The sequence below is a fragment of the Scyliorhinus canicula genome, chromosome 4, assembly GCF_902713615.1.
Source record: "Scyliorhinus canicula chromosome 4, sScyCan1.1, whole genome shotgun sequence".
NCBI lineage: Eukaryota > Metazoa > Chordata > Chondrichthyes > Carcharhiniformes > Scyliorhinidae > Scyliorhinus > Scyliorhinus canicula.
Genome location: NC_052149.1, coordinates 154,112,914 through 154,185,002, shown reverse-complemented (window position 1 = coordinate 154,185,002; position 72,089 = coordinate 154,112,914). Strand labels below are relative to the sequence as shown.

At 44.7% G+C, this 72,089-nt stretch overlaps 1 protein-coding gene across 1 annotated transcript; it reads right to left on the bottom strand.

Annotated features, from left to right (window-relative positions):
- Window positions 1-33,044: 33,044 nt before the first annotated feature.
- Window positions 33,045-60,081, bottom strand: LOC119965100 (homeobox protein EMX1-like). The gene is made up of 3 exons (XM_038795394.1): window positions 59,480-60,081; window positions 45,964-46,148; window positions 33,045-34,038 (listed from the first exon to the last, which is right to left on the bottom strand). The coding sequence occupies exons 1-3, from the start codon at window positions 59,829-59,831 to the stop codon at window positions 33,871-33,873; spliced, it is 705 nt and encodes a 234-aa protein (XP_038651322.1). The 5' UTR covers window positions 59,832-60,081; the 3' UTR covers window positions 33,045-33,870.
- Between the last annotated feature and the right edge of the window lie 12,008 nt (window positions 60,082-72,089).

Sequence of the window (72,089 nt, the reverse complement as noted above, 5' to 3'; positions counted from 1 at the left end):
ATGTTTAACACGCAAATTAGAACTTCGCTCCTCTGATATCTGGGTGGCTGTAGAAAGCAGGAAAATCCCAGTTTTGCAGTCCTGCTCTGTACCGGCATTGCTCTGTGCCACTCCTGTGATTGGAGGATGAATACTGAATTTCTCCTCCTAATTCCTATCCACCGACCCGAGTTCTCTGGGTTATTAGTCCAGGCTTCTGGGTTATCAACCCAGCAACAATTAGCCACACAATCGTCCCCAAGAGGCGCACAGACCGTGAACCTTGAGTCATTGCTACTCCAGCACTGACTGCTTTGCAATTCTCCACAATAGTCACAATGCTAGTTTTTTAAAAAATCGTTTTTAAGAATTGAGTAGTTAAAACAAACACATTTTTCTACAGACCTGTGTGTAGCTGACGACATTTATTTAGCCACACTCAATATAATGCTGGAACGTGCCAAAGTGAAACGATATTATTGAGCCATTTGGAACGGTTGCCGCTAAAGCAACATGTAAACTGTAATGTTAAAGGCTTTCCCCAAGGACTCACTCGATAGCTGCTCCGCACAAGCCCCTGTTTAATTCCTTGTCTACATTGCTGGTTAATGTTAGCCAGGACAGGGTATGGAGCCCTACAATTAGCCGCAAAACCTGAATTAGGAAGGAAGCGATCAGTTAGAGGCCCTGGGTTTGACTTGGACACAGTGGCCTCTGATGGAAGTACATCGACAGCGGCGATGTGCATCCTTCATGGCCAAACAGCCTGATAATTATCATCAGCACCGTCCATCCACGATTCTCAGCCGGGTGGGCAAGATACCAAAAAAATGTGGAACTGTGTCTTAACCATGAACCAATGGCTTAAGGAATATATTGGAATAATGTAATACATTGTTTTAGAAGACAAACACACATTAAACATTAAACGTGGATCCCATCTACCCTTTTAGGAGGATGGCAAGTATTTCATGGAACTGTTTTCTACAGGAGTCAGGGAGCTCTCCCATTGTCGTTGTCTATCTTCATCCCTCAATCAATAGCTAAGTCAGGGTATCTGGGAATGTATTCCCCTTATTGTTTATGGGATGTTGCTCTGTGCAAATTGGCTGCTATGTTCCTCACCCGATGAGTTGAATGGCCCTCTTTCTGCATCGTAACGTTATGTTTCTGGCCCAGCAATTGATAGACTTGTGAAGCGCTTGGTTAGTTGTAAAGTGTCTTGAGATAAATTGAGGTCATGAAAAGCCTTTCTTTTTTCTTCTTTTATGACACATCTCTGGCTCCTTCATAATGTCAGGCTCGCAATACTTAATGAGGTTCTGAGGAGCAGTATTCACACAAACCAAGACCGCGGTTGTGTCGATTCCCAAATCGCATGGCTTCCTTCTAATGGTGCATTTCTTTCAACCTATCAAACTGGCATGTGAAACTTCTCTATGAAATAATTGAAAAGCTTTGCTATTCTGAACCAGGTTTCCGAGTGAAGCTGTTTTACTTCGAGTTGCCGATTAACAAAACTACGCGCTTTCACTTGTAGCACTTGGGATCTCAACAAAAAATATTTAATGATCTACAGCTCTGGCTGCAGACCATACAAAGAGCAGAGTATGCGGGAAATAATCTTTCACTTCAGCGTGCATAGTTTTTGAATGTTACAATTAAGTGTTGTTGAAATGGAAATTAAAAATAGGCATGTTTTGCATAAACAACGACAGCAGCCTCATAGTATTTGCAATTAAGTGCAACTATATGTTGCATGCAATAATTAATGGGTTAGGACCCACAGTTATCATTTGTCATCAATTACAATTGCATTTATTTATTTGCATATGTCATTCCCCTGGATTTCCAGTAGCTGTACTGTGTTTGGCAGATGTTGCGATCCAACGGCAGCTGAAGCGTGACTGGAATCTGTTGAAATCTTCCCCAGGACCGAACTGGCAATTTGCGCATTTGCTTTTGTGGTGTTGATTGGGCAATAAATATTGGTCGGAACACGAGGGATAACTCCCCCCACTCGCCTTCCAGAACAAGTGCCATGGGATCCTTTACATCACCTGAGGGGGAAGACAGAGCCTTGATTCATGCCTCATCCACAAGAGGCACCTCTGACTGCAGTTTTCCCACAGTACTGCAATGGGGCATCAACCTAAATTTTTATGCTCAAGTCCTGTACAGGTAAGAGTGCTAACAATTGAACCATTGCTGATACAACAAAGGATAAGCTGCAGTCAACATATGAACATAGGAATTAGGAGCAGAAGTAGGCAGTTCTGTCCCTCAAGCCTGCCCCACCATTCAATCAGATCATGGCTGATCTCTCCCTGGTCTCAAGTGCACCTCCCTGCCTGTTCCCCATATCCCTTTAACCCATTGCTTAAATCAGAAATATATGTATCTCCTTCTTGAAAACATTTAATGGCTCAGATTCTACTGTACTATGGGGCAGCGAGTTCCACAAATTCAACACCCTCTGCGAGTAGTGCCTCCTCATGTCAGTTCCAAATCTACCGCCTCTCGATCTATATCTGTGACCTCTCATTCTAGATTGCACCTCAAGGGGAACATTTAGTCTATGATTACTTTATCAATCCCTTTTGGTATTTTATATATCTCAATCAGGTCCCCTCCCATTCTTCTAAACTGCAGTGAGTATAAGCCCAAAGTGTTTAATCCCTCCTGATACATCAACCCTTTCATCCCTGGATCAATCTGGTGAACCTCCTCTGAACTGCCTCTAATTCCACCAAATCCTTCCTCAAATAAGGAGACCAAAACTGGACACAATATTCCAGATGTGGTCTCACCAACACCATATACAATGGCAACAACATGTCTCTACTTTTATGCCCCAGTCCTTTTGCAATAAACGCTAACATACCATTTCCCTTTTTAATAACATGCTGTACTTGCATACCAACTTTCTGCTATTCATGAACAAAGACACCCAGATCCCTCTGCCAGACACATGTTGAATCTGCTTTCCATTCAAATAATAATTTGCATTTCTATTTTTTCACACTTATCCACATTAAACACCAACTGCCAAATTTGGGCCCAATCTCCTCGCCTATCTATGTCCGTCTGTAAAATATTTATCTCCTCTTCACTGCCTGCTTTCCACGTATTTTAGTATCATCCACACATTTAGATATATTACACTCTGTCCCTGCGTGCAGATCATTTATATAGATTGTAGACAGTTGAGATCCGAGGATTGACCCTTGCAGCACCCCACTAGTTACAGTTCTGAGCTAGAGAAGGACCATTTATCCCGACCCTCAATGGCGATGGAAGAATATATTGATGAAAGGTTGAGTGCAAAGACTTAAGACCTGAGCCTGAAGCAGTGTACAGATTTGGAAGGAGTTATAGAAAGAATGAAAGAGATATTATGAGGAGAGGGAAGTAAAGAACTGAGAAGGTACCAATAAATTAGACAACAACTTACTTTTATTTAGTCACTTTAAGAAAGTAAAGCATCCTATTGTGCTTGTGATGGGGCTTTGAGGATGTCAATGAAGTCCCCTGAAGTCCAATCAAAGAAGAGATTTTTGGGATTCCCACAGAAACCAGATTATGCTAATGATTAACAGTTAATACAAAAAGAAGCAAAATGAGGAACTGGAAAATGTAACCTGAGAAAGAAAAGGAAAGGTTTACGTAGGCACAGAAGGATGTGCTGAAGAGTTATAGAGAAATTAAAGTTAATGTAGAGACAAAAATGAAATGATTAGAGGCTAGAAATGATCATGTCCAATATTAGTGGATGAATACTCGATGCATTCATAGGCTATTTTGTTGTCCAATATTTTAACGGAGGCAATAACATATGAAATTAATTTAGTGAACACGTGCTTTGAAATCGCTGACAAAGAATGTTTTTCAATTGTGGTATGTTCTCTATCGATATAGCCAACAGTGCCTGATATAGGAAAGGCAGACAGTATAAACCAATGCACTTGAATTTGGGATAGAGGAGATGGGGAGTTGGGTGTACAGTTTGTAGCCATCTCAGATCACCACCTGCAAAGGACCATGGGAATTATGGCCAAGCCAGGACTCAGACAGACTCAGAGCTTGTCTGTGTATTTGCAACCCAGATAGCTAGACGCGATGGAAACCCCCGCTCGTTTGCATTCGAATGACCCATTTCCCCAAAACAAAAGAACTATGCTCAGGTAACCAACACAGATACAGACTAAGCGGCGCCACTCCCTTTACTCAGGGAGCCCAAACAGCCAAGGTCAATGACACGCCCAGCCATCAAGCCACCCGCCCCTTTATTGGCCAAAATCGAAGGCAGTGATCGAAGCCTGTCGAATTATTGGGTCCAAGTTAAGGACCGCCCCAAAGAGCATGAAAATCCCAGAGGGATAAGAAGAGACACAGCCATGCGCTCGGTCTCTCTTGGATCCGGCCTATGCCAACCTAAGCGCAGCATAACGACCAGACAGACAAGTTCAAGACCAACGATCGCTGCCAGGCAGATGAATCCAGCAGAAACAGAGCCACTTCTTCCACCCAGCCATGCAAGATCCAGACAAAGGCCTTGTCCATCTTCATTGAGCCGGTTGCCCTGAATGTTAAGTATAGGTTATTGTAGTTGTATTTTAACTTGTAATGTTTTGTGTTGCATGTCAAAGTAATTCTTGTGTGTAAATAAACCATCTTTAAACTTGAACTGACAAACTGGTTGTGTGGTCCTTTGATCGATATCCGCCTTGAGGTGGTAGCATTTGATACCTGGTGACTCTAAAGGGCATCTTTATTAATTGGCAACATTACTCAGGTGCCGATTGGCAACATTATTGGCGACAACTGACGGGACTCGAATTAGAAGTGATTTTGTCACTCCGAGAGAACCCACAAACTTTGAAATCCAATTGTGTGAAAGAGAAAGAACCACAAGTGCAAGCCCATATTGACCAAATCACCGAATTTCGGAAGTGTGTACTAACCTGCATGTGTACTAACAGGGATATAAGGTAAACTCGTTACATTGTGTCAAATCTATCGAGGGAATTGTGAACCGGAACATAGCTTAGGCCATACCCGCAGTTCAAATCACCGCCTTATCCTCCTGTCCCAAATTAAAGGGAGGGAAAGAGAAATCAAAGTAGAGCAAGAGAAATTAACGACAGAAAACAGAGATTAACAGTCGGAAACAGAGATTAAAAGTAGAGCAAGAGAGATTAGAAGCAATGGCCACAAAAGCGATGGAACGTTTAATGAACCTGCAGGAACCCGAGGTCGCAGCGACCAACAGAGCAGAGCAGTGCCCCATATGGGAAGAGGAAGTGAGGAAGTATTTGAAGGGGAAAGGATGGCCCCTTTGGTCCGAGTTTTGTTCAAATGATGAGTCAGGTCCAGGAAGCATAGGTCAAACCTGGTGGGACAACTTACCCGTGGTACATAAGAAAAACACAGCGAAAGTTCGAAAGCCAATGGCAATAGTGTCCTGGTTGGCACAGTTGCGAGGCACAGAGGAGATTGTGAGGACGCGCCACAAGCAGCTAGTTGAGAAAGAAGAGAAGAATGAGGAAAACAATTGTGAAAGCGAAAAGATTATTAAGCAACTCCGTGATCAGTTGGCAGCTAAATATAAAGAGATGGCTGATGTCAAACGTGCACACCAGTCTTGTTTAGTTCACCTCAGCAGCTTTCAGACCCAGTACGATAAAGCCTACAAGATACACAGTGCGCAGTCTTGGTACGAGATGAGTCAGAATAGCAGATAGCACAGTTAACGAGTCAATGAACGGATTTAAAGGCAGCGTTATGAGCGCTCCATAGCTCCAATGCAGAATAAAGACAGAGCTCAGTAGACCACGCGAAATGTAGACAACAAATGGAGACGTTGCAGTCACTGCTTTCAGTGCAAAACGGATTTAGAGATACCTTTAGACAAAATATAGATGAGGAAGGTGCCTCCAATTGGTAAGGACTAAATGAAACCGCCCAGAGGTATTTGGAGAACACAGAAAATCAAAATAGTGACCCCATGCCCTGAAAAGGAAAGCACCCGCACCACCGACTGCACAGACAGCACACACCCCCATGAATCCGGTCACCGCACAGCGCAAGTCATCGGATCGGGAGGAGCCCAATTACGTTTACACCACCCATTATCCATCACCCAATTGAGAGATGCCTGCGCTAAAATTGATCCATTCGAACCCAACGCAGACCCGCATAATTTCTTTGAGAGAGTACAACAGCAAAAGGTTATATACGGTCTAGATGAAAGGGAGGAAGTTAATCTGAGAGTAAAGAGCCTTGACCCGTCCGTCAGCTCAGCTTTGCCAGAACCCCAGAATGTAGGAGGAGGAACCCTAAGGAGATGAAAACGGCCATTTTAGATGCGATCGGGTACAACAAGGGAGACCCCGTAGAAGGTTTAAACCACTGTAGGCAAAAGAAGGGAGAGCATCCGACCGCATTTGCAGGTCGCCTTTGGATCCATTTTAAAGCAGTATTTGGGGATTTGAACCGCGCACACTTAAATGAGGACAACATCACTAAATGTTGATGTTTGGTCTCGGATGCGCTTTAGTCTCCCACGCCACAGAAGCAGGTCAAAAGGCTTGTGTGAATTACGACCCCGCAGACTCCACACATAATGAAGTTTGGGTTTTAAAGCGACTCTCCAGAGCTTGGGAACAATTCCTACACAGGAAGGCAGATCAGGAACAGATAGAAGCAAATATGCACCCAGTTAGAACTAACCAGGACCCAGCATGGATAAATGAGGGTAGCCATGAAGGACAGCACCCCAGAGCACAGGCACCATGAGGTTGCTATAATTGTGGACACATGGGACATTACGCCCGTGAATGCCGACAAAACCCCCCAAACCAGCAACGCCACCAATAACCAGGACCCCCACCTAGGAACAATGTTCGGCCCATACATAGTGTTAGCTCCCGTACAGATAATTCAGCAATCAACACCAGAGATTGACGGTGTTCAGACTCCCGAACTTGGGTCTGCAACACACTCTGGGACAAATCAGGCAGACCAGTAGTCACAGGCACAGTCTGGGGACATCCAGTAGAATTTCTTTGGGACACAGGAGGGTCCCGCACCACTTTAAACTCCTCCACAATGTTCCAGCGTGACATGTGGCCCAACACAGACACCATCACCCTTAGTGGATTTACCGGACACGTACAGCAAGGATACATCACAGCCCCCGGAGATATTCAGACAGGAACCATAAGCACCAAACACCCCGTTGTTTTAGTCGCCTTTCCCCAAACAGCCGAGCACATTCCAGGAATCGATTTCATGAGCTCCCACAACCTTTCCTTTGATCCCGTGAATAGATGTGTATGGAAAATGGCCAAAGCAGCTAGAGCCCCCGCTACGCTCACAGTAGGGGACTATGAACATAGGATTTGCTCAGTAGGAGACTATTGGTTTGATCCCCAAACAATTAGTACAGACCAGACAATTAGAGAGGTCCTCAGAAAACATAAAGCTTCCTTCGCCCAACACAAACACGATTGTGGGAAGATCCCAGGAATGGTCACAATTTCAGGTCCTGATCCTAAGCCACAGAAACAATACAGTTTCCCACAGCAAGCCGAGGATGAGATCTCAAAAGTCATCAATAGCTTATTAGATCAAGGAGTAATTCGGCCGGTAGCCTCAACAAAGAATGCCCCAATTTGGCCCGTGAAAAAACCCGATGGTTCTTGGCGACTGACAATTGACTACCGAGAACTTAATAAGTTAACCCCTTTAGCAACCCCCGCTATTGCCACGAGTCCCGAGACCATGCTCAAGCAGGGAGTACAGGCAAAGTACTTCACAGTGCTGGATATCAGCAATGGCTTTTGGTCAATTCCACTAGACAAGACCTGTCAATGTAAGTTTGCGTTCACATTTAACAAGCAGCAGTATACGTGAACATGCTTCCCGCAAGTATTCCACAACTCCCCCTCCATTTTCCACCGATAATTGGCCAACGGACTTTCCACGTTTTCCCGCCCCGAATGCCTTATACAGTATGTGGACAACTTACTCATACAGACGGACACAAAGGATGAGCATGTAAAGCTTCTTTCGGAACAACTTGGCCTCCTACAATCCATTGGATGCAATGTCAACCCCAAAAAAGCCCAGATCTTAAAAGAAAAGGTCCTTGATTTAGGCACCATTATCACCCACGGGAAGAATAAGATCAAACAGAAGCGAATTGAGTCAATTCCCCTGCCCCACAATGTCACTGCACTCCGGTCATTCTTAGGATTAGTTGGATGTGAGGGTAGCACGGTGGCGCAGTGGGTTAGCACTGTGGCCTCACGGCGCCGAGGTCCCAGGTTCGATCCCGGCTCTGGGTCACTGTCCGTGTGGAGTTTGCACATTCTCCCCGCGTTTGCGTGTGTTTCGCCCCCACAACCCAAAAATGTGCCAGCTAGATGGATTGGCCATGCTAAATTGCCCCTTAATTGGAAAAAATGAATTGGGTACTCTAAATTTATTTTTAAAAAGGATTAGTTGGATATTGTAGGAACCATATAGATGGTTTTGCCACAAAAGCAGCCCAACTCTCAGAGCTCCTTAAAAAGAATGCCCCATGGGAATGGCTTCCTCAGCGCACAGACGCCATCGATGAATTAAAATGGGCCCTAGGCACAGCCCCCGCTTTACAAGTTCCAGACCCACACTCTCCCTATGCCATAGAAGTAGCAACCACCGACCGAACCCTATCAGCAGTACTCCTACAGGAAAGACATGACCGCTTAGGAACCAAAGCCTATGCCTCACGAATTTTGGATCCCCGTAGAGCAAGGATTTACAGCCTGCGAACGGCACTTGCTTGCAGTCTTTTGGGCAGTACAGTACTTTGCATACATCACAGGCCTTAACTCAGTCACAATTTTAACCAAGCACGCCCCAACGGAGCTATTGTTAAATGGTTGGTTAAAGGACGGTTCAGTCAGCCAGGTCAGAGCAGCTCGCTGGACACTGTTGTTACAAGGAAGGGACATTATAGTCAAACGTACAAAGACCCACACATTTCTAGCAGATAACCTTCAGTATGCAGGGACCCCACATGAGTGCCAGATCATTGCAGCCCAACACCACACAGGACCCTTTTTTCCGAAGTCACTGAACACACAAGCAGGCAGTAAAACACAGAATCCACACACCATAGACACCGCTTTAAAGATTTATGTCGACGGTTCCTCCACGATTGAAAATGGAAAGAGAATAACTGGTTGTGGAATTTATGTGGAAGATACACAGGGACGCGTATTAGAAGAAATATCTTTAAAATTGCCCGGCCACCTAGGATCGCAAGCAGCCGAATTAGCAGCTATAGCATATGTGGTGCAACACCCAGATTCTTTTCCAACCTCCGCAGACATACATTCGAACAGTTTAATTGTCTGCAATAGTTTAACCGAATTCCTGCCCCTGTGGGAATCTCAAGGATTCGTATCCGCTGATGGTAAACCCCTACCCTCAGCCCTGTTGAAGCATATTCTTAGGACAGCTAAGGACTGCACAGATGGTATTATTAAAGTGAGAAGCCGTCATCGTTCCTCCCCACCTGGTAATGTAAAGGGAGACGCCTTAGCTAAGCCACGGTCACTTTTGGCAACCCCCCGAATGTGAACCGATACACGCAGTCCAGGTTTTGCAGACCAATATCAAGGATCAATCCCAGGCCCAAAAGGCAAACGACACTCTCAAACAAGTTTTAGACGGTAACTGCCCAGCCCCCTACGACAAATGCAAGGACTCACTGATGGTACAGGACGGTATAGTTTTGAAAAATTGTATTTATGTGGTCCCTACCCAAGACAGAAACCAAATAATTGACAAGTTTCATGACGGACATGGACATCAGGGGATAGACAATACCATTGCCCATTTAAGACCATTGTGCTGGTGGCCCGATTTAAAAGCAGATGTAACACATTATGTAGAGAATTGTCTTATATGCGCACAAAACAATCCGGAACGATGCACATAGAAAGGCCACACCCGACCTGTTAATGGCCCCTGGACAAACTTGCAACTCGACTACATTGGCCCCCTTCCCCCTTGCAGAAATGGTTTCAAATACGTGTTAGTTGTAATCGACACCTTTACTAAATGGGTAGAAGCATTTCCCTCATGGACAGACACAGCAAAAGCCACCGCTAAGAGTTTGACCCAACAGATATTTACACACTGGGGTCTCCCCGGCAGCATTGAGTCAGACCAAGGTTCCCATTTCATCGGCAGAGTCATGCAAATGTTTTAATGATTTTTGGAATCAGGCAAAAATTCCACATAGCAGATCACCCCCAATCCAGCGGCATTGTCGAGAGAATAAATCGCACTTTAAAAGCGACCATTAGAAAAATGGTGCAGCAGAATTACACCACATGGGACACAGTTCCCCCATTCGCACTCATGTTTATTCGGAACACCATTTCCAGTTCCACAGGTTTCACCCCCTACACTCTCATGACCGGATGGCCCATGAAGGGAATTGAATATTTATTAGGTCTCGATTTAGCAAGCCCCACAGTCACCGCCCTCACCCATGAAAAAGCAGTCCAACAAGTCGCAGACAATATTAAAGCAGCACAGCTCGCAGCAGCTGTCTGACTAGGCGCTAGAAGGAAGCAGAGTAAAGCCTGCTTTGACAAAACCGTCCACCCCGTAGAGTACACAGTCGGTCAGCAAGTAATGGTTTCCCTTTACAATCCCAGTTCTTTCCTCTCCCCCAAATTTGAAGGACCCTATTCCATTTCGGACAAAGGCAGCCCTCTGTGTACACGATAACGTACACCAACGGTAAAACTGCTTGGATTGGTTCCACATCAGCCAACTCAAAGTCTATGGAACCCAATGTAGGCACTCCCATCACATTTCCCTAGCACTAGCAGACGATTCCGCCCCGCCCTTCGACAACCTAGTCCAACCCTCCCCTAGCCCTGACAGCACGTCCACACCCACAGACCCGACCTTGTCTCCGCCCACAGGTACGACCTTCCACCTTGAGCTTCACTCCGACGACAGCACCAGTCTCTCTGAATTGACCACAATCACTGACCATTGGTACAACCTCCCCATCCCCAGTCACTCCAGCACCCAGTACCACAACCAATACATGTTTAGCCCCCTATACCCCCTTCCACAGCCACAGCCAGAGCCAATGTCACCACCCGACAACAGTAACTTGCCCTTCACTGCCACCGTCCCTACGCCTCATCACAACCAACCCCTTTTTGGCACCGCGACAACTCTTGTAGACTGGTTAGACATGATGATTCGGATTCCACGACGGCCCACGCGGCCAAAGCACAAAAACAGCAGCCACGAGTCTGGCAACAAGGAGATGGTGATGACTCAGATCCTGACTCCCGTTACGGTAATCCTTTGACAATGCTTTTTGATACAGAACCCGGAGGTGTCCAGATGATGAGAAAAAGGAGCCGCATAAGAATTATGGTGTCCTATTTCCTGATAGAGCCTGCACGCCTTTTTATTTTCCATCTTTCTTTCTTCTGGTTACATGGTTTTAATTAATGTCGGCCTGACACCCAATTTCTTGATACCATCATAGTTACTCTTCCAACGCCATTTACTGACCAATGGCCGTTAAAGGAACAATTGTTGGATCTCACATGTGTTACAAATTCTTTCCACTCGTTCCGATCACCCACATAGTGGAGTAAAGGCACTAATCCCCGCCCTGCCTCAGGACCCCAAATGCTTCCGGTCAGTTAAGCTCGGATAGTAGAGCAACGGCACTGATCACCGTCCTACACGAGGATTCCACCCATTCTTGCCCTGCCGCGGCCCATACACACCTCATGTTCCCGTCACTTTGAGTACTCTGCAATGGTTTTTTACACTTTTCGCTGTCTTTCGCAAGTCTTAGTTTTCCCTTCTCTGCTCTTTATTGTGGTTTAAAGAATGCACTTTGCCACAGTCTGTACACTAATCCCTTTACCTTCCGCGATCCTCTGGTCGTTCCCCACCTGCTATTCACACATTTGACACACTTGGTTGCCACATATGCTGCCATACATGAACTACTCCTGGAACCTGGGACAACGAAACTCTATAAAACTGGCCGCCCTAAACTTCGGCTAGTTAAGAAGAGCCTCAGCCATCACTGGTTGCAGTAAAGGAAAGACTGGATGGGGAAATTGTCCGCTCACTCCCCGCATCGACCACAAGCTGTGAGAATCTCTGCACTTACAAAGAAATTGTTTTTGGCAATGTCTTGTCTCTCAAAATGTTATTTCCAAAAAAAAAATGAGGGAGTCACACATGGTGACGATTCTAATGGGTAATTGAAGTTAAGCAGAGAAAGACAAATAAACACGTTATTAACCGAAGACAATAACAGATATTATGCTTGCCCTCCCAGGAATATACGGAAAACGGAAGACAGAAGACAAGATGAAGAGAGGACTGATGACCTACATTGTGATCATCACTGGACTCCTACAACTGCGTGCGTTACAAGCCTCTGTACCACACACCACACCAGCCCTGAACACCACCATGCAACATGACACCCCTAGCCCGGACACCACACCACACGGAGATAGACACTGAGACCCCCACTTGGTACGAAAACATTGCCAAATGGAACCCCCTTTCATACACAGTAGAGGCCCTTCTGGTGATAGCGATTATCTGCAGTGTCATTCAGACACTTAGACTCCGCAAATGGCGAAAAGGAGCCTCCTGCTCCCCAATAATATACACTCCGAGCCCCCTTCTTTGGAATTCACCCAACTCAACAAACACTGTAATCGCTGATAACAATAAAGACTGTATACCTCTGTAATTTGCATAGATTAAGTAGAAATGTGATGCTGCTGTTTTGAAATTTTGTATTGTACATAAGTTCTTTTTGGTATTTACCAGCAGCATGAGAGTAGCTTAGATAGTGATAGTTAGATGTCCCCTTGTGCGATTAAGTTAAATGTGTAATAGTGAAATGTTTTATAGTGACCCGTTAGAAATTATGAATGTATGATGTATTAATGAATATTAGGTAAATGTCTCAAACAAAGGACAGAGTAGTGGAGAAGCTGCCCTTGACCAAGGGTAACCGGCACACCAGGGATGGATAAGTATGATCCACCACGCTAAACTTTCAGGATCAAGAGGACGGGATGTAGCCATCTCAGGTGGCGACCTGCAAAGCACCATGGGAATTATGGCCAAACCAGGACTCAGGCAGACTCAGAGCTTGTGTGTGTATTTGCAACCCAGATAGCTAGATGCGATCGAAACCCCCGCTCTAATGGCCCATTTCCCCAGAACAAAAGAACTGTGCTCAGGTAACCGATACACATACAGACTAATCAGCGCCACTCCCTTTACTCAGGGAGCCCAAACAGCCAAGGTCAATGACCGCTAAGGACACGCCCAGCCATCAAGGCACCCGCCCCTTTATTGGCCAAAACTGAAGGCAGTGATCGAAGCCTGTCGAATTATTGGTTCCAAATTAAGGACTGCCCCAAAGAGCACAAAATCCCAGAGGGATAAGAAGAGACACAGCCATGTTCTCGGTCTCTCTTGGATCCGGCCTGTGTCAATCCAAGTGCAGCATAACGACCAGACAGACAAGTTCAAGACCAACGATCGCTACCAGACGGATGAGCCCAGCGAAACACAGCCACTTCTTCCACCCAGCCACGCAAGATCCGGACAAAGGCCTTGTCCATCTGAATAGAGCCGGTTGCCCTGAAGTTAAGTATCTGTTATTGTAGTTGTTAGGTGTAGTTTAACTTGTAGTATTTTGTGTTGCATGTCGAAGTAATCGTTGTTTGTAAATAAACTATATTTGAACTTGAACTGACTAACTGGTTTTGTGGTCCTTTGATCGATATCCAGTAAAGCCTTGTGGTGGTATCATTTTGATACCTGGCGACTCTAAAGAGCATCATTATTAATTGGCAGCATTACTCCTGTGCCGATTGGCAACAAGTTACAAATAAAAGAACCATATAAGAGGAACTATTTCTTATGTAATGGCTGTAAAGTTGGGGGAAAGCAGGAATCACAGTGCACTGAGATTGATGAGTTTTAAGGAGAAATCTTTTTTATGGTCTTCCTTCAACCAACAATTTATGTGGAATAAAACAAGAGGTTACATAGTATTTGAAAAAAATTCTCAACAATTATTTGATTTTTTAATAGTATGATACAATAAAATTAATCAATGAGCTGCCACATTTCACTAATTGTTTTGCGACTCAGGAAACAATACAACCAGCAGTTAGCACTGTACCCAGCAATCAACAAATCAAATACAGTTGACTAGCAAATGCATTGAGCATTCATCCACTAATATTGGACATGATCATTTCTAACCTATAATCATTTAATTGGATGTCATGATCCAACTATCAGTGTACTTGTCAGTCCCCACGTTGAGTAAAGCGTACAGTTGTGGTCATTGAAACACAAGGGAGAAAATTAAGCCTTGGAGTTGGTGTAAGGAGAACCACAGGGCTAATCCAGTTAGAGATTAGAAACATAAGAAATGATTGAAAATATTTCGGCTTTGCGACCTTTAGATATTGCTTCTCAGGGGTGGTCTTTTCGGAGAAGTTAGTAAATGGTACAGGAAAAGTAAATCTAAATTGTTACTTTAAATTGCATGGGAAGAACAGCCTGTCATAAATTCAAACAGACAAATAGGCATTATGAATGGGAATTGGTTCCATGTAAGGCCAGCACTGGTCACTTGGCATTCAAGCGTTCTATCCCTGTAATTTCTTCCAGCCCTGCAAACCTGCCAGAACTCTTCAGCTGCCTCGGCCTTCAACTCTGGAATTTGTATCCAAACCTCTTTGCCCCTCCATGTATCTCTCTACGGCCTCCCCGGACAGGCGCCGGAATGTGGCGACTAGGGGCTTTTCACAGTAACTTCATTGAAGCCTGCTCGTGACAATAAGCGATTTTCATTTTTCATTTTCAAATGTTGGTTCAAAGCTACCTCTTTGACCAAGCTTTTTGTCACCGTCTTAATGTTTCCATGATTGTGCAAGATAAAAGCAAGATATTGTTGGAGGTATAGTCTGTGTAATCATCTCAGAGTGAATTCAAAGCTGCAGCTTTGACAAAGAGTCATCCAGATCCAAAACGTTAGCTCCCTTTTCTCTCCACAGATGCTGTCAGGCCTGCTGAGATTGTCCAGCATTTTCTGTTTTTGTTTCAATGGGTTTAGCTCACTGGGCTAGACAGCTGGTTTGTGATGCAGAGCAAGGTCAGCAGTGTGGGTTCAATCCCTGAACCAGCTGAGGTTATTCATGAAGGCCTGGCTTCTCAAACTTGCCCCTCGCCTGAGGTATGGTGATCCTCCGAATAAACCTCCATCAGTCAACTCCTCCCTCAAAGTGGAAAGCAGACTATGGTCTTCTGGGACTATGATGACTTTACCTTACCTTTCAGTAAGGTTGTGTTTGTTTTGGGTGAGATTGTGTTTGTGTGTGTGTATTTTGGGTGAGATTGTGTTTCTGTGAGTGTTTTGTGTGAGATTGTGTTTCTGTGAGTGTTTTGTGTGAGATTGTGTTTCAGTATATGTTTTGTGTGAGATTGTGTTTGTGTGTGGGTTTTGTGTGAGATTGTGTTTGTGTGAGTGTTTTGTGTGAGGTTGTGTTTCTGAGTGTTTTGTGTGAGATTGCGTTTCTGTGAATGTTTTGTGTGAGATTGTGTTTCAGTATGTGTTTTGTGTGAGATTGTGTTTGTGTGAGTGTTTTGTGTGAGATTGTGTTTGTGTGAGTGTTTTGTGTGAGATTGTGTTGCAGTATGTGTTTTGTGTGAGATTGTGTTTCTGTGAGTGTTTTGTGTGAGATTGTGTTTCTGTGAGTGTTTTGTGTGAGATTGTGTTTCTGTGAGTGTTTTGTGTGAGATTGTGTTTCTGTGAGTGTTTTGTGTGAGATTGTGTTTCTGTGAGTGTTTTGTGTGAGATTGTGTTTCTGTGAGTGTTTTGTGTGAGATTGGTTTTGTGTGTTTATGCATTCTAGGTGAGATTGCAATCGTGTGTGTGTTTTGGGGAGATTCTGCACCTGTGTGGCTGCATGTGTGTGTGATTTTGGTGAAATCTGCTCCTCCAGCACTGTAATTGACAGAATTGCCTGCTCCACTGGCTCCAGACGTATCTGGGTCAGCAGGCTGCAAGGGATGAGAGAGACAGTTAGGTTGGTGTCGCAGCAACTTAGCTTCAGTACCTCCCCTCATCCATTGTCTTCCCGGTCCTGGAAGCAGCCAGTCTTACACCTTATCGAGCAGCTACCACTTTTCTCTGATCTCAGGTGCCCTTCCATCCCCAATTCCCTCACCCCTTCAGAAATGATTGGCCTCTCATCTGGTTGCCCCCTCCCTTAATCTGTCCATCACTGGGAGTTCTAACAGGACATTTCAGTGGTGACCTATCCCTCATGGGCAGGGTCAACTGGACGGTTCTGTCCACCTTGAGGGCTAATGGATCCTCAGTGGCTGGTGCTGGGTTCCGGCACTCATGCAGACACAGTCCCGCTCAATTTCATGCAACCAAGCATTTCTCCTTGAACGATACGTTATCACCCTATCCGGGACTTTGGGAATGTCGGCAGCTTTTCTAAAGAATTTAGAGTCCCCAATTATTTTTTTTCAATTAAGGGGCAATTTAGAGTGGCCAATCCACCTAACCTGCACATCTTTGGGTTGTGGGGGTGAAACCCACGCAGACACAGGGAGAATGTGCAAACTCTACACAGACAGTGACCCAGAGCCGGGATTCGAACCAGGGTCCTCAGCGCCGTAGGCTGCAGAGCTAACCACTGTGCCACGTGCCGCCCTTGGCAGCTGACAATGTTAAGGGTTAACACATGATCGCCAATTAGTTTTTTTATATAAATTTAGAGTACCCAATTCATTTTTTCCAATTAAGGGGCAATTTTACGTGTTCAGTCCACCTAACCTTCACACCTTTGTGTTGTAGGGGCGAAACCCACGCAAACACGGGGAGAAGGTGCAAACTTCACATGGACAGTGACCAGAGCCGGGATCGAACCTGGGACATTGGTGCTGTGAGGCGGCAGTGCTAACCACTGTGCCACCGTGCTGCCCTGATCGGCAATTAGTTTTAATGAGCATAGGGCAGCACGGTGGCCTAGTGGTTAGCACAACCGCCTCACGGCGCTGAGGTCCCAGGTTCGATCCCGGCTCTGGGTCACTGTCCGTGTGGAGTTTGCACGTTCTCCCCGTGTCTGCGTGGGTTTCGCCCCCACAACCCAAAAATGTGCAAAGTAGGTGGATTGGCCATGCTAAATTGCCCCTTAATTGGAAAAAAATAATTGGCTAATCTAAAATTTTTTATAAAAAAAAAAGAAAAAAAAAAGTTTTAATGAGCATGAGTTTCAGGAATGTTAGCGAGCATAATTACTCCCTGCAACAAGGATCGGCAAGGCTAATAGGCACCCTTCTTACTCAGGTTGCACAATCCCTGGATCTCATTGCTGTCAGGCCTTTATATTTAAGACAGCTACTCCATTAATTTTTAACAATTGCACCCCCCCCCCCCCCCCCTCCCCACACACACACACACACACACACACACACACACCACTTCCAGGCTTGGCACGGTGTTGCCTTCTCTTTCAGGATCTCATCCACCCTGCCCCTTAGGTCCACTTCCTTGAGTCTCATTAAACCCTTCCCCAACTCATGAGCTCCACACCCTCATATCACGAAGAGCTGACTAACTCAGCACTCAGTAAACTTTACAAACTACACAGGCAGCAGACTTACACAGTGCTCTAAAAAATATTTCAACTGCACAGGAAGCAGGCTTCTGTGGAACACACAGCAGCCGTGAGCGCCATCCTGGAGGCCCCTGAGTGAGATAGTGCGTGTGTGTTTTGGTTGAGATTGTGTGTCCACTTTGAGGAGATTAGTTATGAGTGGGTAGAATTTAACGGAACAATGTCTAAGTTCATTTGTGGGGGATTTTTAGGGAGTTTCACCACCTCTACCAAATGCCACTATTTTGGACACTGGGGGGGTTTCTCTCTGGTTTAGCTCTGATTTAGCTGCTTTAGAATTTCAGCACTGGGGAGCTGTACTCAGAGATCGGGCCATTTTGAAAAGGTGCCCCGATCTCTAAGTGAACTTCTGGGCTTTCCACCCCCCCCCCCCCCCCCCACCCATGGGCAATGTCACCGACCCTTCCCCCCCCCCCCCCCCACACACACACACACATGTGAGCATTGCCCCACACCTTCCCCAAGAGCCCACCGCTCTTCAGGCCCCCCCTTCCAGGAACCCCACTGGTCACATCTCAACCTCCCAGGTGCTGCTATTACCTGCGCATCACCCCGCTCCCACTCTTCATGCCCTCCTCCACCCTCCTTTCATGAGCATGGCCCCCCTCAGGCTCTGGCCCTTGGCGGTGCCACTCTGGCACCTGGCACCCGAGCACTGTCACCCTGGCACCCAGGCATTGTTCCTCCCAGTTTGGCAATGCCACCCAGCCACCTTGGCAGTGCCAGGGAGGCAGTGCCAAGGTACCTGCTGCCAAGGTGCCCATGTTCTGGAGGAGGGCCTGGGGGCCAGCCAGTACTACTCCTGGCCACCCATGGGTCTCCGATGTCCTGGGAGAGCTCCAGGTGCCATTCCACCTGGTCCTAAATCCTGGGAGGCTGGTAGATCCTGGTAAGCTTGCCTAAGTAGGTTTAAAACCTACCTATGTGTGTACCATTTGATCATGCCCCCTTTTGTCAGGATTCTGATTCCGATGCCTCGCGGGAGGTCAATATATCCTGCGAGGCGCAAAGGCTGCCGGGAAGCCTGCGGGAGGCCTTTCCCAGGATCTATCACCTGCGCTGTGCTCACTGCGGTCGATAGATCGCGCCCTGTGTTTGTGTGTCTGTGTTTCGGATGACATTTTACTTGTGTAGCTGGGTGAGATTGCATCTGTAAGGCGATGGCAAAGTGGTACCCATCCAATTACTGCCCTATCAGTCTACTCTCCATCATCAGCAATGTGATGGAAGGAGTCATCAACAGTGCTATCATGTTGCACTTACTGAGCAATAATCTGCTCATGGATGCTCAGTTTGGATTCTGCTAGGGTCACTCAGCTCCTGACCTTATTACAGCCTTGGTTCAAACATGGACAAAAGTGCTGAATGCCAGAGGTGAGGTGAGAGTGACTGCCCTTGATATCAAGGCAGCAATTGACTGAGTATGGCATCAAGGAGCCCCAGCTAAACTGGAATCAATGGGAATCTGGGGGGAAACTCTCCGCTGGTTGGAGTCATATCTGGCACAAAGGAAGATGGTTGTGGTGGTTGGAGGTCAATCATGTCAGCTCCAGAGGGGCAGCACGGTGGCGCAGGGGTTAGCACTGCAGTCTCACAGCGCCGAGGTCCCAGGTTCGATCCGGGCTCTGGGTCACTGTCCATTTGGAGTTTGCACATTCTCCCCGTGTTTGTGTGGGTTTCACCCCCACAACACAATGATGTGCAGGGTAGATGGATTGAACACGCTAAAATTGCCCCTTAATTGGAAAAAAGGAATTGGATACTCTAAATTTATTTAAAAAAAAGAAAATCATGTCAGCTCCAGGATATTACTGAAGGAGTTCCTCAGGGTAGTGTCCTGGGTCCAGCCATCTTCAGCTGCTTCATCAATGACCTCCCATCCATCATAAGGTCAGAGGTGGGGATGTTTGCGCATCACTGCACAATGTTCAGCATCATTCACGACTCCTCAGATAATGAAGCAGTCCATGTCCAAATGCAGCAAGACTTGGGGTGGCACAGTAGCACAGTGGTTAGCACTGCTGTATCACAGTGCCAGGAACCCGGGTTGAAGCCATGTACCACAGAACCAATGCCGTCAACCATGCAAGTCATGAGCTGAACCATTGGAGCGGACATCTCCCACTATGGATTGCAAGTCCTGCATCTGGGTCTCAGCTGAAGATGCCACTGTTGCGGTATTGGCCCCTTTGTGTAGGAGTGACGGCACCATCTCGTTGGACAGAAGGTGATGGGACTCCTCCAGTCAGAGTTGCCTCCGAGAAGAGATGCTGTCATCCTTTCCTGATGCTCACGACTCTGACCTTGCAGTTCCAGGAGTTCTGGGATGACCGTACTCAGGGGCATGCCATGGGCCAGGTGTTCAGCAGAGTCCTGGGCTCTGGCATTCCTCTGAGTGCCAGTTTCCCATGACATCACTGTCTCCTCCTACTGTGAATCTTCTGTTGTGAAGTGCTCACCAGTGAGTGACCCAGAAGGCTGCCTACTACTTAATCCCACCGAGGTGTGAGTAACTGAGCTGTTGAGGGTGCGGGTGATAGATGTGACGCCTCTTTACTGGTGGTGTCTGAGATGTCTCCCTCAGAGCTGCTCGTGTCTGTGGTCTGACAAGGATGGTCTGGGCTGGTCGATTGATTGCCCTGCAAGGGAAGGGAGATAGCATGAGTGTATCATGGGAAATAAATGATGGGACAAAGTTTACTCACATTAAGCTTGAAGAATAAGACCGTAAGACTATTAGACATAGGAGTACAATTAGGCCACTCGGCCCATCAAGTCTGCTCCACCATTCAATCATGGCTGATATTTTTCTCATCACCATTCTCATGTCTCCTCCCTATAACCCCTTATTAATCAAGAAGCTATCTATCTCTGTCTTAAAGACACTCAGTGGTTTATCCTCCACAGCCTTTTGTGGCAAAGAGTTCCACAGGTTCACCACCCTCTGGCTGAAGAAATTCTTCCTCATCTCTGTTTTAAAGGATTGTTCCTTTAGTCTGAGATTGTGCCCTCTGGTTCGAGTTTTTCTTACAAGTGGAAACATCCTATCCACGTCCACGCTTTCCAGGCTTTGCAGTATCCTGCCAGTTTCAATAAGATCCCCCCTCATCCTTCTAAACTCCAATGATTATAGATGCAGAGTCTTCAACCATTCCTCATACAACAAGCTCTTCATTCCAGGGATCATTCTTGTGAACCTCCTCTGAACCCTTTCTAAGGTCAGCACATCCTTCCTCAGATACGGGGCCCAAAACTGCTCACAATACTTCAAATGGGGTCTGACCAGAGCCTTATATCGCCTCAGAAGTACATCCCTGCTCTTGTATCCTAGTCCTCTTGACATGAATGCTGACATTGCATTTGCCTTCTTAACTGTCGACTGAACCTGCACGTTAACCTTAAGAGAATCTTGAACACGGACTCCCAAGACCCTTTGTGCTTCTGACTTCCTAGGCATTTCACCATTTAGAAAATAGTCTATCCCTCCATTTTTCCTTCCAAAGCCCATAACCTCACACTTTTCCACACTGTATTCCGTCTGCCACTTCTTTGTTCACTCTCCTAGCCTGTCCAGGTCCTGCTGCAGCCCCCTCCTTCCTCAATACTACCTGTCCCTCTACATATCTTTGTAACATCTGCAAACTTAGCAACAGTGCCTTCTGTCCCTCTTTCCATATCGTTGATGTATCTTGTGAAAAGTTGCGGTCCCAGAATGACTGTGTTCTCAGGGTTCTCATCACGTCTGCAGCCCCAACTTCGCCCTATGCACAGGTGTGGCCTTGCTCCTCCCGGGCCAGCTCAAGGGCTCTTTCCTCACAGATGGTGAGGCATCTGAAATTGCGCATAACTCACTTTTGGTTTTTTTTAATTTAGAGTACCCAATTAATTTTTTCCAATTAAGGGGCAATTTAGCACGGCCAATCCACCTATCCTGCACATTTTTGGGTTGTAGGGGTGAATCCCACGCAAACACCTGGGACCTGTAGCCATCTGGGATGGCCACTTCCAGAATACAAAATGGATGTTTGCAAAGACTATAGGGAAACATGGACAGTGCTACGAAAGCAGGCAGACACAGAGCCTGGATGTGTATTGAGAAGGCAACTCCCAGACGAGACTGAAACTGTGAGGCAATTAGCATATTGATGGCCCATCTCCGGGAACAAAGGAATAACATTCAAGTAACCGAGTGGCAGACATCCCGGCACCAGAAAGACACAAACAAAGCAAGGCCAATGGCCACCACAGACACGCCCAGCTATCAGGGCACCCACCCCTTTATTGGTCGAGATCAATACCGATGATCAAGATACAGTCCAATTAATTGGGGCCAAGTTCAAGGCCCACCCAAAAACGCGCGAAGCCCCTTCGGGTATAAGAAGAAGCCCCCGAGAGAGAATTGCTCTCTTGGACTCGGCTCTCAAAGCGGAGAGACCCGTCCACCAGCTGCACCAGCAGCAAGTAAGTCCAAGGTCAACGCTCACCATCAGACGGACGACCTTAGCTGTTCTCCTGTTACACCTTCGCACCCAACAGCCTCAGATCTGAACAACGGCCATTGTTCCTCTGACTTAGTGGGCACCCAAAGTTCAGTATAGGCATTTGCATTAGAGATATTCGTTTATGGTATTTTGTGCATGAGTAGATATTATTGTGTGTGTAAATAAATAGTATTGACTTTGAACTAACTAACTGGTGCATTGGTTCTTTGATCAGTATTCGGGTTTGAACCTTGTGGCGGTATTGAAAGATACCTGGCGACTCTAGAGCAAAACATAATTAGGATGAAGGAAGGCGACCATATTTAGAACCAGATAAACAGAACAACATTTACTGTCGACTCTGATGGGATTCGACCTAGAAATGGCCTAGTCACTCCAAGGGAACCCAAACTTTGAATTAGAATCCAATTGGAAACAAAAGGCCAATACTGATCAAACCATCAAGATTCGGAAGTGTGTTATTTGCATGCGTACTAACAGGGATATAAGATAAACCTGAGAGATTTTGTTGCATAACAGTCGGAAGTTTTGGAGTCCGGTAATTAGCGTAAGCCGTACCTGTGTTTACATCACCACTTTATCACCCCCTGTCCCAAATTCAGTCGAGACCCAGAGATAGCGAGAGAAAAATGGCAATGAAGGCAATGGAACGCCTTATGAACCCCCAGGAATTCGAGGTCGCATCGACCAGTAGAGTAGGACAATGTCCCATATGGGAAGAGGAAATCAGAAAGTACCTCAAAGGGAAAAGTTGGCCCCTTTGGAGCGAATTCTGCGCGAATGATGAAACAGGTCCCGGGAGTATAGGACATACTTGGTGGGAGAACCTGTCAGAGATTCACAAGAAGAGCTTAGGGAAAGCTCGCAAGCCGATGGCAATCATGTCCTGTCTGGCACAATTGCGAGGCACAGAGGAGGTCGTTAGGACGCTCCGTAAAGAGATTGAGGAGAGAGACAGGAATAGTGAAGGAGATGTGAGCGAATTTGAGAGAGAGAACAGGGAATTGAGAGAGCAGTTAGCGGCGAGGGACTGATGCCAAGCGGTCACACCAATCTTGTCTCGCCCATTTGAGTAGTTTTCAGACCCAATATAAGGCCTACCAAGACACGCAACGCACGGCCTTGGTAAAACAGGAAACCGAACAACAGGTTGAGCAGTTGCAGAAACAGTACAATGACTTAAAAGCAGCCCTACGAGCACTCCACACTTCCCCGACGGAACAAAGACCCCAGAAGCGAAAGGCGCCCCAACCCCCGACTGCACAGGCAGAACACACCCCTATGAACACTGTAACCACACAGCACAGGGCCATAACAGACAGAGACCCAGATTTCCTATACACCACCCCATTAACCGTCACTCAATTAAGGGACGCGTGTGAGAAGATTACACCGTTTCTACCCACATCGGACCCCCACCAGTTCTTTGCAAGAGTGAAACAGCTGGCGACCATGTACGGCCTGGATGAGAAGGAGCAAGTGAAGCTCACAGTTTTAAGCCTCGACCCTTCAGTCGTGGCAGCCCTTCCCGACCCACAGAATGTAGGAGGAGGCGCACTCCAAGAAATGCACACAGCGATCCTGGACGCGGTCGGCTATAACAAAGGAGACCCCGTAGAAGGCCTAAACAAGTGTAGGCAAAATAAGACAGAGCACCCCACAGCGTTTGTCGGACGCTTGTGGATACATTTTACAGCGGTGTTCTGAGAATTAGCACGCGCCCATTTGTCCCCAGATAATATGGCCAAATGGAGTTGAATCCTTGTCTCTCATGCGACAGAGGCAGGACAGAGAACTTGCGCAAATTACGACCCCTCAGGCGATGCCCACAACGAGAAATGGGTTCTGAAAAATTTGTCCCGCTCTTGGGAACAGTCCATGCAGAAAAAATCAGCTTACGGTAAAGCGGAGGAAGAGCAGGCAGACATGCATCCAGTTAGGACGCACCAGAACCCTGCATGGGTAAATGAGGGCAGGAATGGCCCACAGCAGACCAAATCCTAGGAATGTTATAATTGCGGCCAATTAGGACACTTCGCACGAGAGTGCAATGCGCCCCAGAAACAGCAGAGAAACCAGCAGACAGGCACCCTAAATAGGAATACGGCAAAGCCAATTCATAGTGTTAGCACACGTTCAGATACCCCAGATATGAACGGCACCGATTGATGGTGTTCGGACTCCCCAACTTGGGTCTGCAACACACTTTGGGACAAATCCGGTAGACCGGTAGTGGCAGGCACAGTCCGGGGACACCCCATGGAATTTCTTTGGAACACGGGGGGTCCCATACCACAATAAATTCCTCCACAATGTTTCAGAGAGAGACATGGCCCACCACAGACACCATTACTCTCAGCGGTTTTACAGGGCACCTACAGCAGGGACACATCACAGCCCCTGTTGCGATACAGATAGGGAGAATTAAAACGAAATACCCGTAGTTCTGGTCAACCTACCCCAGACAGCGGAAAACATTTTAGGAATTGACTTTATGAGCTCCCACAATCTATCACTCGACCCCGTAAGTAGATGTGTGTGGAAAATGACAAAGGCAGCACGAGCCTCCGCCACGCTCACAGTTGGAGATTATGAAAATAGGATTAGCGCAGTAGGAGACTTCTGGTTCGACCCTTGAGCCATTAGTCAGGGCAAACAGGTTAGGGAAGTCCTGCAGCGACACAAAGCAGCATTTGCACAGCATAAGCACGACTGTGGCAAGATCGCTGGCTTAGTGAATATTACAGGTCCCGACCCCAGACCCCAAAAGCAGTACGGTTTTCCCCAAGAAGCAGAGGGAGAAATCACAAAGGTTATGCAGAGTCTGTTTGATCAAGGCGTACTCCGGTCAGTAGCTTCCACGAACAATGTCCCAATTTGGCCTGTCAGGAAACCCGACGGATCATGGTGACTGACCATTGATTATCGGGCACTAAACACAGTAACCCCAGCAGCAGCCCCCACCGTAGCCACGAGTCCCGAGACTATGCTCAAACAGGGACTACAGTCTAAAAGTTTTTTTCGGTTTTGGACGTTAGCAACGGCTTTTGGTCCATTCCATTGGATAAAGCGTGCCAATACAAATTTGCTTTCACATGCCAGGGACAACAATGTACGTGGATGTGCCTTCCACAAGGCTTCCACAACTCCCCCCCCCCCCATTTTCCACCGACAGCTGTCAAATGGTTTACCAAATTTTTCCCGACCCGATTGACTGGTCCAATATGTAGATGACTTGCTTCTGCAGACAGACACAAAGAAAAAGCACATTTTGCTTCTTGAAGAACTATTAGGACTCCTACAACAAATTGGATGTAAAGTGAACCCCACGAAGGCCCAGATTTTACAGGCAAAAGTGATATACTTGGGAACAGTGATCATGCATGGTAAACGCGATATCGAGCAAAAGAGAATTGACTCGATCGTCAAATTGCCCCTCCCCCAAAATGTCACAGCCCTCAGGTCATTTCTAGGACTGGTTGGCTACTATAGAAACCATATCGACGGTTTTGCCACAAAGGCAGCGCCCCTAACCGACCTTCTCAAGAAGCAAGCACCTTGGGAATGGCTTCCACAGCACACGGATGCCGTGGATGCATTAAAAAGAGCACTCAGCACAGCCCCCGTGTTACAGGTCCCAGATCCACTCTCTCCCTACGCAATTGAAGTTGCTAGCACCGACCAAACCCTTTTGGCCGTGCTCCTCCAAGAACGACATGCTCATTTAGGCCCCATGGCATACGCCTCACGTGTGTTAAATCCTGTCGAGCAAGGATCTTCTGCCTGTGAGAGGCACCTGCTCGCAGTTTTTTGGGCAGTACAATACTTTGCCTACATTATAGGACTCAACCACATCACCATTCTAACTGAATACACCCCAACACAACTCCTATTAGATGGTAGACTTAAGGATGGCACAGTCAGCCAAATCCGCGCAGCCCATTGGACCCTTCTCTTACAGGGATGGGACATAACAGTTAAGAGGACAAAGAACCACACCTCCCTCGCTGATATGCAGGCACCCCACATGAATACGAAATCATCTCCACTAAACACAATACAGGACCCTTTATACCGAAGTCAGCTCCCCCGAAACAAGGTAATTCACCCCAGAGACCCCAGCCCACAGTCACAAACGCACCCCATTTTGGCACTTTTAGTTCGAAATTCTTCTGTTTGTTTCTGGCGACCCTTCGGTTGCTTCCCGATGCTATTTACATCCTCGAACACTGGGATGGTAGATCGCACAGGCTGCGAGTTGACTCGCACTGTGTCAGTTCTTTTCTTGGATGTCTTGTCCCAAAGAATTGGTTCCAAAAAAAATGAGGGAGTCACAGATGGTGACCAATTATAACGGGTAATTGGCAATAAAGGACAGACAGACAGACATACGAGATCTTAAGCAAGATAATAACAGATATTATGCTTGTGTCCATAGAACTCCGGAACCGCAGGAACCTCAGAAGAAGAACAGAAGAAGACAGAAAGAAGGAAAGATGAAGAGAACCATCATGCTCTACAGTTGGATCTTAGCGGGATCCCTCCAGTTGCGCGCGGACGCTACCCCCCCTGACCCCTACCACGCAGGCCGTGAATGTTACACACCCCTGCCATATGCAGTACCCCGGGGCAGTAACCAATACACCAACCTGGTGTGACAAGTTCATAACGTGGTATTCCCTATCCTATGTTGTGGAATCGCTATTAGTACTCGCGATACTCTGCAGTGTATTTCAGACCCTAAGACTGAGGAAATGGCGGAGGAAAGCCTCCCGCACTCGCACTCTGATATACACATTTAGGTCACCTATTTTCGGGCTTCCACAGACCCCCCAACCCCTTTGAGTGAATTAAAGAGCATCCGTTTTTTGTATGTGTTGTGTTTGTTCCAATAAAAAGAAATGTAAAACTCTGTGCTTGACTGCCAAGCCAGAGAGACCTGTGTTGCTGCTATTTGTACAGTTTAAAATGTTGTAAAGTCTTTTGATTGATTGAGGATAGTTTAGTTAAGGATAGTTAGAGGTTCCAGTTTTTTAATTTTGTAATGCATGCCTGAATATCATAGCGCCACGTAGAATTTTATAATGATGTATGTACATAAAGTAATTTAGGTAAAAGTTTCCCCTCATAGGACAGAGTAGTGTAGGGCCTGTCCTTACTTATGGGTGCCCGACTTCAGAGGAGAACAAAGAAGATGCAGTTATTTGATCCTTCACGCTTCACGTTGAGGATCACAAGGAGGGAGTGTAGCCATTTGGGATGGTCACTTCCAGAATACAAAATGGATGTTTGCAAAGATTATAGGGAAACATGGACAGTGCTAAAAAAGCAGGCAGGCACAGAGCCTGTTTGCGTATTGAGAAGGCAACTCCCAGACAAGACTGAAACTGGAGGTCAATTAGCATATTGATGGCCCATCTCCGGGAACAAAGGAATAACAGACAAGTTACTAAGGCAGACACCCCAGCACCAGAAAGACACAAACAAAGCAAGGCCAACGGCCACCAAAGACACGCCCAGCCATCAGGGCACCCACCCCTTTATTGGTCGAGATCAATACCGATGATCAAGATACGGTCCAATTAATTGGGGCCAAGTTCAAGGCCCACCCAAAAATGGGCGAAGCCCCATTTGGGTATAAGAAGAAGCCCCCAAGAGAGAATCGCTCTCTTGGACCCGGTTCTCAAAGTGGAGAGTCCACGAGCTGCACCAGAAGCAAGTAAGTCCAAGGTCAACGCTCGCCATCAGCCTGTTACCTCTTCGTACCCAACAGCCTCAGAGCCAAACAACGGCCATTGTTCCTCTGACTTAGTGGGCACCCGATGTTAAGTATAGACGTTACCGTTAGAGATAGTTTAGTTTATGGTATTTTGTGCATGAGTAGATATTACTGTGTATGTAAATAAATAGTATTGACTTTGAACTAACTAACTGGTGTATTGGTTCTTTGATCAGTATTCGGGTTTGAACCTTGTGGCGGTGTCGAAAGATACCTGCCGACTCTAGAGCAAACATAATTAGGATTAAGGAAGGCGACCATATCTAGAACCAGATAAACAGAGCAACAGACCTCGGCGCCATGAGGCAGCTGTGCTAACCACTGCACCACCGTGCTGCCCACTATGTCCACTCGCACCTGTTATGCTGACATTTGTCCTGCAATGAGACAGAGAGGGAGAATGTAGGTGGGAGTCCTGCCACTTCAGATGGTGATGAGGCGAGGCACGCATGGAACTTGAGTGAGAGTAGGAATGTGAGATGAAGATTAGATACCGGGGGAGATCCCGGTGATTGGGGATGGGTGGACGAGGAGTTCATTTTTTTTTTACTTTTATAAATGTAGAGATTTCCAATTAAGGGGCAATTTAGCGAGGCCAACCCACCTACCCTGCACATCTTTGGGTTATGGGGGTGAGACCCATGCAGAAATGGGGAAAATGGGCAAACTCCACACGGACAGTGACCCAGGGCTGGGATTCGAACCCAGGTCCTCAGCGCCGTTGGCAGCATAGAACATACAGTGCAAAAGCAGACCATTCGGCCCATTTAGTCTGCACCGACCCACTTAAACCCTCACTTCTAGCCTATCCCCATAATCCAATAACCCCTCATAACCGTTTTGGACACTGAGGGCAATTCAGCATGACCAATCCACCTAACCTACACGTCTTTGGACTGTTGGAGGAAACCGGAGCACCCGGAGGAAACCCACGCAGATACGGAGAGAACGTGCAGAATCCTCACAGACAGTGACCCAGCGGGGAATTGAACCTGGGACCCAGGCGTTGTGAAGCCACAATGCTAGCCACTTGTGCTACCATGCTGCCCTAACCACTGTGCCACGTGACGCCTGAACGAGGACTTTGTGATAGACGTTTGCAATTCGCAAGGTGGCTGGGTAAGAAATGAAATGAAAATCGCTTATTGCCACAAGTAGGCTTCAAATGAAGTTACTGTGAAAAGCCCCTAGTCGCCACATTCCGGCGCCTGTCTGGGGAGGCTGGTACGGGAATTGAACCAGCGCTGCTGGCCTGCCTTGGTCTGCTTTAAAAGCCAGCTATTTAGCCCTGTACTAAACCAGCCGCAATGAGATGACCTTGGAGGTGTGAGGGGTTTCTGAGGGGGTGCAGCAAAATACTGGAGATGGCAGACATACCCGAGCAACATGAAAGAGGTCATTCATCTTTTTGAGGCACTGCTCCCCTATCCTCGCCTGCAGTGAGCTGGCACTGACTAGGGCTACCACTGCCATCCCGGCTGGGAGGTGGCTTTGCTGGATGGACGTGGATAGAGCACATCCCACCTCTGCTGTACTCCATCCAGGAGTCTGGTCAGGGTTCCCTCTGAGAAATGTTGTACTTTCTGTGCTGTTCATCCCCTCAAATGGATCTGGACCAAGTGCTGGGGAGTGTTTATATGGAGCTCACCACTGATTGCAAAAATTAAGTTACCCCAGGGCGGGTGAATCAGCAGGAGGCCACCATGAGTACAGTGTGATTTGCATGGTTAAAAAAAATTGGTTAAGAGACTCTGTACTCCGTGAGATTTCCTGCCAGCGGTGCTGATGGGATTCACACAAGTCACACCGGAACCGACATTTGGCCAAATTTTTATAAGATTTGGCCAATTGATTGTGTCTGTGCGAGTGTTTTGGATGAGATTGTGTTTATATGTGCATGAGTTTTTTTGGTTAAGATTCATAGAATTATAGAATCCCTACAGTGCAGAAGAAGGCCATACGGCCCATTCGGTCTGCACCCAACCTCCGAAAGAGCACCCTATCTAGGCGCATGGCCCCACCCTATCCCCATAACCCCATCTAACCTTTGCACGCTAAGGGGCAATTTAGAATGGCCAATCCACCCAACTTGCACATCTTTGGGCTGTGGGAAGAAACCGGAGCACCCGGAAGAAACACACACACAGATGGAGAGAATGTGCAAACTCCACACAGACAGTCAACTAAGGCTGGAATTGAACTCTGGTCCCTGGCACTGTGAGGCAGCAGTGCTGACCACTGTGCCACCATGCCGATTGTGTATGTGTTTTGTGTGAGATAGTGTGTGTTTATTTGTAAGTGTATTTTGGGTGAGATTGAGTAAGTTTATTTGCATGGGTGTTTTGAGTGGGATTGTGTATGTTTATTTGTGCGTGTTTTGGGCGAGATTGTGTATCTCACCCAAAACACACACACCAATATGTTTTGTGTGATTGTGTCTGTGTGTGGGTATTGGTTGAGATAGTGTTTGTGTGTGTGTTTTGGGTGAGATTGTATTTGTGTGGGCTTTTTCTGTAAGATAGTGTGTGTTTAGGAAATGATTGTATACGTTGTGTGTATGAAATTGTGTTTGTGTGTGTTTATTAGATGAGATTGTTTCTGTATGTCTTTGCTGGGGAGGTTGTGTGTTTGTGCCTTGGCTGTGATTGTGTATGTGTGTGTGTGTTGGGTGAGATTGTGTTTGTTTCTCTGTATGTGTACGTTTGTGTGTGTGTATGTTTTTAATCAGATTGTGTTTTTGTTTCTGTGTTTTGCATAAGATTCTGTGTGTGTTATTTGGGATGAGATTACATTGCTGTGTGAGTGTTGGATGTGATTATGTAAATGTGTGTACCTTGCATGGGTTTGTGTATGTTTGTATGTGTTGAATGAGATTGTGTGTATTGGGTGAAATTGCTCGTGTGTCTTTTCTGGGTGAGTTTGTGTGTGTGCACTTGGGTAAGATCGTGAATGTGCATGAGGTAAAATTGTGTATATGTGTGTGTGTTCAGTGAAGTTTGTTTGTGTGTCTGTTTTGGACAAGATTGTGTTTGTTTGTGTGTTTCAGATGAGATCATGTTTGTCTGTGTGTTTTTGGTGAGATTGTATTTGTCTGTGAGTGTATTTTGGGTGGGAGTGCTTTGGGGGAGATTCTGTGTGCGCGTGTGTGTCTTCAGGGAAAAGTGTTGTATATGTGTTTTGTGCAAAATTCTGTGTGTGGTGCATGCGTGTTTGTGTGTGTGTTTGGGGCAAAAGTGTGTGTGTGTACTTTTGCTAAATATTGTTTGTGTCTGTGTGTTTTGTATGGGAGTGTATTTGTGTGTGTGTGTTTGGGTTAAGATTCTGCGTGTCTTTGTGTGTGTGTGCTGGGATAAATGTTGTATGTGTGTTTTGGGTGAAATTCTGTTTATATGGGTGTATATGTTTTGTGAAAAATTCTGTGTGTTGTGCATGTGTATTTACATGTGTCTGTGTTTGTTTGGGCAAAGGTATGTGCATATGTGTGTGTTTGCCTATGTGTGTGATTTTGACTAAATATTGTTTGTGTGTGGCTGTGTGTTTTAGATTAGATTGTGTTTGTGTATGGTTTTTGGGTGGCCTTGTGTGTGTTTTGGGTGAGATTGTGTTTGCATGAGATTGTGTTTGTGTGAGTGTTTTGGGTGAGATTGTGTTTGTGTGTGTTTTGGGTGAGAGTTTCTTTGTGTGTCTTTTGGATGAGATTGTGTCTGTGTGTGTGTTTTGGGTGAGATTGTATTTGTGTGTGTGTGCTTTGGGTGAGATTATGTTTGTCTGTGTTTTGGGTGATATTGTGCGTGTGTGTCGGGTGGGTGTGATTGGTTGAGATTGTGTTTGTGTATGCTTTGGAGGGTGTGTATTTTGTGAGTGAGATTGCATTTTCTGCATGTGTTTTGAGCTATTGTGTTTTGTGTGAGGTTGTATTGGCCTCCGTGTGTGACTAGCACCACTACAACTGTGTGGAGAAAGTAAGATCGCAGCAATTTTTTTTGATCAATGCAATCGCCACAAACCCGTCACAATTCCCCTGCATGAAGAGGGGTGGCCTAATGTGGAACTTGAATGAGTCTGTAGTGTTTCCACTTGATGGGTTTCTACCTTGAGTATAAAAATTGGCAAGTCATGTTGAGTATAAAAATTGGCAAGTCATGTTGCAGCTGTATTTGAGTATAAAAATTGGCAAGTCATGTTGCAGCGGTATAGAACCTTAGTTAGGCTACACTTGGAGTATAGTGTTCAATTCTGGTCGCCACACTACCAGAAGGATGTGGAGGCTTTAGGGAGAGTGCAGAAGAGATTTACCAGGATAGTGCCTGGTATGGAGGGCATAAGTTATGAGAACAGGTTGAATAAACTTTGTTTGTTCTCACTGGAACGAAGAAGTTTGAGGGGCGACCTGATAGAGGTCAACAAAATTATGAGGGGCATAGACAGAGTGGATAGTCAGAGACTTTTTCCCAGGGTAGAGGGGTCAATTACTAGGCGGTTTAAGGTGCGAGGGGCAAGGTTTAGAGGAGATGTGTGAGGCAAGTTTTTTTACACAGAGGGTAGTGGGTGCTTGGAACTCGCTACTGGAGGAGGTGGTGGAAGCAGGGACGATAATGACGTTTAAGGGGCATCTTGACAAATACATGAATAGGATGGGAATAGAGGGATACGGACCCTGGAAGTATAGAAGATTTTAGTTTAGACGGGCAGCATGGTCAGCGCAGGCTTGAAAGGCCGATGGGCCTGTTCTTGTGCTGTACTTTTCTTTGTTCTTTGACGAGTCAGAACTGGCCTGCAGGTGTGTGTGTGTTGAAGAGACAGAGAAAGCCAAGATGTGGCTGCACAGATCAGGCACATGTGTAGAGAGCGTGACCTGCTTAGTATTTTCCGGTATTTTCTGGGGGTGGTTTGTTCAACATCTGGACTATTTTCCTTTCTGGATACTGAGAAGGATTGTTTCCAGTTCCCAACCATAAGTAAGCGTGGAGCTTTTTTTTAATATATTTTATTGTGGAAAAAATATTTCCTTATTATTCTGTAGTACAGACACGCCATTCGTGACACACATGTATTTACAATCGACACAAAGACCATTATAGAACAGATCTATGGGAGGGGCGAGATAAGACATCAACAGGTACATCAAGAAGCAGGAACCGCAGAAGTGTCAGTCATATACACGAGGTCCTCGGGCAAAAACTCCTCCAGACCGTCCTTTTTCTCTGTTTAAAAACCCGTAGAAACTTTGAAAATCAGCCTTTCTCACTCACACTTTCAAGGTGTGTCCAGGCAGCTCGGAGATGCCCCCTTGCTCATGTCGGCATCCTTCCTCTTTCCAAGAAGAAAACTAAAATGTTTTTTTTAAAGCACACACCAACCCCATGGCTCTAATTGGATGCTGGATGCTACTAACCACCTTTAATCAAATCCGTCTTAAAAAGAATTACATTCTCAGTCTATAGTGAGGGACGGGGCGGGCTCTTTCCATTCTTGGCCTCTTTGTCCCAAAGACATTTCAAGAGTGGACGGTTCGTCTTCAAATTGTTGCAGTCTTTTATATGAAAAAAAAACATTCTTTTTAATTAAAGTATAATCACACGTTTGAAGTTTTTTTTTAGTCCAGCTTTTGACTTGATTAGAAGTGGACTGGATAACTCCACAATGGGCCAGTATAATAAAAGATGTTGAATATATATATATTTATATATATATATTTATATATCTGTGGAATGATCTCCGTCCATGTGTCCGCCTTCACGGAGTGACCATTGCACGAATTATACTGAGAAGTTTGGCTCGGTTGTTTTTTTTGTTTTGTTGCTTTAAATCCAAACGGCCTCTAATCTTCTGAGATGACATCTATGTCTTCTGGGCTGGTCTGCCTGGTGGCCATTCTCCACCTGTTAACGTGCTGTGTCCCTTTCCGTTTCTGCTGTGTGTCTGGGCTCTCCTCTTCCAGTTTCTGTCGCTTGTATTTCGTCCTCCTGTTCTGAAACCACACTTTCACCTGGCGAGAGAAACAGGAAAAGGTGTCAGATTTTCCGCTTTCCATTATTGTGCATCGTAAGAGGGGGTCGTATCTGTTTCGCATCCCTCCCCCGCCACTGTACTCTCCGGGGACGCCGTTGATGCAACCACATGTGTTACTGCCGATTAGTTACAGAGGTATCACAACACTGGCTTTGCCCGATTTTAACCTCAGCTGCCCGCAACTTTCCGCTATTCGTTTTAACGGAACGACTATCCTGGGTTGGGCGCGGGGCACCCCCCAGGGACCACAAACTTCAACCCCCGACAGTGGCAGCCTTCTTTTCACGTTACTTCACCAGTGTTGCTTTTGAAAAGACTTTGAGTCACTTGTCCCCATTGACCCTCTGTGGTGAACTATTCCACAAACGGAAACCTATTTTTCTCCACTTATATTCAAATCTCCTACACACTAAGCTCACCAACTCCAATAGGATTGACTCCTTCTCTGTAGCCCGACGCTTACTCATTTGGAAACCCCAATCACACCTTTCCTCTCCCTACCTTCTCATCAATGAAGACTCAAGTTCTTCCTACCTCTCTTCCTGTTCTGCTCATTCCTTAGCATTTAAAGTTTTTTTTCTCAGTTTTTGTTTGTCTGGTTGAACGGCATTCTCACTTAGGCCTGGGTTCCAGAACTGCACACAGTACTCCCAGTGTGGCCTGATCAAGGCTTTCTAAACAGGACAGTCCCATTGGGCTGCACTCTGTCTTTTATAGAACCGAACATCCCATTCACTTTTTATATAACAGTCAAAACATTGGCTTGGTGTGCTGATAAAGCGCTGGAGAAGGCCATTCGGCCCATCCAGTCCGAGCGATAGGGAAAGGAAATGGTTTGCATTACGTCTTTTGCAACTGCAGGGTGTCCCGATGGACTTTGGAAGTGTGGCTATTGTGATGTAGAAAACGTGACAAGCACACAAACGTGTGTGCACAGCCATCTCCCGCACACAGCAATAAACTAATCCAATGCTGGTTGAGAAATAATGGAAATGGAAATTGCTTATTGTCACAAGTAGGCTTCAATGAAGTTACTGTGAAAAGCCCCTAGTCGCCACATTCCGGCGCCTGTCCAGGGAGGCTGGTACGGGAATCGAACCATGCTACTGGCCTGCTTTAAAAGCCAGTGATTTAGCCCAGTGAGCTAAACCAGCCCCCATGTACCATGTACAGGCATTTCAAGAACAACCTCTTATCTTTGTCTTGGGTACCCTCTGGACTAAGAACTGATCTCCCCCTTTTGTTACAGTCTCACAAAAAATCCCATTTCCATTACATTCGCATTCGCGGATTTTCCATCTCGCAGATCTCCAGACCTCCTCTTCCCTTTGCTAGGTGAAAAACCATTCCTTTCTATCCATTCGTTCATTAAGGTGATGTGGCTGCATCATTCCAGTCACCAGTTTCTTATGGAACGGTCCCCATTCTCCCCTTCTGTTCCAATTCTGATTCCACTCCTGTACCCAAAAGATCAACACAATCCCTTTTCTCTACCAAACTGCTGGCTAACCTTGCTAAGAGAGATTTTTTGGAAATCATTATTAAAATGAAGACTATTTGGTTTAAACTGCCATGTTTCAGGGATTCCTCCAATCAATCCACCTCGATACGTTGTTGCCAACATGCTGTCGGCTCATGTTCTGAACTATTCCCAGACCACAAAACATCTTCACTAAAAATCCATTTTCTCCAATGCATATTCTTACCCCCATGTTATCTTTCCTTACATTATGTCTGTCGTCCCGTTCTGATATGGAGCTTTCTTTCGTAAATCCATGCCAAATCTTACCAAGCGCTTTCCATCTCCCTAATGATTCTCCTGCCTGGATCATTCATTCTAAAACGTCCTTACTGCTCATGTAAAACTAACCAATCTAGGGCTGTCCAGATTCGCCCTCTCGAAATCCCCATAATTTACCAATCATTACTTACTTCTGATAATATTTCTGCACATCCCTGGTCACTAAGGGACAATTTCGCATGGCCAATCCACCTAACCTGCACATTCCTGGACACTAAGGGACAATTTAGAATGGCCAATCCACTTAACCTGCACATCCCTGGACACTAAGGGAAAATTTAGCATGACCAATCCACCTAACCTGCACATCCCTGGACACTAAGGGACAATTTAGCATGGCCAATCTACCTAACCTGCACATCCCTGGACACTAAGGGACAATTTAGCATGGCCAATCCACCTAACCTGCACATCTCTGGACACTAATGGACAATTTAGCATGGCCAATGCACCTAAACTGCACACCTTTGGACTGTGGGAGGAAACGGGTGCACCCGGAGGAAACCCACGCAGACACGGGGAGAACGTGCAAACTCCACATAGTCACTCAAGGCCGGAATTAAACCCGGATCCCTGGCCATGTGCCCCAGTGCCACCCGTTCTGTTCCGGGATCCTTGCATTCCCGGGAACCTTGGAGTGAAATGGTTCTGGCCCGCAGTGCTCGATTTGTTTCGCTTTCATTCAAGAATCCAGCCACTGACTCGGTGTTAAGATGACTTGCGATACACACCTCAATCTATCTTCTTACTCTGCAACATCAACGTTGCTAGTGATCCTAAATTGGCCCTTTCGCTCATGGAGCTAAATAATCTTTTAATTCAAATAGGTATAGTCAAGCGTGGGAAATGAAACTAAAGTTAAGCATTGTTTGGCCGGGATTGTTCTAGGCGGCTCACCCACTCAAGGGCAAGTAGGGATGGATAATAAATGCTGGCCTAGCCGAAGATGTTCACATCCAGAGAATAACAAAATAAAGCTAGCAATCCTGACGCGATTTTAAAAAGACTACTTGTAATCCTAATGTTCCAACAAGTTTGCATTCACTCCTGTCCTCTCTGTAGCGTCCGCAATTTCCCACCTCCATTCTAATCCGTTGTCTTGGACAAAACCCAAACACATCAAATCATTTCTCTTCCATTCCTATTTAATTCCACCCAGACGAGAAAACAGTCGGTATTCAGTCAGTCAAAATGTTCGCATGATTTTATTTTCCGGTGTCCAACACGCTGGAACTATCTGATGCGCTTGCTCCCAACGTAACTTCGGCGGAAACCCTAAACTGTGGAAGTCCCGGCGGAAATTGCTGGCATATGTTTGGGTTTAACTTGCCTGCAGTACCTTCCCATAAGGAATAGCCTGGAGTCAAGTGCAGCACGTGTGTTTACGATTGGCCTCAGTGCAAAGCAAATTGGCCGTATGGCTTATTCTGCTCCTTCGTCTAAAGGGTCTAATAAATCATTAATCGGTCTATCATCACTGGTCGAAAGCTCACGGTTTTTTAATGCCGTTCCCAGAGGTGGGGTTTGTATTATGGAGAGCTGGGCATCCTCCAGGCCATCCAGTGTGAAAATACACATGATCCAGGGAGGAGTTTCAGAGAGAAGGGAGGGAGGGGGGGGGGGGGGGGGGGGGTCAGTGTTTACCAGTCTTAGAAACGTTCATGATCAACCCAATATTATGCGAATGGAAACTGAACGATTCCCTCTCCCCCAACGAATCCCACAAATTGACCCCTCCCGACCTTTTCTCGATGTCTGGTATGAATAGTTTAATTGCTGCCATCGCATTCGTTTCCACTACATTCCTGTCGACAGCCACTTTCAGAAAACACAGTCCGACTGTCACTTTCGACTCAATCATCTGAAATTGACCAACCTTCCTTTGTGTCTGACATCACCCCCAGATTTCGCTTTGATGGAATTCTAAACAAAAAGATGTCCTTTCCCCCGGAATCTGAGTCTTCATTACAACTACAACAAATGGAGTTTGGCTAAGCTCTCGAGTGAAACAGAAATACCATTTATCTTCTGTACAAACATCTCACTCAGGGCCCGCAAATACATTTTAATTAATTGCGAGCAGGCTTGTTTTCCGTTTCATTTACACATAGAACCCGGGGCGTCAACACTCAAGTTATGATCATCACAAAAATAAATAACTGCACCGAAGATTATTCAGCATAACAACCCCGTACGGCCATGGACCACTTTATTCAATTTCTTAAACAGAAAACCCAGCACCTGTACTTGTCCCTCTGTGTGTCCATCCTCCCCTGTCCGCTGACACAGCCTGGAAAGTCCTGCTCGCTGACCAATTTGAATGCAGCGTTTGTGTTTAGGACACGGTATTTGAAACACTCTGGTGTTTAACACTATATACCTCCACCCATTGGTGCAGTCATAGGCTCTGGGTTCCTAGTCAAGAAATTGTAGAGGAAATCAGGCCGATTTCACACAGTGCCCGAGTGTGCATGTATATCAATGCAGGTCTGGGGCACCGTTTAATATGGGGAGAGTTCTGCCCAATAAGTCTAAACGGTAGTCAAACTGAACTCCGTGTCGAAACATCCCCGCAGAATGTGCGAGGCTGTGTGGTGCTGGGCCCTTAGAAGCTATCCTCTAGGAGGAAGCAGGGAACAGCGGCTACTTTGCCTGCGCTGAGATGAGCCATTGAGAATAACCGGGGTTAATGCGTTTGACTGGTCATGAGAATGGTGCATGTGCATTAAGAGTTTGGTCAAAGCTCGACTGGATTCCCTGTGCTTAGGTCAGTTTGAGTTTCGGGAGCATTACCGCTGGTGTGAACAATTAGAGTTCGGGGCAGTTTGAGCCCGCAGACACCACTCTCATGTACAGGGATATAGCCCGTCTGTGATTCATTCATTCAGAGGCGACTTCATCCTGCACAGTTAACCTTGCCGTTTTACCTTGCAAATAACTAATCAGCCCGGAACCCCTGCTACGACCCACCCTGAGTGAGACGGACCTGAGACATTCTGACCTTTCTATTTCCTCAAATGTAACGCGGGAAACAAGGAACATGTGGAGGAAGGAAAAAAAATCCCCGTTGTGTGCCTTAACCATTTAGAATGGACTTGTAAGGATGCATTTCTACGACACAAACATTGAAATATTGAACCCATTAATAAATATATTACACCTCTATCAATTTTGGTTGTGTGGATTGGATGACATTGTATTTACATGTCGTTGAATTGTCATCGTGTTCAAGGTGTTTAATAAATACACACTTTCCTAAAGTATTTTCCTTTGAATTATAGAATTTTTTTCCGGAGATTGAAAGATCCGAGTGCGCCTGTGTACAATGATGAGCTGTTGGTTTGGGAGAATTACTCCACAGTTGAACATTTTAATCAGATATGTTGCAAGAGTTCGTACAAACACCGTTTCCCTGAAGACTATTTTCCTGTCCTTTCTTAGGCATGGTTCTGGGGAACGTTCAGGCCAACGGGGTTGGGGAATATACAGTAATATCGAGACAGGGAATCTGGTGGATTGAAATGCCAGTGAGCGGTGTTATTGAAGAGAGGGCAGAGTGCTGAGAATGGGCGCTCCGGAGCTGCAGGTGAATTTGCCAGAAGCCGACATGCAACTTGGTCCGTTTTACATCCCACCTTCTCCCCTATCGAATACCTGCTATCACACACGGATTTCCTTGGCTATGGTTTCCTGTCAAAGCCAATCAAAATACACTCTCCCACCTCTGTGCCTTTTAACTCCACTTTCTTCTATTCATTCACAGGGTCTCTCCCCCCCCCCCCCCCCTCTCCGTAGTGTCCCTGTTGTAAAGAAATGCAGCCGCGGGGGGGCCTCCTGCGTTGTATTTGAAGGAGGGCACATTACCATTGCACCGAGAGAATGGTGCAGGGATTAGCCACATCCCTCCCTCCCTCTTTCATTATTTCACACACTACACTGAGGGGTTCTTTCAATCCCCCAGCACTCCTGCACAACTCGATCATATTCTCTTTTGTGTTGTTTGGGGCTAACACTCGATCGGCCTCCCGCTCCCAGAGTTAGCCGCCGCCGCGGTGTTGGTTCTTTGGGCAGATCTGAGATTGGACATCTGTGGAATCGGCTGCACAGGGAATCGGTCAGCGACCATTGGGACAAGGCGAGCTCCTGCCTGAGAGGGCTCCCCTCGGTACAGAGCAACAATTGAGGGTGGGCACTGGCATTCCCCTGGGTAACATACTCAGCCTAAAGTGAGGCTGAACGAATAAAGACAGTGAAAGTCACCTTCCAGCGAAATTCCAGTTGTTCATTTCATTTTTTATTTGTCCCAGAAAAGCGGATTGAAGCATAAACCGATTGGAGTTTAGAAAGGCAATCTCTGCCATGAAAGTGGCTCTTCTAAAGACCCGAAACGAACCCCCTGGTGCCACATTCCAAAAGATGTCGGTGTCCCAATGTTACACGGCGGGTGCCACACACCCTGCCCTCTATATAACCAAATATGTGCCATTGGTAGGGCAGCCTGCAACTGATGCTGAAAGACAGTACAGTATTAAGGGAATATTATTTAAAACGAATGAACTCCTGGGCACCTTGACACGTACCGCGCACACATGGGAAATTTTGAAAGCCGGCGTGGGCTACTTTCATCCGGAGCTATTGCCCCATGAATTCGCTTAATCGGTGGAAAGTGAACAACATAATAAAATGCGTGTCAGTGTGCTGGATGAGAGAACCAGTACGTTACTGGCCTCGGGGCAGAACGTGTGATTGGTTTGGTTTTGCATTCTACATATTCTTTTTTTGTTCAAATGCACAGGAGTCGTAGCCGCGTTTGAAAGTGCTGGAGGACATGACTACTGTCCCTTTGCAGGGGACGAAGAGTTCTGCTCCGTAAACACTTGCCCAGAAAGAGACTTGAAAACATCGCCCTTTTTAATAAACCCGACAGCATTTGGGGGCTGGGTTCGTTAATTCAGGAAGAAGGCTCCAGACATTGTACATTTCCAACAAACCAGGGCAGGAAGTGACTCTAATTTGCCCTCAAGAAGGAAGCGGCGTCCCTCACCAGATATCTGGGGACCGCAGCCCTGGATCTTCCTGTTGGTCTTTCAGTACATGACACTGGAAAAGCCCAAAGTTAATCCCCACGAGTGCACGTTGGAACATGCAGTCGTCTGACTTCAACTACCGTCGGCCTTTTAAAGCAAACATTCAGAGTGATCCTCGCGTGTCTGTGTTCCAAATGTGAAATCTGTGACTGGAGAGGCGCGATTTTATTTTGGGGTAATTTTATTTTTGGAGTGATTGGGCCGACTGCTGTATGTGTCCCCAATCCTGCTCCAACTCAAGGGGGCAGTGGATAATATTCCTTCGCTGGTATTTGGCCGCCCCACAGAAACAGCACTGCCCTTCTTCATTTCTATCCTTTAATATTCCTCATTAGAGCTAAATACAATGACCGTCTAACCAATCTCCAGCAGCTGGACAAATTGCTGCGAAATCGCTGTCAGATGAGATTTTTCTGTCCCCTTTGTAATGTTTGAGGATCGTTTGTTAATTCCAGATGAAATTATTATATAGATAATTCACAAAAATACATGCTAAAGTATTAATAGACCAACAACAACAAAAAATGAGAAGAAAGTATTAATGGGCCAGGGGTTATATTTGTAATATTTAGATGCAAAAGCGCCTCGATTGATAGGTGTGTGTGCCTGAGCCGTACCAAACAGCGGAAAGTAGAATTGGGCCTTCATCTGAAATGGATCTGGTCACCTGAATTAGAATCCCTCATAATGCAAGTCATGTCCTCCTTTTTCTAGTCCATTGTAGAATGAGTGTGAAGTGGTTTAGGATCCTGTTGTATAATGCAAGTCAGAAACAATGGGTTTACCCAGAATAAATAGAATGTGATTGAAGTCTAAAAATAGAGGGAATGAATAGCCATAGACGGTGGACTTATCTAGTACTGATTCCGGGTTCCCTCTCAAACTTTCACAATGTGACTTCTAGTGCTCCAGTTAAAAGTCCACCGCTCACCTGCAAACTGCCCGCTTTTTGTAAAAAAAAACATTAAAACGAAAGTCATTTCTTTTAATTGTATGCATTGCAGAATAGAATTCTCCACAACTGGATTATCCAATCCGCTTTGAAGATTGGGGAAAATGTGAATGAAATTAAGTATAATTCTGTTCGTGTGTCTGTGATTATCGATCTGAATGTGTGAGTCAGTTTATTTCCGCCATTGTGTCTGGGTGATAGTGTGTTTGCGCTTATGGAAAATCCATTTATAAATCCTTGTGTTTATAGATTTGTGTCCATATATTCCCGTCCCTGTGTTTGTGTGTTATGTCCATAGATTTGTATGTGGAAGTCAGCGTATTTCTGTGTCTGTATGTTTGTTACCATGGATGTGTGGGAGTCAGTGTATGCCCGTGTTTGCCACAGTGTATGCCCGTGTCTCTGTCTGTGTTTAAGGATCTGTATGTACGAGTCGGCGCATTGGTGTTTGTGAGATTACAACGTGTGTCAGTGTATTCCTCTGCCTGTGTTTGTGTCCACAGACCCGTTTGTGTGTGTGTGCCTGTGGATTTATATGTGTATGTCAATGCATATTTATATCAGTATTTGTGTGTCTATGACCTTTATATGTATGTCAATGTATATTTATATCACTACTTATGTGTATATGTGTGTGTGTGTGTTATTGTGTATATCAATATCTATTAACATTGGTATTTGTGTGCATATGTGCATATCAGCCTGTTTGTGCATATCAATAAATATTTACATCGGTTCTGTATGTGTGTGGGCCTGTTTGTGCATGTCAATATATATTAGCATTGGTATTTTTGTGTGTGTGAATATCAGCCTGCTTGTGTATATTAATGTATATTTACATCAATATTTGTGTGTGTGTCTATGGGCCTGTTTGTGTATATCAATATATATTTATAGTGGTATATATGAGTGTGTATGAGCCTGTTTGTATGTACCTATATATTTACATTGATATTTGTGTGTTTATATGGGCCTGTTTGTGTATGTTAATGCATATTTACATTGGTGTTTATGTTTATATGTGTATGGGTCTATTTGTGTATATCAATATATATTTGCATCACTATTTGTGTGTGGGGGGCTGTTTATATATGTCAATATATATTTACATGGATATTTGTGTGTGTGTGAAACTGTAGGTTTGAGTCTGCATTTCTTAGCGGTTGTGTGCTGGTATCCATATGAATGGTTTTGTCTTTGTTAGAGAAAGTATTTTCGAAGGCCACTCCAGGCTGGCAGTATCCATTTGCACAGCATTAAATTGACTTCAAAAAGAGCCAATTCGTGTCCTAGTAGCTGATTTGTATTTCCTTCCGAAACTCCATCTACACACAGGACAGCGCCCCCAATCGACACAATTGCAATATTTTGGCTTCACCCACCCCCCCCCCCCCCCCCCCCGCCCCCCCCCCCCCCCCCCCCCCCCCCCCACCCCCGCCCAATTAGACATTACTGGACTGTAATCAAAAATGGGGTTTAATTTCTTTGTGAGACAGTTTGGGAGTTGGTTGTTACTGGCGTATAACTTTGGGCTTCAGTTTCTCTTCCTGATTCTGGATTGTCCAGTTCGCCGACAGGAGGCGCTGAGAAGCAGCTGACCTCATCTCCTTCAGAAGGCGGCTTGGCCTATCAGTTTTGCCCCGTTCGTGGGATCTTCAATCTGAAAGGCGTTGTCGAAAACCGAACTCGCATCCACGCCGGTGTTCAAGGGCTGGGCAGCAATTTACAGAGGTCACAGACATGAAATTGGGCCACCACCAACCCCCCCCCCCCCCCCCCCCCCCCCCCCCCCCCCTCGCCTGGCCTGACCCATTCTACCCTTGATCGCCGCAGCTGAATACGTATTTCGGGAATGCTTCATCGGACAAGCCCTGCCTCTCATGTGTTCACTTTCACCAGAATAATGCAGACCCACTCCAGAACGGCCGAGGATCATTAGCAAATCGCAACCCACCTTCAGTTAATTTATTTAAACCTGTTATAGTTGGTGATACCGGCACTTTTAGAGGATTGGAGTAATGTGCTATGTTGATATATTGTCCTGTTTATCAACAAAGGTTAATGACAAATAATTGAACAGAGTATGAATAGCCTGTCCATATGCCTTTTCTAAATACTGAAGTGCCTATATTAATACACCACGGTTTCCATGTAGTTGGTTGGCACCGAGACTATTGTGTGGGGGAGGTCGCTTTTACAATTACAGTCATAGTCAACAACCGCTCGATTAGATATCTTGCCCGAATTGATATTGTGCTAGCTGACTTGGGACTATAGTCGTGTTCATCAATCCAGAGAACTGCAAAGCGCATGACACTCAGTTCCAAAATGCAAGGCCAAAGTGACATACCATTCGAGTCATTTTAGTTGAAGAATTGCATTGCTGTTTAAGGAAAATGCTTCAGCCAATGTTCTTTTACGGGCGTAAAATATCACTAGTTTATATTCATTATAAATGTAGTTCACTCCAAACTCAGAGAACCGTTATATGGGCAACGATCGCTGCATCTTACTTTCAACCAAATCCCAATGGGCCACGCCACATGGTAAATGCAGAACACCAGGGCAAAATCATTTGCTGCATTAAATTCCAATAAAACAGCTCTTTCCCATCTCCCCCCGCTGTAGAGAAAATGCTAAGTATTTTAACGCACAGTCTGGATACAAACAAACCTCCTGATTATGCATGTTTACAGTACTCAACACACTGAATATTCTAAATCCTCCCCCATGCCTTTCACTCGAGTTCTGCAAAGCTGTATCTAATAAATTTACACATTAGCGCCTTCTGCAACTTATCCTCTTTTTGGATCATTTTATCACACTACAGTTTTGATTCAGACCTTGTTGCAGAATCGCTGTTTAAACAGACTGAGGAGTACATTCTAACACATGTATTTGTTCATATGCAGTCTGTCCAAACGCCAAGCCAACTGATAAATACTGCCATTGCTTTTGTCAGCATTGTACAATTCTGCGGATGTCGATCTAACTGAATCGCTTTCGAATATTCCCTCGACTTTCGTGTTCTAACATTTAGTCCTAAGCAAGAGGCGAATCCTTCCTGCTTGTTCATTTTGGTCGTTGGTGTTTTTATTTTGGAACATGTGACCTGTTACATTAGTAAAATGTGATAGTTTCCATTTTACACCAGGCTGAGTATGGAGATGGCACAATAATCACAAGAAATCCATGTTACAGCAACACTCATATGTCGACAGAATGTTCCATTTCTTGCCACTTGCATGTCATTTGTCTTTATCGTTCATAACACAGTCTCCACGATTAAACATGAAGCACCTTCCTCTCCCTAGCTTAAATAAAACTGGCCTTATGACAGCGATCATGAAGGACTTTATTTTCACTCTCTGCTTAAATGCAACAATCTGAAAGACCAGATAATAAACAGGTCCAACAATAAACTAAATGCCTGACACGTTGACATGTTGCTGTCAAGGTCCAAAGACGGTCTTGTGCATGTTGGGTTGGTTCTATGTTGTGGCCCTCCCATTACACTTGGCCTTTCCACTGAAGAGCAATGTTCTGATTATTTGCATTCAATGGGATCCCCGTCCCCGAGGTATTTCCATTGAATTATTTGGATTTGTTTTACATTCTGCGTTCTGAACGACTATTTGATTAGTTAACCTATTATTAGCCTATTTATAAGCTGTCTCCATACAACTGGGGAAGGAGAAGGATAGTACAAGCAACTGTTCAAATCTTACAGGGGGGAGGTGTTTTTATGTGGAATCATACAGCTTCAAAGGGGTGATTCGGCCCATCGCGCCCATGTTAGCTCTTTGAAAGAATGATCCAATGAGCAACAGTCCCGCGCAGTTTTCCCATCGCCCTGCCAATGTTTCATTTCCAACTCAACGTCCATTCCCCTGTGAAAGTTGCTGGCACCGCCTCTTCCGCGAGTGCATTCTAAAGTCAGACACCCCTGCATGGAAAGCATTCTCAGCACACCCTCCCTCCAGCCACGCTGCTCCCTGCCAACCCCAAGTATCAATCCGCCCCTCTCCTTCTCTCTCTGACTGTCTACTTCAACATTCTTACCTGGGTTTCTGTGAGACACAAGCTGTTTGCGAGTTGTTTTCTCTCGGCTCCCACCACGTAGTGATTTTTCTCAAAGGCTCGCTCTAATCGCAGGAGCTGGGACGGGGAGAAGGCCGTTCGAATCCGCTTGGGTTTTCTGGTGAAGGGGCCGTGGAGAAGCAAGCCCTCGGCTCCCCCCTCACTCCCTGCAGACAAAAAAATATATACAAGGAGAATGGTATGAGGGGGGCATTCGTTTCCGATTACTCCAGCATTACATTTTTATTCTGCTTAGAAAATATGATGAAGAATAATGTCTGGATATTGTGTGTTCTGTTCTCATAAGTGATTGTAATTGCACACAGACACTTTAACATATTGGGAGCCATACACTCGCAGAAATCGCACTTCAGCCAATATGCTTTATTTCTCTGCCAATCCGCGTGCTACTTTTAATTTATCACCTCAAATTGTTCCACAAGGATCATTAACGGCAGACCTGTTAACAGCAATACATCGCTCTAGTGCTGTACAGTTCAAAATGCTCTTTCCAGGTTAGCAGACACCTTTTGGAAGGACAATATCGACAAGCACATATCCGAGTCTTGCCCGGGGAGCTAAGTGGATCAGCTCCGCGAACTTTCACACGTCTGCCAGAGCGCTTCACCCACATCTTGAGTGGCGGCACTGATATAATTAACACACGCATCTACCTGATATCGAAGTGTAACTGTGAATTCTAAAGTTTATTTACGTGGCAATGCATTGAGCTGCCCCGTCAGTGAGACAGAAATCAAACGGGCCCAACCAATAATACTTGTTTCTTGCAACAAAGCAATTCGCATTAAATCTGAATGATTATTAATTGTACAGTTATTAATATCTGAGCCGCTGCTGTAACATTATAAAAGTGTTATATATTAGATATGCGCAGTGTAATTAAACACTATTACACTGCAATATGCCAACAAAATTCACACCTTAAAAGGAAAAGAAAAAGAACACTGGTATTGGCACAGTTCCCATTTAATCAACAACATCTCTACCAGAGTGGGGATCAGCAGAAACTATAATCCTACTTTGGGACTGAACTTCATTAAAACCCCAACCGTTTGTTTAGTGGATATGGTTAGGGTGAGTAGAAATTGTGTCCCAGTTTGTGGGTTCAGAGTTGTCTCGGTTGAAGTTATCAGGAAGCAGAGGATTGCATTGGGATTATGGTGAAGGGTAGATGTGTGGGAGGGGACGGATAATTATATATTTGTTTGGAGTTCATTAGCTCACGATTTAGGGTTAGCGGAAACCATAGTGCGGGGTTTAGAGCTACATTTGGGAGAAAGGGTTGATACAAGGGTAGGGTTTGGGTTAGAGTTAATGTTTGATTTAAGGGTTGGTGCTATGGAGTGGTTTAAAGGTTAGGTTTAGTCTTGGTCTAAGGGTTAGGGTTGATTTTAGGATTAGGTTTGGGGTTGGTTTAAGACTTAGGGTCGGGATTGGTTTTAAGGTTAGGTTTAGGGTTGGTTTAAGGCTTAGGACTTCTTTAAGGGTTAGGCTGGTTTAATACTTAGGGTTGGGGGTGGTTTAAGGGTTGGGGTTGGGGTTGGCTTTAGGGTTAGTGTTGGGGATGGTTTACGGGTTGGGGTTGGTTTTAGGGTTAGGGTTAGGTTTTGGATTAGGGTTGGTTTAAGGGTTAGTGTTGGTGATGGTTTAAGGGTTGGGGTTGGGATTGGTTTTAGGGTTAGGATTAGGTTTGCGATCGTGGTTGGTTTAAGGGTTAGTGTTGGGGATGGTTTAATGGTTGGGGTTGGTTTTAGGGTTAGTGTTGGGGATGGCTTAAGGGAGGGATATGGCTTGGATAAGACTTAGGTCTGGTTCAAGGTTTAGGGATGCGGTTCGTTTAAGGGTTACGATTGGGCTGGTTTAGACCATAGTCTCTGTTCTTTCTGTGCTCATAGCTTTCTATCCATAATATGTCTGTCATCTACACCTATTTAATCTGTACACTAGTCTATACATGTATGCAATTAAATCACGTATCAAACCATCCAGTAATTGGTATTTGTTGGGCACCGGAATGTTTTCACAGGGGTGTGATGTAAATAAAAGCACAATGCATGCATCATATGTAAACTTTTAGCACGTTAGACATTAAAGTTTCCTTGGCAAGCCAGCACGCTTTGCTTAAGCAGACAAGAGGAACTGCTGGCAATTGCAGGACCGATATAAATCATTACATAGAAGCATGTCAGGAATGCACACGCATCTCAAATATATATTTTCTTCCACAGATTGGAAAGGAGACAGACCATGTCTTAACAATTTCTGCCCTGCTAACAAAATAGTGAAAAGGCATTGCTCCTCATCATTCCCAAGACTACTTGCCACCAATGGTAATACTAACGTTAACAATCAATGGCGGCAACCAACAAAAATAGTATTTTCAAGACTTTCAATCAGTTTCCCAGCCACTTAACCGGGTCCGTCATTCTTTAATTCAGGAATGTTGTGCAATTCATGAAGAAAATGACAATGAAATTTGAGAACAGCTCTCATTTGATCCACCACATCAGGAACCCGAATAACTTTGTTGTGGGGAAATGCGACTTAGAACATAGAACATACAGTGCAGAAGGAGACCATTCGGTCCATCGAGTCTGCACCGACCCACTTAAGCCCTCACTTCCTCCCTAACCCCTCCAGACCTTTTTGGACATTCAGGGCAATTTAGCATGGCCAATCCACCTAACCTGCACATCTTTGGACTGTGGGAGGAAACTTGCACAGACATTGGGAGAATGTGCAAACTCCACACAGAGAGTGACCCAGCGGGGAATCGAACCTGTGAAGTCACAGTGCTAGCCAATGTGCTACCGTGCTGCCCCTGGTTTTCAACCTGATATTTTATTGTGTGGGGGGGGGGAGATGCCTCCTAAATATGAAAGTGTGTAAATGAAAGAATAAAGATTGTACCAACGACGCTGAGTAGCTGCTGGAGGTTGAAATGAAGCTACAAGATTGAAGTAATCCCACCAAGGCTTTGATAATGATGTAAAGTAACAGTGCCGGATATAGGTAGACATGAAAAATAAACGGTCATTAAAATCTATGAAAGTGCTACACTGACACGGAAAGGAGATATGAATCAAATAAAATAGAAGTTTGGAGATAACCGTATACATGTCATGATAGGAGAAAGAGAGTACACTGAAGGAATTAATTTCTATGGGCACAACATTCAGCTTATTCCTTTATGTTTTAATCTGCATATAAAGAGAAACGGGAGCAAGGAGGAAGTTTTGGACAGTGAGACACTAAATAGCTCATTCCTTAAATGCACCTTTGTTCAAGAGGAAGACTGTGGAAAGTCTTGGGTATCTGGAGATACGAGAGCTCAGAAGTTATATTGTGAACTACATAATTTGAAATTTCAATGATTTGAGCAATAAACATCGCCAGACTGGATAATTAAACACTAACCCTCGATAAAATATTGGTAATATCGTATCAAAATTGATAAATGTGTTCATTTACGCACAATGAATCAACTGTTACTTTCACAGGAAGAAGACACCAATGGTTCTCCAGTCACATTTGAACAGTGTTAGCCAACAACATACATAATGACTTTATGCAAAGTATATACCAACATAGCTATCTTCACACTGCTAATAGCCAATGATTGAGGAGGAAGCCAATGAGCATTGGTGAGGAAAGGATTGCAGTGTTACTACACTGTAGAATTCCTGCAGTGCTAAATTGTCCTTCGGCCCATTGAGTCTGCACTGACCTACCTAGACCCACTCCTCACCCCATAACTCCACCTAACCTGCACATCTTTGGACACCAAGGGCTAATTTAGCATGGCCAATCCACCTAAACTGCACTTCTTTGGACTGTATGAGGAAACCGGAGGACCCAGAGGAAACCCATGCAGACATGTGGAGAATGTGCAAACTCCACACAGTCACCCAAGGCCAGATCCCTGGCGCTGTGAGGCAGATGTGCCATCATGCTGCCCCAGGTGAGGTTAAAGTATGATCAGCTGATCTAGAACAGATGCCTGTTTTGCTGAGCTAAGTGGGGAAACAGTGAGATTTCTTCCAACAAGACTGGTGCAGCACCAGCCATCATGCACCTCTGTGTGTATTGCATTGGAAGCTGGTCTGGGTAATGTGGGAGAGTACAACATGCAGATATGCCCCTTACCATGAGTAAGAGCATGGGACACCAATTGGCTGCATTGCAGACTGCCACTGAGCACGTGACATCTGTCGAGGTCTAAATTATACAGACCATAAGCAGAGTAGAAACATCTCCTTCATTGCAGTATTTCATTGCTGCTTTGGAATTCCTATATACAATAATGGCTTGATTAATGTATTTTTTGCAGAATGGTTTCAGACAACAATAGGAGAAGAATATCATAAGTAATCAGCACCCTATCTTGAGGCATGGTATTTAACTTCATGAGAAGAAGCACTTCAGGAGATGTATGTGAGAAGTTGTTTAAAGTGACTCGTAGGTATTCACATCAATCAACTGATATAATCCTGCACAAGTAGATATTATCTCTAAAGATACAGAAATCACAGTGACTTCAGCAAAGAAGAGCCCCATCTGTGATCCAGATGTTTCAGAATTGGCCATAGAAACATGTAGGAGGTATTCTGTATCCTTCATATCTCATCATTGGCTGTGCCTTCATACACAAGTGCTTCCCATTCAACTACTTAAAATTAGGATATTGTCACAACCAGCATGAAGATGTTCACGCTGCATAAATGACAAGCACATATAAAACATACACACGCATAATTGAATAAAATTCATTCAGGTTTAATTTTTTTGTAGCCTACAAATTCTCAAACTCTGGAATAAAGGCAATATCAGCTCTCTGAAAGACAAACTGGTTGACTCTTTCAATGGCACTGGTCAGAAATTGCAACTGATTGTTCCTCACCAGAGTCACAGCTTCTTTACAGTACACAGTGGTCCTGTGCTCTGTTCCAGAGCTAAACACTGTACACTCACATCATGGGCCTGTACACCCTTTGATTCTGGAAGCCTATGGTTCTTAACCTGTTTATATTCCCCTTCTACATGTTGCTACATTGCCAATACCAAATGCAGCTTTGCTGATGGACAAAAGAACACCCCATTTACCTTTCACTTCTCCGACTGCTTGATATCAGTTTGCCATTTTGCCCTTTGGCCAGCTCAGTAACTCCAAGACTGAACTGGAATAAATTACTCCCTTCTACATTCGACTGAACAGCTGCATAAGCCTCTGTCTAATCATTACTAATGGAACGAACAAATTGCTAACACTTCAAAAAATTGCATTTTTCTCTCAATTCTCTTCTACTGTTTGTTAAAACAACTCTGGAGGAATAGAAATATAAGGGCAACACCAAAGAGACAAATAGCCACTGTAATTTTGCTTACATGACACCTTTATTTACTCATGACTATTTGTTGTTGATGTTCATGTAGCAAGCAATATATGGTCTTTTGTGCCCAACCCCGTTATAGGCAGATAATGATAGAATATCAGGCTGTTTTTATTCACTACTGAATACAAATGCCTGTTGTTGTTAATAATGAAAATCTATGGGCAACACAGTGGCACAGTGGGTTAGCCCTGTACCTCACGGTGCCGAGGTCCCAGGTTCACTCCTGGCTCTGGGTCACTGTCCGTGTGGAGTTTGCACATTCTCCCCGTGTCTGCGTGGGTTTCATCCCCACAACCCAAAGATGTGCAGCGTAGGCGGATTGCCCATGCTAAATTGCCCCTTAATTGGAAAAAATTAATTGGGCAATCTAAATAAATAAATAATGAAAATATAAGGCGGCACGGTGGCACAGTGGTTAGCACGGCTGTCTCACTGTGCCAAAGACCCGGGTTCGGTCCCAACCTTGGGTTCCTGTCTGTGTAGAGTTGGTACATTCTCTCTGTGTCTGCATGGGTCTCTCCCCCACAACCCAAAGATGTGCAGGGTAGGTGGATTGGCCACACTAAATTGCCCCTTAATTGGAAAAATAGTTAAAATATGAGCAATAGGACTTAATCAAATATCTGCTGAGGCACCAATCACAAACCAATAATCCTCTTGCCTTGCCCGTTAGCTAAATAATATGCAGTTCATTATTCTGTCCCTCATCAATTTTCCACCCTCTTTTCTGTCCTCTCCTGAAGATGTTAACGCATTGTTAGGATATTATTTCCTTCAATGCCTTCACCCATGTTTTCATCATTCCTGTGTGATCTTTGACAACAAGACTCTGCAGGTTATTCAACTGCAGAAGACATCATAGCCAAGGCCAATTTAATTGTCACCCAATATCCAATCACTGAAACTTAAGGAATGTAAACTATGGCTACTTTATCTTTTCATGACCAAATGGTGGTACGGCTTATTCACTGACCCTACAGGCACCTGGTTAAGATCAGATAACAACCAGAATGAACCTGGGATCTTCTTGATTTGATGTAGAAGTTGGTGTGTTACAGAGTAGGCACTAATAGTATATAACCTATCAGAGAAGGAGATCAAGGACATTTAAATCAAGTTTCCATGTTGACTCAATACTTCAGAGGCATTCCATATCTTAGCCTGTGGTACTTCACTCTGCTCCATTAACTACAGGAATAGGAAAAGTGGATTGTTTGAAGATTGCCTGGTGAAAGTTATATGCTGGTAATTATATTCATGGTCCACATTCATTTCATTGAGTAGTTTCAATTGGAAATAATTGTTTGAAAAGAAGGCATAGAGCCTTCAGACCTCCTTTGGATTTATTATTTGTTTGAGTGCACATTTTTGGAAGAGATCTCAGCTTATGTTGAATCAAATACTTTGTAACTGAAATAATTATTCTTGATTTCATCAAGGAGGTCTGTGTTTGGGGCAATCAAGCTGATTCAGTTCAGAACAGGCTAGGATTGAATCCAGATGCTGGATGCATTCACCATTATGATACAGCACTACTGTGAATTTTGAACATAGCGGCTTCTGCTTTGTTCAGGCAGGTATTCACCTCAACAAGATTACAGAGGAAATGGCTGTTTAAAGCAAATGACTGTTCAATGAATGTAGCCATGTGAAATTGTTGCACCATAATTGACACCTGAATTCCTATTTACAAACAAAATGAATAACTGTGCAGGAGGTAACTAGAACAGTGCATCAGTAACAGATTCATTACCTTCTCTTCAAAAATATTATTTTAAATTCCCCACAGTTGGAACAGTACCTTTTTAAATTCAGGATTTAGAATGGTCCTATTACTTAAATATATCCATAATCCCAGGAAAATCACTACGTGATTATTTCTTAAATGAATACGCAGCCCCAGGAAGATTAATTATATATTAATTGAACCATCAATCAATCCCAAGAGTACAGTATTTATTCCTTAATTGGGCCACCAGTCCCCAAAAAAGTGTTTTTTTTCTTAAATAGATTCCAAATCCCGATAACAATGTTGCGGATAGATTTTCTATTGGAACCAACTGTTTCAAGAAAACTGTCAAGGAATAAACCCTGAACAGTCAGTCAAACATATCCTACTAGAAAGTATCTCATTGTGTTTACTCAGAAATATAAAAATGTACACTTCAGAAGAAGGCCAATCAACCCATGTCAATGCTGACTCTTTTTTAAAATAATTTTAGAGTACCCGATTATTTCTTTTTTCCAATTAAGGGGCAATTTAGTGTGGCCAATCCACCTAACCTGCACATCTTTGATTTGTGGGGATGAAACCCATGCAGACACAAGGAGAATGTGCAAACTCCACATGGACAGTGACCCAGGGCTGGGATTCGAACCCAGGTCCTCAGCGCCATAGGCTGCAGTGCTAACCACTGTGCCATGTGCCGCCCCTTCAATGCTGACTCTTTACTGGAACAATCCCACTGTCTGACTTATTCCCTCTGGTTCGATATCTTCTTCTGTTTTAGAAGTAAATCTAATTTCAATTTGTAATGTAATATTTATTGTCTTTTACATATTTTTATTGCGATTTAACATTTAGTAACAAGATTTATACACAAGAAACAGAGCCACTGGCAAAACACACAAATGAAGAAACTAAGCAGCAACAACTTCATAAATGTCTGCACAACCAGCTGTCACCTTTCCTTGACCAGGGTTCCCATGCCCGCATTTTCTGATTTACATTCACATTTACAGTTCATGCCAGAACTCTGTAATAGTAACATTCCAATGGCAAAGTTCTGATAAATTTGTGCAAATAAATTTCCCCCAGCTTCTGACCTTACTCTCTAACTGGCTATTTTGAATTGATAACCTCTTTTCTCTGACCCCTAAACTGGGGAAAATAATCCTTCACCCTATCCAAATTCTTCATGATTTTAAGGGTTCCTAATAAATCTCAGCAAAGGCTTCTTCACTCCAAAGGAAATAACCACAGTGTCTTACATCTGGACATAGTTTGATTTTTTAAATCCATGGTATCATCCTGATGAATCTGTGTTGTACAATCCATTTGGCACTATGGCCTTCCTATAGAGTGACATAAATGCACACAATCCTCTAACTACACCCTAACTAGTGCCTTCTAAGGGCAGCACGGTGGCGCAGTGGGTTAGCCCTGCAGCCTCACAGTGCCGAGGTCCCAGGTTTGATCTGGGATCTGGCCTTGGGTGGAGTTTGTACATTCTCCGCCTGTTTGCATGGGTTTCGCCCCCACAATCCAAAAATATGCAGGCTAGGTGGATTGGCCATGCTAAATTGCCCCTTAATTGGAAAAAATGAATTGGGTACTCTAAATTTATAAACCAAAAAAAACTATTGCCATCTACATATTTATCGTTACGACCTTATTTCGAAAACCTAAAAATGTAAAATGGCGTTGTGGTTATGTGTTGAAATTGTGAGCAATAATACTAGATTTGAGGATTTTGATAAAAATATATACAAGAAAGCTGTATAATGTGATCCATTCAGTTACGGCTTCAACTGATGATTATAATGTACAGTTTCCTTTAAGAAGTTATACTTGTTTAAATTGTCCCGCATTAGACTCTATAGACTAACAGGAGCAACAGTGGAAATAACTGTCAATGGCCATTTGTGATGCTTCAGGAAAAAAAGTTATTTTCTGAATGTTACTGTCAATTGCAATATCTTCAAGAGAGACACTTCGATGTTATACTAGAAACATTTAATCAAAGGATGCAGAATTGATGAAATTGTAGGGAATAAAATACCTTAGTTAGGCCTAACTTTATAATTGTTTTAAATTACTTAAAACAACACCATCTTTGCATTGTATTTACATTTCAAATGTACTGACATATGCAGCACATACATAACAGAAAGCTTGTAGATGTTACAATAGGTGATCACACATGGCCTATCTGTGGCTTACCTTGAGGCTTATGAGTGGAAAAAAAAGCTTGCACCAGTTAGCAAACATACCGTGTATGGGTCGGGGGGGTACAAAGCCTGTGCAAGTCATATACATTATCATGATTTATGTAGAAAACCTGAATATTATTGCACTTTTTGTGATGGCCATTTTGAAATGCTTGTAATGCCCTTTCAGATATTCTACAAATAAAGTACCTTTTTGCACCAACAAAAGCACTGTCATACGTGGTTCAACTTTAATGCTACAGGAACCTTCTAACAATATGGTTTAAGCAGCTACCCTGCAAAACAACAGTGAGGTCATTGGTACTTTAAGGACATTTCTCCTTCAATAAAATGTCTGCAATTTGCATATGTTGCAAATGTGAAATATTTGTGTAAATGATTGAGGTTAATCATGGAAAGCAAGATTACATCACCTATTAAAGGATTACTCAGAATGACCTCTAAATTGTGTCTTTCTGATGCATTGTTCATCAGTTAGATGGTAACTCTGGAGTCACTAATACATCGCTATGCACTCAGCATAACGTTCAGAACACGTAGTTTCAGGGAATGAAGTTCGATATTGGAGAATTGTTTCTATGCAAAAACATTACCTATGAAATTCAACATATATCTCTACTCGGTCTGGTTGAGGATAAATAGCAAGATAGTACTTCAATCAAGGGATCCAGGGCATGTCATAAACAACAGGATGATAAACGTTTCCCATTTTCAGTACTGTTGGACCATCAACTTTGAAGCACCATTTATGCCCCTTATAATGTAAAAAAAAATTAAATTCAGCTAGTTTTCTACATAAGGCGCGTATTATATTTTCGATCGCGTTTTCGCAATGCCCCTAATGTGTGTGCGAGTGAAAAGGTGAGTCATGGATCAAAATTAACATTTTGTAAATATTTATGAGACGGAACTAAAACATGCACTAAGTACTTCGGAAACTATAGGTTTATATCACACTTCAAATCATTTCTACGTTAAGGAAATTGCACTTAGCTTTGAATGTAGCAAGTCAGGCGCCGCAGCTCTAGCCACTCATAATGTGTTATCTATTTTAAAGTGATTACAGATCTGAGGAGCGCTCTGCACAGCCTTCCACCTAAGATTAGCGAAATATTTACATACCTTGTAGCATTTTCTGCGGAAGTTTAATGTACTTTGCATGTATTTAGCGTGAAGCGCGCTGGGATTAAGTTTCCCCTGAATCTAGCATGCCGTCAGTGCGCCAGATCCGAAGTCCTTTCACCTTGTAACATGCTCTAGTCTAGAAGACGTGTATTTATTATGTAACCTGCATTGTATTGAATTCCAGATGTAACATACTCTGCACAATATGTAATATACTCAGCCTGATCTATACTGCAATATACTCTGCATGAACTATGGACAGTGTAAAATACGTTTGTGTTCTGCACGGTATAAAACATGCTCTATCGATAAGGACCTTCAAGGGACAGTCTATTGCACGTCTCCAGGTCTGCATGATATTATAACATGGGGAAGATAAAGATGTGCCGACCACGGTCCCCATCCTGTTTTTCACAATAACTTCGTTGCAGTGTTAATGTAAGCCTACTTGTGACACTTATAAAGATTATTATTACAGTCTGCTGCGTGTGGAACATTTTGTAAATATTTATGAGATAGAACTAAAACATGTAGTACAAGTAGTCATTTTATTGTTTTACTCCGTGAGGTAGCGTGTGATAATGTTAATATTTTATCGCGAGTTTAATTTTTACATATGAGGGTACAACAGAAATACTCCAGAGGGGTGATACCATATTTCGGGGTGTTCATTTCTGTCTTGTTTTAATGTTATGGACTATAAATACAAATTTTCTTTTAAATGATCTCTCAATCTAGTTTCTCTCGGCAGAGGAGGCCTGGTTACTCGAAACAATGTGTCAAAGAATTTTTTCCGAATAGGTTACATTTCCCTCCCCCTTAATGTAAGTGCCCAGTCCCACTTCTGAGCCACGAGGTCCAATGTCATTCTGTCCCGCCATCTTCCTCCGAGACCCAATTTAATCCCCCTAAGGAATGGGTAGAATGTAGAACTAATTTGCACCATTTCCTCCCTCGCTCCTGAAGAGGTGTGCGCCCAGAGTGTTTCAATGGAATTTTGTCCCCAATTGATTTCCTTTTTCAATTATTGTGCTTTTACATATCCCCCCCCCCCCAAATAATCTCGTCGCGAGCTCCATTAAGCAAGAATTTGAGAGTTCTAATGTGCCTCCCGCGACCCCAAAGTTGTGGTATTCTTTATATTGATTATCAGAGTGTTTTATAACAGCTCCAGCGAATTGTACGGATCATGTTGTGTCACTTACAGAAACATCAAACGATTCTGGTGTATAAATGTCAGAAGACAACTTTAAAATATCTGCGCGTTTGAACTGCTACGCAGAAGTTCAATACCAGAATCGTGCAACTCCATTGTGCGATTGTATGTAAATTACTTACATCCAACAAAATGCCATTATCAATTTATCGAATTACACTTGTGGAACAATGCAAGCTAATTTGTAAACCGCACATATATTCTGCTTTCACAGCAAGGCAATGCGCATCGTCAGATACTCCAAGAGAGAGATATCTGTACATTTCACCATTTTTTAAATGGTTTCCGCCAAGTCATTTTTTTAAATTTTGGACGGTCATTGGATTTTTTAAAAAAGCTACATACGTTCGCGACAAGAGAATTAGACTTGCATCGTAATGGCTGATGAAGGTTGTTTGTAATGGGGTAATGGTTGTGAAGGTGTTGAGGCCGTCAGCAAAACGCAATGGACCATTTAAACCCAGGTCTGCTTAATTTTAAAATGATGGTGTTTCATCGCCCTATTCAAATGTCTAAGAGAATAAACAGCGTCGTCAATTTAACAGGGCTTTTCTCTCCTGGTTAGTACACATTGACTCACAATGCAGCAAGTTTGAAATGAAAAGATGATGAAGGGTCACCGAACTGAAACATTAACTCTGTTTCTCTCTCTACAGATGCTGCCAGACCTGCTGAATATTTCCTGCATGCTTTGTTTCAGCACTGACAGAGGCTGCGAGCCACAGAAACAAGGGTGCGGCGTTCCCTGGAGCAGCAATGCTTATTCAACCAGCAATTTTACTGCAGCCTCGCCGTGTGACCATTTGCAACAAATACATCGATTTGCATTAAAGCAAAAAAAACACTTTATCGCAAACGGTGTTTTGAGAAATAAATCCGACCCTCTTTATGAATTCAGGTGCAGTTTGCAAAAAGGGTGCAGCGTTTACAGGACGGCATGACCACCCTATTCCTGTCTTTTCATTCCAGATTTAAAGTTCCCAATCGTCGTGTGGAGTTTTATTGGTTCCAGAATAAACCTGCAACTTGTCAACTGGATTTTGGACAGGAGCAAAAGCATTAGAACGTCAATGACCACCTTTCCAATCTGAGATTTAAATCTGCACCTGGGGAGGGGGGGTGGTGATTGAGGCCAGATAGCTCTGTGCACCCCCTACCCCCTCTCCACCGCCCGACGTCCAGGAACTCCTGGGAAGCTGTGACAATCGGAAGTCGAGCTGCAGGCCAGTCTACCCACGTGAAGTGGCGGGAGAATCCCTGCTAACTCCTGATTCTTACACAGGCTTCTCATTGATACCCCTCCCCTCCCCCCAACAACCCCAGCAAGATCTCCGTTCAAAATGACCCTTTCCTCATTCCCGCAGTGTTTATTCCTGAATCCAACTTTCCCATCTGAAGTGACCCGTGGTCAGGGTCCGATTGCACAGGTATTGTCTCCTGCAGAATCCTGATTTACATACCTAATGGTTTGTTTATATTTTAAGAATCAAACGTCAAATAAAGCGTCTGCACAAGATATGTCGGCAGCCGAACGCTGTGAAATTGGCCGATTTTGATTTTCAAATTACCCACAGCAAAACCCCGCGGTGTTTACAATCTAACCTCCCAGACACAGGCAGTACAGGATGCAACAAACTGAGGTTAGGAGTCTGCTTAATCATTCTGAACGGTAAGAGTTGGGTTAGTGAGTTTTATTCAGATGCAATTTAACATTTTGATACCTCTCTCTTTGCACAGCATTGAATACAATACTTACAAAACTGTTATCACTTTAAAAATGCTATCGATTTACCTTGAAACCTGTGACCCAGGTATCTGTTCCTTAATACCCATGGGTAAAAACTCAGCGCTTCCCTCTGCTGCGGTGCAAAGAAAGACTGTGCGGGCAGGTGGTGTGGATTCCCCGGGTGCATAGAGAGAGCGGGGCTGGCCGCGTGTGCCACCGGCTCTGGGAACAGGAGCTCGGGGCTGCCGTAGAGAGTCCTGCCGGCGTTCTGAAAGCCGCTACCAAAGGGAGAGGCGTGCACCGAGTCGGCGTACCTCAGCGCTGTGGGTCGCAGGGGTTCATCCCCGAGTGTGGAGGGGCTGTCTTTGCCTACCAGAGCCTCGATGGTGAAGCATTTCTTGGTCGCGGGCTGGAACATGGCTTTCGCCAAATGGGCTGGCTCTAGATGCCAAAGATCAGGAAGGTTTTGAGAAAGTCCAAAACAGGGTCGAAAGAAGGTTTTTGGGGGGGTTTGTTTTCCCCCCTCCCCCAAGCAGGCACAATTCCTTAGATCCAATGTGGACTCCAATCCATGTAACAATCCATATGCGTACCTGGCAATGTGTGATTCGGTTTAAAAAAACTGGTGTTAACGATTTGGAGCTGGATGATCTAATTAAAAGGGGGCTGACACTAAACAGCCCATTGATTGCCAGCAGTTTCTCACCGATTGGCTCCATTACCTGCCCTGCAGCTCCTCTCAGTTACAGGCGTGGTGGACATGCGCACAATGCACAAGGGGAACGAGTCCAACCAATTTCCCAGTGAGAGACTGACCGACAAACACACTCACTTCACTCACTCACTTCCCTCACAGCGCAGGTCTGCCTATCTGTGTGTAACCATTTGCACAGAGCAGGATGAAACCTCGCTGGGAAAGCTACCAAATCCTCCAGTCCCAACCAAATTCACCAGCTTCATCGAGGCGGCGGCATTCAAAGAATTAAATACTTGCTCCTTCGGAATAAATCCATACAGCACTTCCCCGGGTGAGAAACCGCACACACACCGCATCTAGCACAACCCTCTGTCGGAATCCAGCGAAAGATTTGCCTTCTCTCTAATCCATTAATCCATTCACCTCTGTGTAGACTAAAATGTGCCCATTCACATTATCTCGTTAACAATATATATTAATCAACCATTTAATTATACATATACCTAGTAATCTGTCTAATTGCCCATATCAATCCACCTCTATATCAATGAATATGTCATTGTGTAGCTATCTATATATCTGCTCGCTCAGTTTTATCCAGTCATCTCTCTACCCCTGGTCAATTTCCCTATAAATTGTAACAGGATGCCGAGACCCACTCGGTCTGCCCGAACCCCTAGCACCATGCGGATACACCCGCCTGCGCTCTCTTCCCGCTGGCGAGTTGCAGAAACTGCGGGCTTCCCACCAACAATAGCGCAGGGGTTAAAAAGCTTGGGCAGTATCTCCCGAGCCGTGAACTTCAGTCCATTGGAGAATCTCAGTCTGACCAAAGTAATTCCGAATCCCGTGGTGTGGTGTGTGTGTGTGTGGGGGGGGGGGGGGGGGGGGGGTGGTTAGATAAAGTATCGGCAGAGCTAAGAAACAATCAGAGCGAGCAAGAATCGGAGCACCTTGCTAACCTGGAAGCAACAGTTCCACATGTACTGATCCCAGTCCTTCCAAAACCATCGGAACCAAATATATTTAAATTAACCCTTTGCCTCCTCCTGCTGGAGAAAGACTGCGCATTTCACTGGGCACATCCCAAAGCAGATTAAAGAGCGATTCATATTGGGAAAACGCTGTAAATGTCAATTTGCCACCAGAATGTTGCAGCATTAGGTTAACAATCTGCTTCGCCGTGGCGCAGCTTTAATGTTTGCCTATTCAGATAGGCTTTTTTAAAAATATGTTTAATTTATTGGGTCCTGTTAATGATTTTCACCCGTTGTTGGAACAATTAATATTGCTCCTTCGCTTTTTAATCTTTAGGATTTTGCCTGAGATTACAGGTCCTTCCGGACGGTTTAGTCAATGCCTGTAAATCCTAACACACCTTTTGATGTTTAGTGTGCGATATTCCCAGTCTGGGGACTGAATCTGTTTGGATTTGTACAGAAGCACTGTCGGAGACATGGTTAGACTGTTTTCTGTTTACCTCACTGGACAGAGGATAAAACACTTCCTCGTCCCATTTCGTTCGTGATATTTTCACCCTGGGGAAAGGAAAACCAAACTCGACTGGAGAATGTAGATATTAACTAACATGGAGTAACATCCAATTACATATTCAATTATCCTTACATATCCAATATTGCTGATACCTCTTCCGCAATCACACGAAACTGCAAATGCTTGTGTCGTAAGGGCAGGGGGGTAGACTGATGTGGTATGGACACTGATTTAAATACTAAACTCTGGAATCCATTCCTCTCCACGAGACTGCGTGACGGGTGATTGCATTTTCCAAACAGTTGAATATTACTACAGCTAACGGCAGTTTCCTCTGAATGGAACGTTACTACACATAAATGCAATTACGTCTCCTTGAAACATTACCGCTCTGATCAATCGACTATTACTGCAAGTAACTACAATCCCTTGTCAATTACAGGTGCGACAAGTAACTGTAATTTTTCCCGAGGGAAACATTCCCACAGGTAACCGCACTTGCCTTTTTGGCGAATCCATTTTCGTTCAGATTACCCTCTTTGTCTCTCTGATACTGAGATTACATGCAGTCTTTTCTTCCCCCGTAGCGTTCTCCAAATGACCGTTCTACTATTTACTGTTTGCCTAATACAATAAAGTTGAAATGAATGGATTGTGATAAAGGATATTGGATTAGTAATAGCCGCCGCCCTCCCGCATGGGGATGTTTGCTACGGGAAGATTTCACATCCGAATTTGGGGTGAGCAATGACAATTCACTCATGTTGCACATTGCTCTGTGTATATATTTTTGGACCCGGCGTGAAAGTTCTGGCCGAGAGGCCAGAGGTCAACGCCAATTCAAATGGGAACCGATTGTATCAATGTTGGTATTTTCTGTGCAGTGTTGAATATCAGCTCAAACATAAAAATCTGCGTACGCTTTACTGAACACACCCTTGCAATCAGGCTAATATTCTGGAGCAATATTAGTCAAACTGTGACATTGAATCGTGTCGGGGGCTTTCTTTGCTGCGTTATGTTTCACAGATTGAAGTGTCATTTTATCACTGCCACATCCCATCAACATTAACCCAAGGTCACGATCTCAAGCCCTTTCGGAGAAGGAACAGATAGGATGTTTTATGAAAATCTAACTGCAGCACAAAAGTCTATGAACCAATGATGGAATGGTATTTAAAATCTGGCAGAGGGTATGCCTGCAGTGTTGGTATTGGAGCGACCGTGCGAGTTAATAATGCTCGCTGGATGAGTGTAATCAGAAACTAGGCATCCGGGACAGACTTAATGAACACTCCCGAGAATTCAGCTATTGACCAGGCACTAAGACAGGACGGACAGAGCTGAAGTGAAGAGTAGGTCTTATTGAGGAAGTGCATTAGAAACAGTCTTGCACCAGCGGTAGTGGGTACAGTATGAAGACATATTGCCACATTCCAATGTGCAGCGTGCTGTTTGGTAGCGGGCGCTGAGCACTCTTTGAGTCGTGGCTAATTAGGAATTCAATGAGTGGTCCAGTCGTTGAAACTCAGATCACGATAGGACATCACAGGAGAGAAACTGCCAGCTCCAACACTGTCCACTCTATTGTACAATGATGTTCTTTTACCAGCTCATACCTCAGAATGGGTATTACATTCTTGGCAGCCAGAAATGGTTAAATCAGGTTACAGACCACTGGAATCATTGATGCAAGTATATTTCTAAGCTTAGTTTGAGGCAGTTTATGTCCTAATAAATGTCTCTGTTGAGGCGTTACTTTGAGGGCCAACGCGTGTACAGGTCAATGTCTAAATATCCATCCGACTTTGCTCGACATTACCTGATCTGTTTTAAAGATTCTCCCGGCGAATCAGCTGCTCCAGGTTTGTCACTAAATGAATAAACAAATACACCCTTTCAGATAGTGAATTTTCAAAATCACCCTCCAAGTGCAAAAAATATATTTAGCAACTAACATCTGGGAAATTGAGTTCAGCGATTTCCCGTTTGTGGGATTTCACAATATGCACCTTGGTCGCGCCTACATACGAATCCCTGCTTTTACCACAGCAATTGGACGGTCCCGAGGGCAGAAAGAGGTTTCATTATCATCTACAAATATTAATAATTTCGATGTAATCTGCGAACATTTGCAACCACATAGAACGTGTTAGTTACAATGACTGCTGTCTTTATGAAACCAACAATAACATTGTATTACTTTTCACCATGTATTTCAGTTGTGAAATATTATTTATTGTTCCATAAATCTCCCGATTGATACCATGATCCCATAATCTGGATTGATTACCCCCCCCCCCCCATTCTAACCGGCAGCTCTCACCCAATCTTGGCTGTGCAGTTTGCGGTAGTCATGCGTAGCCATCTGAAATTATTATTTTTTTTCGACATAAATTTGAGATCAGACGAATCGAAGCGTTTGTGGGGAGGGGGGTCAAGCCAAACCTGAAGAAAGTCAATCCTAACATTCAACTGTTACATTTAATCCTGATTAAATGTAAAGATCCTTGCTATTCGAATTGCATTTCTAAGCGGTGTGAATATCGGTGATGTGATTGGGAGCGTTTTGGCGCCCCTTTGGCTGCATGACAATAATCAGGGAGCTTTTAAAGTAACTCGATGTAGAGGAAGAGCTTTGAAAAGGTGGTGAGGTCAGATATAAAACCCAACCGTTTTACTGTACCGTAAAATTAACTGATAGAGGTAAGATTACTGGCGATTGCTGATTCTTCTTCTAAGGGAAGAATGGATCAATATACCTGCTTTTGCACGATATCAGTTCTCTCATTTTTGAAACGTGATAATTTTAAATAGTTAAAAAACGTTTATGCAACTGTGCAACTGATTTCCCTCTCACAGGAGTTCCCAGTCTGGCTCTGTCTTTTAAAAGAACTCTATTGGGGTTTCTACATTGTTAATCCCCCTAACAATATAACGTGGTACACTTTCGCTACAACTTCGATCTCAGATACTATTTCAGTGCTACAGGCACTAATAGACGCATTCCCATTCCCGTTCAGTGCAGTGGCGGTGTATGCTTACAGCTTTAATATCGCTGTAAAGTGGTTTCGGTTTCATATTTACACATGAGATCAGAGTTGGTTCAAACGAGCATTTGCGCGTTGACATGCCACGGGTTCTAATGTCAAAACCATCTGCAAAAGTGCTCAGGGGGTTCAGTGGACCTCCTGGATGTTTCTTTTTAAACATACTTGTGGTTAATTGATGATTCCCACAAGCACACCCGACAGAAATCACATTTCAAATACTGGGAGGATAGGGCAGTACGGTGGCGCAGTGGTTAGCGCTGCTACCTTACAGCGCCGAGGTCCCAGGTTCGATCCCGCTCTGGGTCACTGTCCATGTGGAGTTTGCATATGCTCTCCGTGTTTGCGTGGCTGTCGACCCCACAACCTAAAGGTGTGCAGGGTAGGTTCCAGCCAGGTAATCGAAATGGAAGCAGAATGGGACTACCGGTCAGAGACTAGTAATGATAATGTAAAGGCAGCGTAATAACACCATTAGCTCTTAACATTACCCACCTAGGTAACCTTGGCAACCCAAAACCAAGACCCAAACCTGGTCAGTGAACTGAGCAGGTCCCAGGTTCAAGTTCCACTCTAGGATTTCAGCACAAAGTTCAAGGCTGACACTTAGTGCTGAGCCTCTGCTAATACCGGATACATTTACAACCTGTATTAATGACTTAGACGAAGAGTCAGAGTAATGTGTCTAAGTTGCTGATGACACAAAGTTAGATGAAAAAGTAAGCTGCGGGGAGGACACAGAGAGATATAGACAGGTTCATTGAATGGGCAACAAGATGGCAGACGGAGTGTAATGTAGGAAAGTGTGAAGTTATTCACTTTGGTCATAAGAATAGAAGAGCGTAATATTTTTTTTAAAGTGTGGAACATCTAAATGTTGATGATCAAAGATAACTTAGGTGTCCTGGTACAAAGAACACAGCAAGTTAGCATGCAGTACTAGGTACAGCAAGCAATTAAGAAGGCACATTAGGGCAGCACGGTGGTGCAGTGGTTAGCATAGCTGCCTCAAGGCGTCGAGGTCCCAGGTTTGAACCCGGCTCTGGGTCACTGTCCATGTGGAGTTTGCACATTCTCCCCGTGTTTGCGTGGGTTTCACCCTCACAACTCAAAGATGTGCAGGGTAGGTGGATTGGACACGCTAAATTGGCCCTTAATTGGAAAAAATGAATTGGGTACTCTAAATTTTAAAAAAATGGAAGGCACATTACATGCTGACCTTTATTGTAATGTGCTTGGAGCACAGGAATAATGATCCCTTACTGCAATTAGACAGGGTGTTGATGAGACCATATCTGGAATACTGTGTGCAGTTTTGATCTTCACATTTAAGGATATTTTTGCATTGAAGGTGATACAGTGAAAGTTCACTAGATTGGTCCTTGGGATAAAGGATTGACCTATGATGAGAGGCTGAGTAAATTGGGCCTATATTCTCTGGAATCAGGGTTAACGTTTCGGATTTAAATGACCCTTCAATAGATATTATTGAAAATCTTGGTAATTCAATATCCTAGAATGTTGTGGATACTCCATTATTGAATATATTTCAGGCTGGGATAGAGTGACTTTTGGTCTCAAAGAGAATTAAGAGATTGGGAGTGGGCTGGAGAATGGAGTTGAGGCACTGGCAGAGCAGTTACCAGTGCCCTGGCTATTGATTCTCGTGGAAGCTTATTGTGAGCTAATTGGCTGCCTCCTTCCCTACAATCAAATACAATGACACTTCACAAGTGCGTCATTGGCTATAAAACACTTTGGCAGTCCCCAGACCATGAGATATGTTCTGGAAATGTGAGTGCTTATTTTTAAACCGCTTTAGAGAAACAGGAAAATTCGACCAGGCTCTTCCCCCTCACCACTCCATTCCAGTGACTACTGTTTCTTGAATTGGATCTGTGTTTTTATTCATTCAAGGGATGTGAGCCTCACTGGTTAGGCCAGCATTTTTGCCCATCCCTAATTATCCTTGAGAAGGTGGTGGTGATGTTGACCCAGCAACAGTGTTCGGCAATATATTTCCGAGTGTACATTGTGTGTACTTGTGTACACTAGAACTTGTGTTAGATTTCAGGTGAGGACAGAAACAGAGACATCATAACACAGAAGACGGGCAGCACGGTGGCGCAGTAGGTTAGCCCTGCTGCCTCACAGCGCCGATGTCCCAGGTTCAGTCCCGGCTCTGGGTCACTGCCCGTGTGGAGTTTGCACATTCTCTCCGTGTTTGCATGGGTTTCGCCCCCACAGCCCAAAGATGTGCAGGTTAGGTGGATCGGCCACGCTAAATTGCCCCTTAATTGGAAAAAATGAATTGGGTACTCTAAATTTAAAAAACATTTTTAAAAAAAATTTTAAACACAAAACACGTTGGAAATAATCAGGCATCTGTGGAGAGATGAACAGATTTGACCTATCAATTCAATGATTTTTCATCAGAACAAGACTCAATTGTGATGACCCTATTGGTCAAATCATCTGCTGATGTTCCAAGTTAAGGCCTCACAGCTCCTGGGTTCGATTCTGATCTCAGGTGACTGTCTGTGTGGAGCTTGTAATTCTCCTCGTGTTTGCATGGGTTTCCTCCTTGTGTTCCAGTTTCCTCCCATGGTCCAAAGATGTGCAGGTTAGGTGAATTGGCCATGATCAATGCCCCTTATTGTCCAGGGATGTGTAGGTTAGGTTATGGGGATAGGACGGGGTGGGCAGGGATTGGGCCTAGGTAGGGTGCTCTTTTGGAGGGTTGGTGCAGACTGAATGGGCAAAATGGCCTCAGTCTGCACTGTACGGATTCTATGATTGTATGAAGACTCACACATCAATAATACCAGTCAAGGGCAGCACAGTGGTTAGCACTGCTGCCTTACGGCGCTGAGGAACCGGGTTCGATCCCGGCCCCGGGTCACTGTCCATGTGGAATTTTACATTCTCCCCATGTCTGCGTGGGTCTCACTCCCACAACCCAAAGATGTGCAGGTAGATGGATTGGCCATGCTAAAATGCCCCTTATTTGAAAAAAATACTACCCAGTCGGGTTGGGCCTTAACATGGCAAACAGTCACGACTCTTAGAGGAAGAGGAGCTGGCGAAAAAGGGGTGGGGGGAAAAGTTCCTCATACACAAAAAGATCACAGCAAGAAACAGATAACAAAAACAACATTAAAAATAAGGAGGCAGACAGCATTTGTGGAGAAAAGTAGTTTAAAACATTGCACAAAGTGAGGCGATGAATGAAAAGGAATAGCAGAGAAAGACCGAAACACAAGGCTGAAAAGTTAAGACAGCGCGAAAGAGGGAAGGTGAGAAATAAAGTGTGAAATGAAACATGAAACATAATGGGAAGACATCAAAAAGTAATGAAAAAGGAAAAGCGGTCCAGATGGAAGAGCAGAAAATATCAAAATAAGGAGACAGGAGGAATGCAAATAATATGGGATTAGCACAGAAACAGAGAGGACGGAAGTGTGAAGAAATTAACTACATCACTGACAACACAACTGCTGTATCTGGAGTAAATCCCAGAATTTAACATTTCAAACTGTATCAACAACAAACAGGCAAGCGGCAAGATTTAAACTTACCATTCCATCATTCATTATGTGAAACCAATGTTGACCACCAAAATCTCATAAAGTATACTACTACAAATCATATTCGTGGGCAAATTATATTCTGTACCAGTAATAAATGTTGAACTGTGAATTTGAGAAGTTACATGGTTTAGATCATAATGATCATCAATCACCTAGGGAATATCAGCATTCTCATCTTTACACAGACTGTCAGAAATACACATCCCCGATCTATAACTTGCTCTTTGTTCCTGGTATGGGAGATAAACAGTGAATTACTTCTATTCCACTCACAAGGTGTGGATTTAATACTTTTCAGTGGCTTATTTGTGATCATGGATTTTGGGTAGAATCAGCTTGATGGACTGAAGGGTTTTTGTTCCCAGCCTATTTTAATTTGTTACTTAAATCGTTATAATTTTCTGTTTTTATTGCAGCAGTGTTAATCCATTTTATGGTATAATTCTTCAGGCAGGAACCTGACATTGAAAGCTCTTACTTCAATCCAAGAATTTGCTTCTTGACCTGTTTCCAGGTTGTAGATTTACCTTTGGGCTGTAAATGGCTGGCAGACAGGAAACCTCAGCGCCATGTTCAAGAGTTTCCAGGTCCAGTTTTTGAGAAATCTACAGCTTGCCCATGGGGTTTCCACTGGCTCAATAATGAGAATGTGGACTCTCCTATTATGGACAGGCCCCACTTACCCAAGTTCAGCAAAGTTCCACACAAATTGACAGAGGCAGGTGGGTGACACAGTGGTTAGCACTGCTGCTTCACAGCGCCAGGGAGCCAGGTTCAATTCCAGGCTTGGGTGACTGTCTGTGTGGAGTTTGCACTTTCTCTCCATATATGCGTGAGTTTCCTCCAGGTGCTCCAATTTCCTCTCAGAGTCCAAAAATGTGCAGCTTAGGTGGATTAACCATCCAGGGATGTGCAGGTTCGGTGGGGTTACGTGGATAGGGCAGGGGAGTGCGCCTAGGTAAAACGCTCTTTCGGAGGGTTGGTGCAGACCCGATGGGCCAAATGGCCTCATTCTGCCCTGTAGGGATTCTAAGGTGCTCAAGGTTATGGCTGGAGATTCATTGGGCGTGATTCTCTGGCCTCTTTACATTCTCACCTCTGCAAAATGAGGCCGGTGAATAGCGGGAGAAGCAGAAAACAAGAATCATGGCAGACACCAAAAAGTTTGCGATGCGACCAGCCCGCTCCCATAAACAAAATCGGGATCCTGCTGCTGCATGGAGAGAAACCAATTATCACCACTTAAGCCCCATTTCCATACAATTAATGAGGGCCAACCCATATCCAACAGCGTCTTGTAATTCATTGGCCTTCCCAGCAAATGGTCACGCTGGCGCCAATTAGTACTCATTTTTAAAAACGAGAACCTAGCGGAAGGGCTCCAATGGGAAGCCAAGGAGGTGAGTAGCCATCTTTGCTCACGGACAAAGAGCCCGGGGTGCCGGACATGCCACCCCAGTGCCCAGGAGAGCGTTAGTGTCTACCCACTCATTTTGCCCAGTGTATGTCATTGACCTCCTTCCAGCACTGGAGGTCAGTCCTGCTGGTCACACTCCCCGAGCTCACTGCCACCGCCACCATGCCCCAGGCGGCACTGCCTGCCCTATGGCCCACCCTCCGGGACCCTTGGGGGAACAGGACATCCTTCCTGGCCTCCGCAACGTCTAGTAGCCTCCCCAGATCAACGTCCCCAAATCTTAGGGCTGGTCTCCTCAGCGCCATTGTTGCGAGCTGGCTGGGGTTGGCTGAGCAAGTGCAGCGTGAATGCTGCTTGACCCTGTTAGCGGGGGGCTGGCGAGCGCGGTGCTGGCGAATCAGCTGTCGAGCCTTCATTTGCAGCGAGAAGCTCGTGAGGTCTCGTTAAGTGGACCAGTTAACGTTGAATAGCGTTGCCGGCCTCGCTGGGCTGAGTGCCGGGAAGCACGCGATAATTCCCGCTTGCCACGACTTAGAAATCTTTCTGGAAAGGGCAGCATGGTGGCGGAGTGGATAGCACCGGGACTACGGCGCTGAGGACCCGGGTTCGAATCCCGGACCTGGATCACTGTCCGTGTGGAGTTTGCATGTTCTCCCCCACAACCCAAAAGATGTGCAGGTTAGGTGGATCGGCCATGCTAAATTGCCCCTTAATTTAAAAAAAAGAATTGGGTACTCTAAATTTAAAAAAAGAAGAAATCTTTCTGGAAAACCGCGCCCATTATGTAAAAGTCCCACACCTTGCAGTAGTTACGATTTTCCTGCAAGCTTGCTAGACTGTTACTTTTCAGGAGTATCAGGGGAGTTCCCCTCCCCCACCTTTCCTGCATTTGGGACTCAAGTATAAGAAACAAAAGTTCTCACTCATAAACCTCCACATTGCACAGCAATCTTAATTCTGATAGTCTGACTTCACCTTGCCCAAACTATATAATTATTATTTTCAATTTTTTTAAAATTTAGAGTAGCCAATTATTTTTTTTTCCAATTAAGGGGCAATTTAGCGTGGCCAATCCACCTACCCTGCACATCTTTGGGTTGTGGGGGTGAAACATACGCAAACACGGGGAGAGTGTTTAAATTCCACACGGACAGTGAGCCGGGAGCCGGGATCGAACCCGGGTCCTCAGCGCCATGAGACAGCAATGCTAACCACTGCGCCACCCTGCCGCCGTCATTTTAATTTGTTGCGGGGATGTGGGCATTGCTGACGAGAGCACTGATTATTACCCAACCCTAGTTGCCCCTGTTTAGGGGCTGCCTTCTTGAACCATTGCATCCATGTGATGTCAGTAAGTCCAAGTGCTGTTAAAAAGGGAGTTCCAAAAGTTTGAGCCAGCGACCATGAAGAGCAATGACTGACAAATTTCCACATTAGAGTGATGTGTGCCTTGGAGGGAAACATGGTGGTGTTCCCTTGCTGGGTCCCTTGTTACTCTTAGTGTTAGAGGTCACAGGTTTAGAAGATGCTGTCGAAGTTACAGCAATCCACCTTGTAGATGGTACACACACTGCTGCCATGGCACAGGCCGTGGAGGGAGTGATTGTTCAAGGTGTTTGGTGAGGCACTGATCAAATCGGCTGCTTCATCCTGGACAGTGTGGAGTTTCTGGAGTGTCATTGGAGCTGCACTCGTCCAGTGCAAGCGGAGAATATTCCATCACACTCCTGAATTATGCCTTGCAGATGATGGACCGGCTTTGGGGAGTCAGACGGTGAGTTGCTTGCTGCAGAATTCCCAGCCTCTGAACTGCCCTTGCAAATGAAGTATTTATATGGCTGGTTTGGTTAAGTTTCTGGTAAATGGTAACTCCCCCCACCCCCAACCAGGAAGTTAATGGTGCCCCCCCCCCCCCCTCCTCCCCAGGAAGTTAATGGTGGGAGAATTCAGCAATATTAACGCCAGAGATTATTAGACTTTTGCAATTTGCCCACACTGGAACTCACACAGTATCCACATCCTTCCCAAGAACAGCAATATTAGATTTTATGGGGGAGACAAGAACATCTCCAAAACATTTGGCAACCCACTGTCAACCCCCAATTACAGCAGCAACAACAAATTTTTGGCAGTCGACTCTGTAATAAGTACTCGAGCTGTAGTTTCATTTAGATTTAAAACTGAGTTGCTTCATTTTCCAGATTAGCTTTAAATGTTAACGGGAGGTGAAATCACAGCAGTGCTACAATTGGGAACATTGCAGTGGTGTCTCTGTGTGAGTCAACGACACATTCAGATACAATCCATTCTCATTACAGCAAAATTATCACATTTCTCAAGCCTCAGATTAAAGGTGTGAAAGCTGGCTGCTGTTTGAAGCTTCTTTAATCACTTGGTGGGTAGGAGGACATGCTGTACTGAATTTCAG

Coding starts and splice junctions, on each gene's coding strand:
- LOC119965100 (XM_038795394.1), bottom strand. CDS start 59,831: ATGTTCCAGCCCGCGACCAAGAAATGCTTCACCATCGAGGCTCTGGTA. Junction 46,149..59,479: donor CCTGGGTCACAGGTTTCAAG/GTAAATCGATAG, acceptor TTTTGTCTGCAG/GGAGTGAGGGGGGAGCCGAG. Junction 34,039..45,963: donor TGTGTCTCACAGAAACCCAG/GTAAGAATGTTG, acceptor TTCTCTCGCCAG/GTGAAAGTGTGGTTTCAGAA.